The sequence below is a fragment of the Neoarius graeffei genome, chromosome 2 (assembly GCF_027579695.1).
Source record: "Neoarius graeffei isolate fNeoGra1 chromosome 2, fNeoGra1.pri, whole genome shotgun sequence".
NCBI lineage: Eukaryota > Metazoa > Chordata > Actinopteri > Siluriformes > Ariidae > Neoarius > Neoarius graeffei.
The window spans coordinates 11,794,532-11,866,620 of NC_083570.1; the positions used below are offsets into that span (position 1 = coordinate 11,794,532).

Here is a 72,089-nt window from a genome sequence, read left to right on the forward strand (position 1 = left end):
CACTTTGCACCATTACACAATAAATATTCACAGTGAAAATATTTTGTAAGCGCGTTTCATGAACCAAGTTATAGGATTTGTTGACAGCTTGCATCGCATCGCAATGAGAAGCTCATTGGCACTACTGGTGTTAAGAATCAGACCATTTCATAAATGAATATTTTGCTGTAGAGCTACAGTGTTTGTACAATTGCATGTTTTTGCTTCACTATTACTGTCACTATTCTGCTTCTTGCTTTACTACTGTGAACTAACACTGAACATAATAATAATAATAATATCCAAGCTCGTGTTTCACTCTCACTAGTGCTCTGTAAGGCTTTTTCCTGGTGATATTCATTACACTTCTACCCGGCGTGAAGCACTCACAGTCATGTGGTTGTGACGTCATCGTAAACAAATCCGTTCTACTCATCCAGACGACTTCACAACGGCAACGTTGCCAGATCTTTCCACTCTGGAACCCGTTCTCAAAAAGATTGCGTTTTGGGCACCTAAAATGCCGGTGCCGTGTGGACGCCAGGCCTAAATGATAAGCAATTGTATCGGAGTCACCTGAATCCGTTGCCGTGTGGACAGGGCCTGAGAGCCGCTGCCACTCCAAGATGCTCTTTTTATACCCAGTCATGTTAATGACCTATTGCCAATTGACCTAATGAGTTGCAATCTGGTCCTCCAGCTGTTCCTTTTTTGTACCTTTAACTTTTCCAGCCTCTAATGCTGCTTTTCCACTACAAACGCGGCTGAGTCGGGCTGAGCCGTGCCGTGCTGAGTCGAGCTGAGTGGGGCTATTGGAGTTGCATTTCGACTACAACCGCGCTAAACCGTGCTGGCTGGAAGTGGGTGGACGTCACGTGATGTCAAGCAGCGCAAACAGTGACATCAGTGATCTTTTAAGCAGTAGTCTCCCGACCCGGAAAGTAAACAATAAACATGGAGGACATGGAGTCGTTAGTGTGGCTGGTCTTGGTGCTGTGGCTTGTTGTCACCGACAACGCCAACAGATACTGGCAAGAGCGTATAGATGAGGCGAGGCGCATAAGGCTTCATAATTCTCGTAATTCTTCTTCTTCCGGGTTTACGGTGTTTACAGATCCCAGCGTGCTCGCGGGGCGTGTGTGGGCGTGTGAGGACACTCCTCCTCACCAATCAGTGCACAGGGGAGTGTCTGCTCACGCCCCCAGCCTCACTCGGCACGGTTTGGCTCGCTTCAGCCCCACTCCAAAACGGTGCGAGTTTTAGGGGCTAAGCAGGGCTGAAGCGAGCTGAGTCGTGCTGGTTTTTGGTAGTCGAAACGCGACCCGTGTCGGGCTGAAGTGAGCTGAAGCGAGCTGAAAAAGGGTAGTGGAAAAGGGCCATTATTGCCCCTGTCCCAACTTTTTTGAGATGTGTTGCTGTCATGAAATTTCAAATGAGCCAATATTTGGCATGAAATTTCAAAATGTCTCACTTTCGACATTTGATATGTTGTCTATGTTCTATTGTGAATACAATATCAGTTTTTGAGATTTGTAAATTATTGCATTCCGTTTTTATTTACAATTTGTACTTTGTCCCAACTTTTTTGGAATCGGGGTTGTGTGTGTATATAAAGCCTTCAACAGGAGTGGAAATAATGAGCTACGGTTAATTAACTGCCAGAAACAATTATCCTACTGAGACAGAGAGAGAGAGAGAGAGAGAGACTCTCTGATTTCACAGTTATATATATATATATAATTATTATGACTGATTATTTCTCCTCGTCATCGTTATTTCAGTCTTTCTTTTCTAACATTCGTGTTGTTTTTCTACAAATTTACGAATCTACAGCACCCTGTTTTTTTCTACATCCACACTTCCATGCTACAGATTTCTATTTTAAAACTTCTTCATTCATCAACTAAAGCAAAACATCATTACACCAAATACTGACTTTGTTTAATTCGCTGCTCTTCTTTATAAATTTTTTTTTTTTTAATTCAAAACGCAGGAACATTTTTCATTTCTTTATTTCGAAGACATTTTACCTCTACAGCGTTCCTTTACATGACTTTTGCCCGGAAGACTTTAGGATCAATCTATAAACGTGTTATTAACCTCTGTATATATACTTTGCTTTACAGTTATTCACATGATGCTTTAGTGGATGTAAAGAGATCCAGAGTAATCGAGAATGTCATTAATTAATTCATTAATATAGTTAAAGCTTATTTTTTTCAAAGGCAGATCTACATTTCCGGAGTGTAACACTCTTCTCTGTTTGGTAAAATTAATATCGTTGTTTTCCCCCTTTTAATACAGAAAACAATTCTTTTCGTTTATGTTTAATAAAAGTGTGCGTTTATGTCGCAGTGTCAACCGGATCATTCTTTTGTAACTAAATGCTAATAATGCTTATTTTTAAAATTGTTAAAAATATCTCTCACACACACACACACACTGCTGACTGAATTCATGAGCCTTTACTGGGGAAATGTCTAAAAATAGAATGCCATGTATGGTAACTATGGTAACGCAGCCTATGCCTTGCGTAAGACGTCGTGACGTAAGACAGGAGTATAGAGGGAAGGACGTCAAGGCGCTGATCTGTGTGTGTGTTTTCATGGCTGTGATATGACGGGAATAACGTGTACAACAGCTCACACACTTCAGCGAACCTGCAGCACCTTCTGTAATCAATACATCAGGAATAAACCTATAGGAAGCGCGCAAAAACATCCACGGGGGCGTCCTTTAGGGTCTTACGTTAAATACAGAATATGAAATACAAATAAAGTCTCTGTGGACAACCTGACCTGACTACATCTTCCTGAATACCGGAGTAAAAAACAAATAGATAAATAAACAGATAGATGACCCTTATAAACACACTTACTTCCCCTGTTTCGTAACGCTCGGTTTCACTACGATAAAATTTACTCCATAGGATTATTACAAACAAATGTTTAAAATATATGTTCAAAAAATTTTTGCTTTAAACAATATAAATATTCTCAAGCTATATCTAGATATTTAAATCAAATAACCTGGAAAATATGAACCTGTCTTTATTATTATTATTACAAATTCTATTAAAAAATACTAAAAAAGTATATACAGTGCTGTGCAAAAGTCTTCGGCACGTGTAAAGAAATGCTGTTGATCAAAAATGGATTAAAAAATAATTTCATGAAATGTTTCAACATTAAAAACACACTATAAACAGTAATCAGTCAGCCGTAATAAATTAAACGAAACAAAGTCAGTATTTGGTGCGAGACGAGGCAAATCCGTCGGCTTAAAAAAATAAAACCTGTCCGTCTCAGGTCCAGTGAGTGCAGTTTGCTAATGAAATGATCTGGAGGTTTTACTGAGCGTCTTCCTGAACCAGCCCCAGATCTTCTGGACACTTTGACTGAGTCGCCTTCATTATGTTTTCTTTTTTAATCTGAAAATTGCGCTCTTAAAAGTAGGAATACGCTCCTCAGACACATTACAAACTTTTTTTTTTCTTGTAACATTTAACTTTGTGCTGGAAAAAAAAAAAAACCCTGAACGTTTGGAACTCTAAAATGTTTTTGTAATGTTTTGACTTGATAATGTAGAAGTCATAAAATAGAAATCTATAATAGTTTGTTTGAAAAATATTTCTGTAATATATATAACATAATCTGTACATTTAGTACAAATCACTAAAAAAAAATACGGTCCTTGGCTCGGAAACATGCTAAGAAATGCTTTAAAGCACAGATGCCTTCAAATAATAATAATAATAATAATAATAATAATAATAAAACATTACTATATATATATTTTTTAAATCTACCATCAAGATGAGTATTCAGTAGGAAAGTAAACCTATAGGAAGCTTGCAGGGGCGTGTCCTTAGTGTCTTAATTTAAATACAAAACAATATAAACAGTACAATATAAATCATAATAAATAAAAAAAAATTAATAAATAATTGTAAAAATATAAATAGATAGATAAATAAATATAAATATTAATATAAATAGTAATTCATATTAATAAATAAAAATAGTAATATATACAATCTGATCAGTACAATATAAATCATAATAAATAAAAGATAAATAGTAATAAATAATAGTAATATATACAATATAAACAGTACATTATAAATCATAATAAATATAACTAACTAAATAAATAATAGTAATGAATAATAACGAATAAAAATAGTAATATATAAATAGTAATATATACAATATAAACAGTACAATATAAATCATAAGAAATAAAAGATAAATAGTCATAAATTATAGTAATAAATAAATAAAAATGGTGATATAAATAGTAATTAATAAAAATAGTAATATATATGATGTAAACAGGAAAATAAAATTATATAAATAAATAATAGTGAAGAGTAACAAATAAAATAGTAATATATAAATAGTAATAAATACAACCTCAATAGTTAAATATAAATCATAAATAAAAATAAATATTATTACTTAAAAATAGTAACAAATAATAATATAATATAATAGGAAAGAATAGTAATAAATAGAAAATGGTAATAAATAATAGTAAATAAATAAATTATAAATACAATATAAAGAGTAATAAACTAAAGAAAGTCAGTATTTGTGGTTTCAGCAGTGTCAGGTGCACCGTGTGAAATCTGTTCTGCTGACATTTTGACGTAACATTTAACTTTTGTTCGAAAAGGAATATTTAGAAATATAAACTGCAGTACATTATAATCTACACTGTAAAATATAATAAGTTGACTTTACTTAAAAAAAATATGCAAAGTCGTTGCCTCAAAAAAAGTCATTTATGTTGATTTAGATAAATTAGATTGGGTTAACTTATTTTTTGTGAGTTTGCAGTACTCAAATTAACTTAGATTAGTTTGATTACATTAACTTATTTATTTTGAGTTTGCAGTACTCACATAAACTTATATTAATTTGATTACATTAACTTATTTATTGTGAGTTTGCAGTACTCATCTTATATAATTTTGATTACATTAACTTATTTATTTTAAGTTTACAGTACAAGTTAATGTAATCAAAATTATATAAGATGAGTACTGCAAACTCACAATAAATAAGTTAATGTAATCAAATTAATATAAGTTTATGTGAGTACTGCAAACTCAAAATAAATAAGTTAATGTAATCAAACTAATCTAAGTTAATTTGAGTACTGCAAACTCACAAAAAATAAGTTAACCCAATCTAATTTATCTAAATCAACATAAATGACTTTTTTTGAGGCAACGACTTTGCATATTTTTTTTAAGTAAAGTCAACTTATTATATTTTACAGTGTATAATACATTCAGAAATAGAAAAGAATTCCTCGAGAGAAAAATACAACGACTCCCCAGCCGTTTCTGTGCTTCTTACCTCTGCAACGTCTCAGTGGATCCAGTATCCAGGAGTTCTGAACATCGGCTCTGAACTCATCAGATAATAAACGTGTAGATACGGAACGTACAGGATGGATGACGAAACAGATTTTCCTTCCTTCAGTGGATAATCTGAAAATCATCAACACACACACACCTGACAGGATATAAAACATCATAATGTAGTTATTTAGTCAATAAAGCCAAGCAAAACATACTTTTCATCACATGATGCTTCTGCAGTTGTACATAACAAAAACGTGTAACTGTAACTCTGTGGCTAGATTTAACGATAACATTTGGTACAGTGATATTTATAAGATTTTTGGATCTACAATGTTTGAATTCGCTTGGACATTTTCACTAAAGCTTAATTTTTTTTTTTGAAAAGATAACACGAATAATAAAGACGTGCAGGTCTTGGAGATGTGATTAAAAACCATCACGTCACGATACTTGCAGACTTCAATAAGCCTATGACCCTATTTTTTCATACAATCTTTGTTATAGATTTCTATTTGATGATTTCTACATTGAGTCAAAGCATTACAAAAACATTGTAGAGTCCTAAACATTCGTTTTGTTTTCCAGCACAAAATTAAATGCTACAAACAGATTTGCCTCGCCTCACACCAAATACTGACTCCGTTTCATTTAATTTATTACGGCTTACTGTTCACTGTTTATAGTGTTGTTTGAATGTCGAAACATTAGCTTTACATTTTCAAACAAACTCCCAGCAAACCAGCTGCTTTTTTTTTTTTTAAAGTGAGTGAAAATCAAAACTAATGTTAACTGTTTGATTGTTAGTCTTAGTATTAAAGTTGATTGTTGAACAATGAAAAGAAACAATTTTACGAAAAGATGGGTTCGGCGCAAAATTGTAACATCGAATCAACATAATGTATCGTGATATTATATCATTATAGATGGATTTTTGTTACTTTATTTGTTCATTGCTAATCCCTACACACTAGCTACCTCTTAGCTAGTTACCTCTTTCCTGTTCAATGAAAGTTAAAAAAAAAAAAAACAAGGCTAGTTACTAATTTAGTGAATTTCCACCTCATCCAAACTTCTCAATTTGTTTGAAAATGTTTATCTATCTATCTATTGCAGTCTTTCTTGCTGGCTTCATCAAAGTTTGATATTTAACACGGCTAAACACTTGGTTAACGTTTATCGTCATCGTGCATGTAAACAACTCGGCAAGTTCTAGCTCGATGACACAATTTCTGTCGCCTCAAACAGACAGATGGAACAAACGCTTTAAAAAGTTATAACTGAAACGTGTCCTGTAACAACGCGACAGTCTACCAAAACAATTCTGAGAGGTCAGGAGGCACGTTTTGACACGTTAATACAGTGTGGAACTTCCAACAAAATGGACTATTTGTCGTATTTGAAAGAGAAACGGCACTTTTTGAAAGTAGATACCAATGTTTTTTGTGTTTCACTACATTGGCGTGGTTGGGGAAATTGCAAGTAGAATAGATATTTTATGTAGAAGAATTTCTTCGAGCTTCTTGGCACGAGCTTCTACTTCTAGAGAAGCGTTCTATACTTTATAAGGAAACGCTGTTCCATATAGTACCTTTAAGTACCTTTTCCGCAGACAGACATATTAAAAAAAAAAAAACCAAGTACCCGCTCTACTCTCAGGAATAAAGGTACTCAGTGCATGGTGTGGTACCATCAAGGAAGGACATGTCTCACACCGTTGGCAAGAAAAGCACTGAGAGTGTATCATGAAATACACCTTTAGAACGTAGAAGCTGCACGTGAACGTCCTGTATTTATGAGCAGGAGCTTTGGAAATACTGTTGGTCTATATGTACACAATCTCCTGATTGCTGATCTTTACTGTTTTGTCGTAGAGGAGATTTGAGGTTTTAAATGTATAGAAATAAATATTTTATCCACCACATGGGACTTTTCCTTCTCGCTGGTACGCAACTAAGTACATCATCGTTCATCTGCTGTATCTTTCCTACATGTTTTTCCATTTTTAAAAATAACAAAAGGTACACTTTCACGGCCGGTGGACACCCTGGACCAACGATGTACATTTTGTACTTTTAGTGTGTATATTTTTTATTTTATTTTTACGGGATTGTGAACGGACAAAACATGAGTCCTTCATGGTGCTGCACCAGTGACAAAGAAAAGCACTTTCTTTCTTAGACGGTCTACAATTTTTTAAATAAACATATCAGGTTTTTAAAAACGACTCTCTCAGGGGTGTGAAAACTTGCGCTCGGCTTTATGCAAGATATAAATATTCTGATTACCGCAGGAGTCTTTTCAGTCAGTGATGGAGGTGAATGGGAAATGGAGGACAAGTGGAAACCTGAAGTGACCCGTGACCCGAGCACCGACCACCCCCAAGCCACCGGACACACACACACACACACACACACACACACCCGACATCTCCAGAACTTTCACACGGTGCTCAGTTTGGTACACGCCCACTGTGTCTGGGGGCGGGGGTAGTGAAATTCCTGAGTTAGAGTAAGGGGTTGGGGGGGGGATTGATGGAAGGTGGGGGTAGTTGTTGATTCCCTCTTCTAAAGTGGATTCAAACCCCTCTGAGTCAAGCAGCAAGAAGAAGAAGAAGATGACAAACATCTTGTGACTTGTGAAATATGTGCAGACCATTCTTAAAATGATGAAAAACATGTTTTCATGAGAAAGCAAAAAAAAAGTCCATAACAACAACAGGAAATTATTTAAAGATTTAAAGGAAAAAAGAAAGAAAAATCCAAAGTGTTGTTCTGCAAAAAGGTTTCGGCTCGTGCTTCGCCTTGACACCGTCAAACAAGATAAACGTTTAGAAAGGTGTGCAAGAATGAGTATTCAGAAAAAAAAAATTTTTTATAAAATACTTGATAGAGGATAAATTTGCTAGATTTATCCTCTTCTTCTCCGTAAGTCTCTATTATGTTTTTGTTTTGGATTAGTATGCATATGCAGATTAAGATGAGTAGGTTGAAATGATTTCCATATGGTTTGAGCATTATTCCCATATTACTGATACAAAATCTTTATGCTTTTTTTTTTTGCCATAACACATTTTAGTGTTTATTCTCTCTCTCTCTCTCTTCCAATCATCAGTGTTTAACAGCTGGGAAAGCTGCATGCTGTCTCACTTTATCCCTGTTAAGTGTTACAGACCCAGCATTAGATGAGATGGGATCATGATCTCAGGAAAGGATTCTGAGTGAAAGCCCCCCAGACTTTGCTCTGATGTGTCTGATATGTCACCAGTCTTGGAGCTGAACACATAATCAGTTCATAACTCAGAGTTATTTGTAGATTGACAAAAGTCGGGACGAGAGAAGTTCACGTCCCACCATGGGACAAACACGCATCACAGGTACTCAACCATCGAGGACGGTGGTGGGATTTTTGGGGGTTTGGATGGAGCCCAAGTCACGTGTTCGAGGGTGGGAGCCAATCAGAAACCAGAAAGAGCGAGAGAGAGAGAGGGAGAGAGAGAGAAAGAGAGAGAGAAGGAGGAGGTCACGGGAGAGAGAGGAGCAAACATCAAAAGAGGCGAAGCACGCTGTACCATGCGAGCTCGCGCTCGAAAATCGCAATGTCGGATCCACGGTGACGCGCATCATCTTCATCATCATCACCTTCATCACCACCACCATTCTCACCATCGATCGCCGACGGAAACGTGGTTTTTTTCCATCGGAGGAACTTCGCAGGAGCACGGAGGGTGCGCGCGCGGGGAAACATGGCCGAAGGTTTACCCTCATCCTTCTTATTCTTCTTCAAATTATTATTATTATTATTATTATTATTAATAAAAAAAGTTGAATATTTTAACATGGCTCGCGCAGGAATGAAGGCGGGTGTCGGGGTAGTTGTAGCCGAACGTGTAAACTTGTTTGTTTGTTTGTTTGTTTACGCCATGTGATCGCACGCGCGGTCGGTTGTGAACGGGTTTTCGCTCGAGTAGTCGGTAATAAGATGCGTGAAGGTGGGACCGGGGGGGCCTGATCGCATGCGCACCTGCCCCCAGTCCCTCCCCTCTTCAAAAAAAAAAGTGCACCTCAATTGCCATGTGCACGTGGACGTAAAAACCCAACAACCCAGAGTTAAACTAGTAGTTGTGATGAAGCAGGGGATGAGTTCGATCATGCAGGGCTTCAGTTGTCTAAATGACCCCTGGGCCAGTGATGGTTCCAGGTTCACACCTTGTCTGGGGGTTAAAAAGAAAATGGGAATTTCCATTTTTGGCCCACACACGTTGAGAATCTGCTGCCCGTGTGTGTGTGTGTGTGTGTGTGTGTGTTGAACCAAGAAAACAAGAACAGCACTCCAGGTTGTTGCCGGAACTCCAACCTTGATTACCGACTCCCTCACCGGGATTGTGTTGCAGGAGGGCCGGGCCGAGACGCCACCAAGTGCCCGGGGCAGGAGGAACGGAGCCCGGGGCAGGTCCTGGCTGGATCCGGCTACTGCAAATGGTTCAACGTGCGCATGGGATTTGGATTTATATCGATGACCCACAGTGAAGGGCGTCCAGTGGAGCCACCATTAGACGTCTTTGTGCACCAGGTGAGTCCACTAGGATACTCGGGTTGGGTCATGGTATTGACCTCTGCTGGCTGGGTTTCAGCGTTCTGGATATTACAGATGGCACCTTCTGGAGCTACAAGGCTTAGTGACTGTGGGTGGTAAAAGAGAGCAACTGGCCTTGCTTGAAGACGGTTCGCCTCTCATCCGAAAGGCTTCTTCGGTTCTGTCTGACTAGTAGGGAGCATCAGAAGAATCTTCAAGCAAGTCCAGTTGCTCTCTTTTACCACCCACAGTTTACGATGACCTGAGAATCTTCACAGACGAGGCTTATGGTGCGTTCATGTGCTATGGGAATTATGGTAAATACCAAACGCCGACATGGAAAGCACACATGAAATTTTGATACACGAGTTGCCGAGATGAGATGAACTTTAACCTTTTCAACATGGCGGCGAGCGGTACAAGACTAGTTTATGAACCAAGAAAGAAGTGGTTTTCACCTACGGAAAGCTGACTCTCACCTTTTAAACGAGTCATGTTATTTATAATCTGTATATTATAGCCTAATACAAAATATTCTGTGGCCGTCCAAAGAACGCCAACAATGATCTAGATACTGGCTACTCTCATTGTGGCTACAGCCAAATTTCCAAAAACTGCGTGGCATTCAATGTGTTAAGAAAATCTCTACTTGTCATGATGAGGAAATCTGATCTCATCTCATTATCTCTAGCCGCTTTATCCTTCTACAGGGTCGCAGGCAAGCTGGAGCCTATCCCAGCTGACTACGGGCGAAAGGCGGGGTACACCCTGGACAAGTCGCCAGGTCATCACAGGGCTGACACATAGACACAGACAACCATTCACAATCACATCTACGGTCAATTTAGAGTCACCAGTTAACCTAACCTGCATGTCTTTGGACTGTGGAGGAAACCGGAGCACCCGGAGGAAACCCACGCGGACACGGGGAGAACATGCAAACTCCACACAGAAAGGCCCTCGCCGGCCCCGGGGCTCGAACCCAGGACCTTCTTGCTGTGAGGCAACAGCGCTAACCACTACACCACCGTGCCACCCCTGATGAGGAAATATTCAGCATTATTTGACTTTTGAGAACTCGTATTCCTGCTGCAGCTGATGAACAAGGCAATCTAGAATTGTTTTAGCCAAATAACAGGCCTGATTCTGAATCTGGTCCACCAGCTTTAATTTGTCAACAACAACAAAAGCATGTGAACACAACTGGAAAATATCATCTTCCCATAGCACATGAACGCAGCATTAGTGACACCATCAGGGTCCAGGATACCCCAACAGTGTGGTGGGTCTAGGTTTTGAACTCAATCATGACATATAGTGTGTGTGTGGTGGAGCGAACAAACAAAAAACAAAAAAAAAACTTGAACTTTAATAAGAACTCTCTGTTTTATGACGTCACGGGCCAGTTGGTAAAAGATTAATTAGGCTACACAAGGCCTAATTGTCTTGGCTTGGAGAGGATATGAAGCTCTTCTGAAACCTAGCTTCGGGAAGATGTTCAGTCGAATGATGGAGCTGCTTCAGAAATGTCGGGCTTGTTTTGGTTTTACCTCACGGCTCTTGACGAGTTGGTGGTTCCTATGCTAGCTCCTGTGGCGTTTCCTTTCTCTTTCTGGTGTCCAGGTTCGAGCCAGATGTCGTGATGTGCTGTAGTGTTTACATCCGATGCTAGTAGTAGCTTAAAGCAGGAGCCTGTTCTCACTCGGGTCCGGTTGAGGTGCTCTGCTAGCGGCGTTAGCTCGCGTTAAGTCCAGGTTCTGCGGGTTTAAACCGGCGCGAGGCTGCTACGTCATAATGAGACGGTTATGTTTTGAAATTGAGACCGTTAAGATGCGCGTGAGCAGGCTGCTGAGGCGATTAAAAAAATATATATTATTATAATTATTATTATTATTATTTTACCTGACTGACTAAACCACTGTGCCTCTTATTTACTTTATTTTTGCTCTTAAAACACGAGTTTGGAATTTATTCGGCGTGTTTAAGAAGTTATAATCGTATATATATGAGTTTAGCCCTGATAGGTGACGTTTTCCTGAGGCTAGTTTTCACATTTAGCTTCCCTGAAGCTATTAGTATCACAGTAAACCACTTCCTGAACTGCATGCTCATAAATATGTTTGCTTTACTGATTTTTTTTTTTCAAATTGAAATGAATTCATTTTACAGTTTAAAAAAAAAAAAATAAACAGTAATATTTGATTAAAATGTTTTTCATCAGACTTTTCCCCAGAATTACACTACCGTTCAAAAGTTTGGGGTCACCCAGACAATTTTGTGTAGTTTTCCATGAAAAGTCACACTTTTATATTTCCAACCATAAGTTGTAAAATGACTAGAAAATACAGTCGAGACGTTTTTTTTTTTTCTGGCCATTTTGAGTAGGGCTGTAACGATACACCGAACTCACGATTCGATTCGTATCGTGATTTTTGACCCACGATTCGATACGCCCGTGATTTTTTTTTAAAATGTTTTTTTAAAGTAGTAAATTTGACTTATTAACATTTACTTACTTACATTAACTATTTAATAACAAATAATTCAGACCACTGCAGAGAATGAGTAATATGTATGCAAAAACAAACAAATGTATATCCAAAATAATATTGTTGAGCCGCAAGCTCTGTTTTTTTCGGTTCTGAAAAAGTCATTTTTCCAAATCGTATAAATCCGTTAAGATTTTTTTTGGGGGGGGGGTGGCTCTCTCACTGTCTCGCTCTCATAGGGCCAATGATTTTCTGTGATCGCGGAAAACAGATGGAAATTACGGAATTTTTATGGTGAAACATTGCTCGCGTGTCAAAATGTAACTGGCGCAGAAGGCTTCCGTCCAAGCAGACATGCCTTCAGTGTTGCCAGATATTGCTAATGTTTTCCACACCAAAATATGTTCAAAAGCACCTAAACCCGCCCAATCTGGCAACACTGCATGCCTTTCCGGTCAGGTGATTGTGATTGGCTTGTGGCACACCTAGCCAGCCAATGAGCTGCTTGTTTACAGATTCGCTCCCCGCGTCGCAACCAGAATGGCGACCGCTTAAAAGAAATGAATGCTCTGCCAGTGGCGAGTGTGGACGTTGCGTGACTCGCAGAAGATTGTCGCAGGTCGGCGAAAAAACGACTTACTAATAGATATTAAAAAAAAAGTAATTTAAGTAAGTTTAAAATGTAATTTAAATAAAAAGTAAAGTATTCATAAATTGATGTTTGGAAGCGCCTCTGTTTTTGGGCTGAGGAGAAGTTTGAAAGGGTGTACCGCGATTCTGCCTTCTTGTATCGCGATACGGATCGTGGCTCTGCATATCGCGATTTCGATTTCGATACGCATATCGTTACAGCCCTAATTTTGAGCATTTAATCGACCCCACAAATGTGATGCTCCAGAAACTCAGGCCATGTACACACGTAGCCGGGTATTTTTAAAACCGAACATTTTCCCCCCCCTCCGTTTATAAAAATGTTTTATCCACACCACCTCGTCTTCGAAAAAAATCCCTTCCACACATAACCGAACATCTGCGTTTTCAATCACATTCATAAGCATTCCAAACCTGTAGATGGCATTATTTCCCCAAATCCTACCCCCTAATCACATCAGAATAGCCCTCTGTTGGCGTCACTTCCGCCTAAACATAAAACATGGCGCCAAGCTCGTTCGTCTGGACAGACTCGGAGACAGAATTGCTTCTAAACACAATTTTGGAGTATAAACTTCAAAAGACGCAAGAAACCGTTGATTGGGAATCTTGTCAGTAGTTGGGCTTCTAAAATTAAACATGTAAATAGCACCTGCACAATAATTAACGCTTTCAAGGCACTACTCCGATCCATTACTCTTTGTCCATGCTTAATCTGGCTTCTGCAGTAAACAAAGGTCGCACGTTTGACGTCAGGGCAGATTTGTTGTAATTTTTTTGGCGCAGATTGTGACGTTCTAAAACGCAAAACTCCGGTTATCTCTGTCTACACGAAAAGGCATACATGGGGTTTTCAAAAATCTTCACTTTGCCCGGAGTTTTTTTAAATATTCGTTTTTGATGTGTTTTCATGTGGATGACAGGCCAAAACGTAGAAAAATATCTTCGATTTAGCAGATACCCGGCTACGTGTGGACGGGGTCTTAATCTGCTCAAAGGAAGTAGCCTGGCAAGCCAGACTAAATGTGAATATTTAGTCTGGCCTCGCTCGTAGACATTTCCGAAGGGTGTGGGTAGGAACAACCCGCTGTCTTTCAAACTGTCTCTGTGCGTATAGGACAACGCTCTGACCAATCAGCGCAACAGTGACTGTGACGTAGTCAGAGCGACAGAAAGCAGTGGGGGAGACCTTGAAATAAAAAATTTTTCAAAACGCGTATTAATTAATAAACAGGTTCTAGATATTAAGAAGTTTGGAGATAATGACCACAAGTTTGGAGTCTGTACCACATACTTAACATACACTCATTTTTTTTTTTCAAGTTTTTTTCAAGAGTTTGCTTAAACTGTTTTTGCGAGTTTTTATTTAGTGGTGTTTGGTGAAATGATTTCCCTTAAATTTAAAATAACGGGAAAATAAGAAACAATCAAAAAGTCATGTTTCAAAGCTGTTTATTAATTCTTCGTACTGCACAAACTAGCCCCATCCTTTTGGCTACGAGCGGAGCCAGCTGGTAGATCAGACTTTTGCCATAGCCGGTCGGCAAAACAGCGAAAACGTCCTTCTTGAAAAGGAATGAGCGGAGAGCCTCTTCCTGCTCATGTTTCAACGAAAACTCCAAGTCTAATTCTTCTAAAACTGATTCCAAAGCAGAGTCAAACGAGCGCTGTTCAATAGCTGTAGCCATCTTTCCTGTTGTGCTTTCTTCAGCGTCGCGCAGCTTTGTCGTCACTCCTGCAAAAGCCCGCCCAAAGAATCCAAACAAAAACCTTGCGTTGTGATTGGCGGGCACGATTTCATGCCCGGGGTGTTTTGTTGATATGGTACGAGGCTAGACCCACTCGTAGGCAAAAATATTTTTGGCCGCTAGGCGGGTGGGTCTAGTTTACTAGGCTACAAAGGAAGGTCAGTTTTACAGCTTTTCTAAAGAGCTAAACTGTTTTCAGCTGTGCTAACATGATTGTACAAGGGTTTTCTAATCATCCATTAGCCTTCTGAGGCAATGAGCAAACACATTGTACCATTAGAACACTGGAGTGAGAGTTGCTGGAAATGGGCCTCTATACACCTATGGAGATATTGCACCAAAAACCAGACATTTGCAGCTAGAATAGTCATTTACCACATTAGCAATGTATAGAGTGGATTTCTGATTAGTTTAAAGTGAGCTTCATTGAAAAGAACAGTGCTTTTCTTTCAAAAATAAGGACATTTCAAAGTGACCCCAAACTTTTGAACAGTAGTGTATGTTATACTTAGCATATAATAATGGTTTGTTTTGGCCTGGTTATATACATGGGGCCAAATTACTCAATTCTGATTGGTCAATCAAGGAGGGTTTTTTGTTTTTCTGAAATGCTATTGGCTAGTTTGTTGCTTGGTTACGGTTACAAAAATCAGCGAATTTTGTCGACAAAATGGCTGACTCTGCTGACTCAGCAATGCCACGTTTCGCTATATTTGACGAAGAAATCATATAAACAATTGAAAGCTGCAAGCGAAAATGAAAATACCAAAAATAGTACGAATTTTTGGCTTTCCGTGTTTAAGAAATGGGCCGCAGAAAGACAAATGAACGACTTTCTGGTGGCGTATGAATGCTGTGAGTTAGACAAGGTGCTATCGCGGTTTTATGCAGTAAGTGAGGAAAGAAAATGAGGAAAACTACAAACCAGACTCTCTTAAAGTAATGCAGCATTGGATCACTTTCAAAATCCTCGTGTCGTGTCCTGTCGCCGTGTCATGATGAAAGATGCTTTAGAAACTGATTCAAACGTGCAAGATAGTCTCGCGCCCTGATTGGTTCAGAAAACGTGAATGACAAATGTTGTGAACTTGAACAGCTTCCGAAGTATGAATTTGGCCCTATATATTATAAACAAGTAATCGTATGGTTCCTCGTAAAATTAAGGCTCAATTTCATTCGTGATTTCAAAGTTTTGAAATTGCCCGAGTCGTGCAATTTTCAGAACTTCGAAATCACTCGTGAAATTAATCCTTAACTTTACTCGGCCCCATACGATTACCTATACTAATCAGTAAATGTCTAATTTTAATGAATTTAATAAATAATTTTAACATATTATTGTCCTGAAAACAGTGCCCTAGGTATGAACTGTTGCCTAACCAGGCTTCGTTTTGATCTGTAGTGTTGGTTTTGCTCAGTGTTTTTGGGGAAAATTTTGACCTTCATTGAAACAGTTAACTGAAGCATATTTAAGTAGTAATGATCATAAAAATCATTATCTTAATAATAATAATAATAACAGTGGTGGTTATGAGCTGTATGATAATAAATACCGTATCGTCATAAAGTCTGCTTTATTAGCAACATGCTAACTTTGTGATGAGCTGGGCTGTCTAGTTTTGTTCCGTGTTTCTGTGAAAAATGTAGGAAGGAATGATGCCACCGTCTTACTTTTTATAAAGTTCATTTTGTGTCTTCAACCTTTACAATACTTTCTTAAACATCTGAAGTCACGTTAGTAAAGTTCTGCATGTTTAGCTTCTTTGGAATGTCATGAAAATTGTTATAAATACGTCATGATTAAGTTAGTAAATGTATAGGTTGGGTACAACTTTAAATTGTTCCGTTTTTAGTCAGATAATTCACATTAATTTAATTAACGGAATTGATATAAATACATAGGAAATTCAGATATTTCTCGATCGTCACCTCGAGCGACTTGGCAAAATGGCGGCCAATCGCTCAACCATAAGCAAGGAAGAATTACACATGATGAAAGAAAATGCTATTCTGAAAAGTGCTAAAGATGCTACGAAGTTTGGTCTAAAACTATTCAAAGGGCAGGTGGAATTGGGATTTATCGATTTTATCGATTTCAAAACAAAGTATTTTATGTGAGTCGGCAAAACGACTCGATTTCGTCTCGATATTCGCTTCACCTTCAGCGAAGAATCCTTTAATAATAAGTATAATATTCTATTTCGTTGACTATAACAGCGTGGATTGTTTAGATTACATTATTGAAACCGTGTAAAATGTTTCCGTTACAATCCTTGACTGTGGAATACTAATATTAATTAATATCTATAAAGCGTGCATCATGCATAAAATTAACTGATGAATTAAATTCACTTAGGTGCACACTTTTACCTTTCCACTCCGTACACACGTGAGTCACACAAGTCTTGTTTACATCAGTATCCTATTTGTGCATTATAAACATCTGCAGGTGAATCGGCTCATTTCAGATCGATACGCTGTGACCTTCAGGGCATCGCTACAAGATTAAACGCAAACGCGCGCACACACACACGGTATCAAATACAACAAAATACAATTCTTATCCAAGTAAATATAACCAGCACAAAAAGCAAACTGGTGTGAGGTATTGTATTATATTTTCAGATATATTTAACATAAAGCAAGGCTAAAGATCAATCTCGGATAGGAATTTGATCTCGACTCGGTTAATTTAGTTTTGCGTTCGCACGTTAATAATGACGAGATTGGAAATACTAATTTGGAAGGCGTAAATTGGTTTACGTATAAGCCGTTGTGTAAACGGGCAGGACGTGGTTTCAAAAACAAGACTTTAATTAAAGTTGCCTTTATACACCATTCTGAGCACTAATGGAAACGTGATTAAAGCACGTGTGTATCCTAAGGGCTTAATTTTCCTCGCTACACTCAGATGGCTAGATTTTAAGATTTCATTTTGCATTATATCAACGTGGTCATTACTGTTGTTATTGTTTTTATTATTATTATTTGTTCCATTGTGCACTGCTTGCTTGCCGTGTTTTTCCCCCTCCTGACTGTACAGTTCATTTTAAAAGCTTCTCTTTTTTTTTTTTTTCTTTATCTGATTGATGATCATTATAAATAATACCGACAGAACCGGAGCTCTAAAGCCGCCACACACACTCCGAGATCGTCCTAATGGAGGTGTGTGTGCAGGTGGGAGTGAAATTGACAGAAGAGATGCAGCGAGTACGAGAGCAGGAGCATGGCAGTGCGTTTGTTGGACTTTCCTGGAACACTGGATTGATCTACAGGCGTAAAATTTGGAAGTTGGAAGACTTTACATGTTTGTACACATCCTCCCGCACATCCTGCTTTCTTAACAGGATGAGGATTTGACGTTTAGCTTAATAATCCTGAGAGCTCGGTCAGAATAAAGACATTCATGGATTAGGTGTGGGTTGATATGATACAAATACGGTATCATGATTCTGAAAGATATTTCTCTGATACGCATGATGTGATTGTACTTGATGCTTCTTTATTTTGTGTCTGGAAAAATTTAATTAACACTGAAGCGCAGGAAGAACAAACGTGAAAATTTTAAACCGTTAATGCTTTTGTAGAAATGTAATCAGCCTAGCTGTTTCCGATCCGTTTTGTAATTTAAAAAAAAAGAAGAAAAAAACATTTTAAGAAATCGATAATCAACGATATCATGAGGAAAAGTGTGTAATTTTATCACAATTTAGCATATCGGTATCATATCATCATACTGTCCAACCTTCTTATCATGCACACATGTCAATCAAGGCTCGGTCCAAATGACATTTCCATTTCCAATGGACCAGATTTTAATCTACGGTCAGGGCTCGAAATTAACTTTTTTTCTTTGTGTCCCCCAGTGGTCCCGAATTCTATGTTGTATTGTCCCGAATGGAAGCAATAGTGTCCCCATTTTTTTTCCTCTCTGAAATAACCAGTGGTTAATATTATCATATGAAGTTACTATTATATTTGTAACTATGCGATTTTGAACCCTTTATATCATTTTTACAATAAGTCACAAAACACAAGTGACACATGTCCTATACATCATCTACTTCAAAATTACAGTTATTGCATTTTCAGTTTATTAAACTTTGGCAATCTCACTGTATGAATAGATACCCGTTTATTTAAAGGGGCCAACTAGCTCATTCAGAAAATGTTTCAACTCCCTACATCTGCAGTACACTTTAGTTGAAAATAAGACCCCTTTTATGTTCATTTCATCTACTTATACCTTGAATATCTGTTGGCACTTATAAGGCCAACTTATAATTTTCACCATTACCATTATCCATTTTTATGAACTTTCCGTTATCCATTACCGTTATCCATTTTTATGAATTTTCCGTTATCCATTACCGTTATCCATTTTTATGAACTTTCGCTGCCGAAACGTGGGTGCAAATGTTAGCAACATCAACATAGTGCCAGGTCCGAGCCTAGCTGTGCTGCTGACTGACTAAACTTTCTGAACTAGAAAGACACCAAGAAAACTCACTTATTCTGTTGAACGGTATCTTCCGTCAATATCATCCACATCATTCCTGTTGTATTTTATAACGTGTCTAACAGTGTTCATTCAGTTCATTCAGTTGCTAGCGTTGCCTGCAGACCAGGCGATGACACTTTGGATCCTGAAGGTCCCGGAGACGTTATGTCTGGGCTTTCAGTTTCTTCCCCGCGGTCGGTCCGCTTCAACCACTTCAGCATTTTTGTTCTGGCAAGAGTCGGCGCAGCGTGTGCGGTAGCAATTCCATTCCAAGTCCATATAATGCGGACTCCGGCCGAAGATTCTAGAACAGAATGCGCTGCTCTGTAGCCTACGGATGCAGGTGCATCGAAAGTGTAGCTACTATGTATTTTTCGCTGTTAACGTTTTAAAATTAAAATTGACAAATTAGGTGAATGTCTACGTATGGTTTACGGCTTTGTAAATAATATTAATGTAGAACTTTTTTTCTAGATCTATTTTTTTCCATTGTCCCAGGATTGTCCCAGATATGATAATTTTGTGTCCCGATGACATTTTTTATGGTCCCCGGGACGTCGGGACACCGTTAGTTTCGAGCGCTGTCTACGGTGCTGTGCAAAAGTCTTAGGTACGTGTAAAGAAATGCTGCAGAGCAAAAATGGATTAAAAAATAATGAAATGAAATGTTTCAACATTAAAAAAATACAGTAAGCTGTAATAAATGAAACATAAGGAAATTATTTAGCTCATTTATAAGGAGCGTCTTACAGAACCAACCATAGTTCTTCTGGACACCTTGACCATCATGCTCGCTTCGTAACTTTGCACCAAAAAAAAAAAAAAAGAGTAGCCTTCGTTATGTTTTATTTTTTAATCTGAAAAGTCCTCTCTTAAAGGGGAACCGAAGTCATTTTTAAACTTGCTTTATTTCTTAATTAACGTGTTATTCAATGATGTTTTCGGTTTTAGTAACCTTATATCGTGACTCGTATTGGCAACTAATCACAATTAAATATGATACTTATCGGCGTATTCGGTTTGTAGCCGTGTTGAGTTTAGTTCGTTTGGTCCACGGTAGGCGTCGCTTATCCGCGCGATCTTCACGAGACTTGCGCGAGACTTCGAAACGTGACTTGTCAGCCAGGTGTCAGTGCCGCCATTTTGAAAACAGTTTTCCAAACGAAATATTGCACAAAAACGAGTTTAAATGACGATTACCGCCTACTTTTTTCAAATTTTCCTGATTGCTATCAAAACAAAACAAACTTCCGGCTTGATTACGTCAGCGTTCGAAAGCGGGCGCGCGCGTCTTTTGACAGCGTTGGCAGATGTCGGTCACTTTGATTTCCGCTATACGTTTTCTTCCGTCCTACAATGTCTCGCACAGGTCTCAACAAATCTCGTTTATGGCCATCGCTTTGACATATGGACTGATATATTACAGAGCATATTTAAAACATTCATAACTTGCTATAGCAGCGACAAAATAGCGATCAAAAACACATTCCGATATTTAATAAAATGAGAAATAGAATTTTGATAATAAAATATTTGCCTTCAGTTCCCCTTTAAAAGTGGGAATACACTGTAAAAAAAAAATGATTGGCTGATTTAATTTCAAAAATTAGTGCAACATTTTTGCATCCATAATTTTATGTAGAAAATGCATACATTTTGGGGCATTTTTACACGTAAAATTAAGCTGACTTTACTAAAAAATAATAATAATAAATCTGAATTTCACTTCATGTCTTTACTAAAAAATATAGATTTCTCCAGCCAGTAAATTTGAGCTCTTTCGTTTAGACTTTCTTAATATTTTAAAGGAGAACTGAAGGCAAATTTTTTTATTATCAAAATTCTATTTCTCTCATTTTATTAAATATCGGAATGCATTTTTGATAGCTATTGTGTCACTGCTATAGCAAGTTATGAGTGTTTGAAATATGCTCTGTAATATATCAGTCCATATGTCAAAGCAACGGCCGTAAACGAGATTCGCTGAGGCCTGTGCGAGACATCGTAGGACGGAAGTAAAACGTACAGCAGAAATCAAAGTGACCGACATCTGCCAACGTTCCCTGTGTCCGAAATCGCTCACTTGTTCACTACTCACTACATAGGGAATTACTCTATAGAGGACTATACAGTGAGCTCATTGGTAAAATGAAAAAACGCTTTCGGACACTAGTCCGTCGTGCTGGTATTTACGTCATTACTGTCGCACAGTTAAAACGTGCCAGATCATTCGGCTGGTGGGTTTCAAAATAATAAACACACGCTTGTGTTTTTGTGATAAATCCATATTATACTGAGCGCATTTCCCACATTAATCAATACAAAGTCCCTGCATCCTTCAGTTCTTTTAAATCAAGGCTGAATCCTTTCTTTCTTCTTTGCCACCGCCTTTTATTAAATCAAATTTGAGACTTTTAATTTGATTTCTTTCAGCGCGACCGCAATGCATGATGGGATATATTGCTTTGGTTAGTGACCATCGTTGTACGCTACTTTTCGTGATGCATTGTGGGATACTTTTTTTTTTAACGCTGCGCCGCACGCCCTCTTTCGAACGCTGATGTAATCAAGCCAGAAGTTTTGTTTGTTTTGGTAGCAGTCAGGAAAGTTTGAAAAAAGTAGGCAGTAATCGTCATTTCAACTCGTTTTTGTGCAATACTTCGTTTGAAAAACAGTTTTCAAAATGGCGGCACCGACACCTGGCTGACGCTTCACGTTTCGAAGTCTCGCACAAGTCTCGTGAAGATCACGCGGATAAGCGACGCCTGCCGTGGACCAAACGAACTAAATTCAACACGGCCAGAAACCGAATAGGCCGATAAGTATCATATTTAATTGCGATTAGTTGCCAATACGAGTCACGATATAAGGTTACTAAAACCGAAAACGTCATTGAATAACACGTTAATTAAGAAATAAAGCAAGTTTAAAAATGACTTCAGTTCATCTTTAAGTAGCAAAAGCAGACCGGTGCAAACTCACATCAGTGACCAGTCGGTCACTTCATGATATAAACAAATAAAACCCGAAAAGTTTGAACACCGTCGTATTTAAGAACATCTCCGGTAAAAGACTGGATTAATTATTTGAAAACCTGACCCCATTTAGATTTGCTAATTTATCAGTGCTAGCTCCACTTTGCTAGCCTCATGTTTGCTTGCAGTCAGAACACCTTTTGATGGAGATAAACAAAACCCTGTAAAACATTACGTCAATTGCATTACGTCAATTGTTTGAAACAAGCCAACAACAGCAGCAACAAAAAAACCCCTCATAACTGTAAACCCATAAGAATTAACAGTCTAATGTGCTTTTACCGATGCAATCCTCCCTTTCGGTGTCGTAGCAAAGAGTCCAAATGCTTCGGCGTATGGTCTAATGGTGTGATGTCAGAAGATCTCAAAATATTTAGGTGAGTATTCCTAAATCTGGCGGCACGGTGGTGTAGTGGTTAGCGCTGTCGCCTCACAGCAAGAAGGTCCGGGTTCGAGCCCCGTGGCCGGCGAGGGCCTTTCTGTGTGGAGTTTGCATGTTCTCCCCGTGTCCGCGTGGGTTTCCTCTGGGTGCTCCGGTTTCCCCCACAGTCCAAAGACATGCAGGTTAGGTTAACTGGTGACTCTAAATTGACCGTAGGTGTGAATGTGAGTGTGAATGGTTGTCTGTGTCTACGTGCAGCCCTGTGATGACCTGGCGACTTGTCCAGGGTGTACCCCGCCTTTCGCCCGTAGTCAGCTGGGATAGGCTCCAGCTTGCCTGCGACCCTGTAGAACAGGATAAAGCGGCTACAGATAATGAGATGAGATGAGATTCCTAAATCTCCTGAACGTAGGTATTGCTAAAGATGACAGACAATGTTTGTGCAAAATCTTCAAATAGTGACTTTACTGGACTTATTCTTTTAATTGAGCCAAGTTCAGATAACAGCATTTTAAGGTCAAATCTCTTTTTTATGAGCAATTTGTACTGCAGTGAAGAATTATTATTATTATTATTATTATTTTATTATTATTTTTTTAAGAGTGTATGCTACTCAAACACATTCCAGACTTTTTTTTTTTCCTTTGACGTTTAATTTTGTGTTGGGGAAAAAAAACCCAAACGAACGTTCGGGACTCTAAAAGATTTTGTAAGAGGGTATTAGGCAGAAAAAGAAAATTACCAGTCAAAAATAATATTTTATATAATCCTGATGATCGCCGCAGGCGTGAAGATGAGCGCTGCAGGCGCGAAGTCCCTCTAGGGGGGTCTGGGGGCATGCCCCCCCAGAAAATTTTTGAAATTTAGACTTCATTTCCTGCATTCTAGGACATTTTCAGGGTGAAATGGCGTGTAATTTTTGATCAGAAATATTGCATATTTTTACTTTTTATTTTTTTCAGTTTCACTCCTGAATGTATCAGATGTATGTATGGTGTTTGATTTGGTAACAAAAGTGAAAAGAAAATAAACAACAATGAATTGTATATAATCTTTTGATCTAGTTACAGTATTGAATAAAAAAAAAACCCAACAGTATTCTATTTTACGTGGCACAAATTAAATCGCAGAATGTCTGTCACTGACTGTCATCCATAATATTTTGACCAAACTACTCAAAAATTAAATTAAAACTGCACCTCATTTTCCAGGTGAATACTTTGAGTCCTATGTTATTGTATTCTCAGGAATACAGCCACATACCCCCATGAAACCCCCTTGTTAATCAATGTATCACACATACCTTTTCTGTCTTTTTGTGGAAAAACGAATCAATTTTTGTAACATTCAATTTGGGGCGTTTGTTGGGATTCATCTTGATCCAGAAGAGTGAGTCAGCAAAAAAAATGCGGTTCTCCCGCCAAGAAAGAGGAAACTACAATGCAGGGTGTTTGGCAATTTTCGACCAATCAGAATTCGCGATTTATTCAGTCCGCATGTTACAAGATTCAGTGCGGGCCAAAATGGCGGAAGCGATGAAATATTCTGATTTTTTCATTTCAAGTTTTCAGTATTTTTCGTATTAAACTGTGTTTCTTACGATTTGTAAATGATGGCGGAACATAACTGGATTTATCGGATGACATGTGGGAGTATTCATGTGCGAAAATTTTCGGCATTATCGTCCGTTTCAGTATCCGTCTGTGTGTATACTTGCCCGTTGAAATCGGCAATCGCCCGTCAAATTTACGGGTGAACGGGTCTCTGCCTAATACCTTATTTTGTAATGTTGTGACTCAATGTCGAAGTCATAAAATAAAACCCGATAACATGAAAGTTTGTGTGGAAAAAAATAGGGGGCTAAAACTTTTGAGGCACTGAGATTGACGTTAAAAATGAACGTTCTGGGGCAGATGTAGGATGCGAGCTCAGATTTTTCGCAGAATCAGGGCACTGAGTAAAATCTGTGAAAAAAAAAAAACTTTCTTTCTTTTTGTGGTGACATTCAGAAAAGTGTAAACACATTAAACCGGTTTTATTTTATAACACCGGAATTTGTGTTTCAACAAACAAAATTCCAAGCAACTTCTTCATACGCAAACTCTTCTTCTCGCTGCTCGTTTAATAACCGACGCACGAATGGCGATTGGATCGGTTGTCGGATAAAATAATCGGATAAAATAAAACTCTGTAAAACCTCCGTACTGTACGCAGTGCGATTATAAAGCAGCAACACGCCGACTTCTCGTTGTTATGGCAACACTGACGCGTCACGTTGTTCCACACACGCACGTAGCTGTAGATCAGATTCCACGTCACGTGTATTTTAAGACAGATTTGATCCGTAAAACCTTTTGCGTGTAAAATTCGTTCTCGGGTTCAGTTTATTAGCGCTGGTGAAAATTCTCGCACGTAAACGGTTTCTTTGCATGTTTTGAATTTTTCAATTTGGTTTTCACTGAAATTGCCGCTGATGTTTTGTTTCATTCGCTTTGCTTGGTTGCGTCGTGATGTGTGGATGAATTGTTCAGGAAGTGGATGGGGCTTTAATGAAAATAACTATTCTAACGTGAATTATTATAATGTTATAAGAAATGAAATTATTATTATTATTATTATTAATTTCCTAAGCAATAACATGTTGCATTTATTTATTTTGAACCATCTCCCGTTATATTTAATATTGTGGAGCGTCCGTGCTCGAGCTCCACCGAACTGATAACAAAACATTAACTTTGACCTATTAGTACTTCCTGTTTCTTAGCCCACCCCTTGCTTGATTGTCAGCTAAGACCTCCTACTTAGTGTTCTGAGAAAGCAGGAACGCTTCAGGCTTTCAGGAGAACCTGTGTTCACTTCCTGTGTGTGTGTGTGTGTGTGTGTGTGTGTGTGTGTGTGGGCATAGACACACCACTGAAATGCTACTGCTGCATCAACAGAGCATCCTGTGGCACTGCTGTTCTGACCACTCCGAAGATTACTGTGTGTGTGTGTGTGTGTGTGTGTGTGTGCGCGCGTGTGTCTGTGCTTCTGTATGTGAAATGCAGGAAAGAGAAGAAAAAGACTTCGCACACACATGCATGTGTGTTGGGGGTCTAACGTGTGTGTGTGTGTGTGTTGGGGGTTGGGGGTTCTCACTCTGCAGGCATTCTTTAAAAAGAGGAATTTCTTTAAAGACAAAAAAGGGAGGGGGGGAACTCCCCTCCCCCACAAAATCACATATATACTTGCGCGCGCACACACACACACACACACACACACACACACACACACACCTTTAGGTGGACTCTTTCTCCAGTCTGAGTGTGTGTGCGCGCGCGCACGTATCTGTGTGTGTGGGCATGTGCTTGCTGCATGTAGTGAGTTTTTCTACTTTTTCTGTGTGTGAGAGAGAAAGTGAAAGGGTTAATGTGTGTGTGTTTTAAATTTTAAATGTGTGTGTGTGTGTAAAGGTTAAATCGGGCCCCTGGCCAGATTAACCTCTCGTCCGTTTCATGATTTGGCATGTAGACACACCCCTAAATCCTGAGGATACACTCTCTGACTCTGTCTCTCTCTGACTCTCTCTCTCTGTGTCTGACTCTCTCTCTCTCTGACTGTCTCTCTCTGACTCTGTCTCTCTCTGACTCTCTCTCTCTGTCTGACTCTCTCTCTCTCTCTCTGACTGTCTCTCTCTGACTCTGTCTCTCTCTGACTCTCTCTGTCTGACTCTCGCTCTCTCTCTCTGACTGTCTCTCTCTGACTCTGTCTCTCTCTGATGCTCTCTCTCTGACTCTCTCTCTCTGACTCTCTCTCTGACTCTCTCTCTGACTCTCTCTCTCTGTCTGACTCTCTCTCTCTCTCTGACTGTCTCTCTCTGACTCTGTCTCTCTCTGACTCTCTCTGTCTGACTCTCGCTCTCTCTCTCTGACTGTCTCTCTCTGACTCTGTCTCTCTCTGATGCTCTCTCTCTGACTCTCTCTCTCTGACTCTCTGACTCTCTCTCTCTGTCTGACTCTCTCTCTCTGACTGTCTCTCTCTGACTGTCTCTCTCTGATGCTCTCTCTGTCTCTCTTTGACTCTGTCTCTGTCTCTCTCTCTGACTGTCTCTCTCTGACTGTCTCACTCTGATGCTCTCTCTCTCTGTCTCTCTTTGACTCTGTCTCTGTCTCTCTCTCTGACTGTCTCTCTCTCTGACTGTCTCTCTCTGACTCTGTCTCTCTCTGATGCTCTCTCTCTCTGTCTCTCTTTGACTCTGTCTCTGTCTCTCTCTCTGACTGTCTCTCTCTCTGACTGTCTCTCTCTGACTCTGTCTCTCTCTGTCTCTCTTTGACTCTGTCTCTCTCTCTGACTGTCTCTCTCTGTCTCTCTCTCTGACTGTCTCTCTCTGACTGTCTCTCTCTGACTGTGTCTGTCTCTCTCTCTGACTGTCTCTCTCTGACTCTCTCTGTCTCTCTCTCTCTCTGACTGTCTCTCTCTGACTCTCTCTGTCTTTCTCTCTGACTGTCTCTCTCTGTCTCTCTCTCTCTCTCTGACTGTCTCTCTCTGACTCTCTCTGCCCATGTTTACATTAGACCGTATCAGTGGATCATCAGATTAACGTTTTTAAAACGATTAGTGTGCACACAGCAACGCCAATACACGATTTGCGTGCACACAGCAACACCAGTACATGGATACGCTCGGCTCCGCAGGCATCCTGCGCTCCAAATCACTCCGCCCTGAACAGCGAGTGCCCTCTGGAGGGTGCGCACTCCGGCTCTGCGCAGCTCACAGAGCGCGTGAGTGAAGTGGACAAGCAGTGATTCGGGACTGAGCCGCTGTGTGTGTGATCCCAGCGCATATCACTTACCACTTGCAAGTGGAAGGATGGCAAGCCTAAAGACAATCATAACTACACAATGGGCAGTATTTGCATCAGTATTTGCAGTGTTTTCATACTTTTATACTCTTTAATGAAAGGTGATACAAGGCGGAAGTCCGTGCCGTTTTTCAGCAGTCGCGTCACATGACCAACGCCAGCGAATCAGGAAGGTGGATGTCACAGTGATGTTGTCCAATGACGACGCCAGCTAGAGCTCAGCACAGCGTATCCGCGTATCCTCAATGTTTACACAGCACCGGACCAGACACGATCTGGATTGAATACGTGGACGCTGGCGGATTCCCGTTTCCAGGCGTTTCCAGGCGGTTTAATGTAAACGGACAGTGCATCCGCGAAGAAAACGAGACAGATACGGTCTAATGTAAACTTGGCCTCTGTCTCTCTCTGACTGGGCCATTATTAAAAAATGTTCTGTTTCCGGTCCACTGGCCGGGTGAGTGCCATTTGTGCGGGTGAAATTTTTTTTTAAACACCGTTTTTTCGACATTTTTTCCAGGTTCGTAAATCTAAAATCGAACTTGACATTTCCGCATTCCCAGGGCTTTCCACTAAGGCTCATACTAGCCAGCCATGACAAATAAGTAACCAGCCGGGGGGAAGTAAACACAAAATAAACTCCTGTGCACGCAGTTCCCAGGATTAAGTGTATTTTCCACAGACCATTTATTTATTCACTTTACTCAAATACAAAGTAAAATGGCAGTAAATCTTCTTTCTTTTCTTGCGTATTGCATCATGAGGCGTTCCTGGCTTGTAAATCTCTTATTTTCGGTGCATGACACATTCACGCAGCTGAGCATGCGCCGAGTGCGCGCGCACACCGCATGTCGGGGCGCGGATGAGTTACTCTCCCTTGATCAACGGTTCCGTTTGACATTATTGTCAGTCCGTTAGATAAACATTTAATTTTATTAAAATCGAAAATTAATATTTAGAGCCTGTGGGCTACAAAAATAGTCATTAAAGTAGCCGGCTGGACTTAATTGTGTGGCCGGCGCTTGTGGAAAGCCCTGTCGAATCAGCTCTGCGCATGCGCCGTGCGGCACAAAAAAATGGCAGCCACCATGAAGGAAGGAGATCCGGAGTTTTCAAACATTTGCTTAAGTGTGAAATCGCAAAATGGTATTCTAGCGAACAACAAAATAGTAAAGATTCAGAAAAACAAATCATTCAGTGATCATTTTAATAGTGTAATTTCATCCGAACTAGGCCCAACGGTCGATTTAGAACTACAAAAAGTCCGTGTGTCGGACATTTTAAGTACCTTTGTAAAAGTTTTGCAAATGTTGCAGTCAGCATTTAAAATGCTAACTTAAAGTTTTTGTACAAGTTTCAGTTGATTAAACTGTCATTTTATTAAATGTCTGCTTTTGTAATAAAAAAAAGTACTGAAAGAAAAAGCAAACACAGCATTGCGATTTCTTATCCATCCATATATAATAAAAAAAAAAATCCCTCCCTCCCGACTGAAATTTTTTTTGCCCACCCGGTGGACAGGAAACGAATTTTTTTTTTAAGGATGGCCCTGTCTCTCTCTTTCTCTGTCTCTCTCTGACTCGCTCTCTCTGACTCTGACTCTTTCTCTGTGTCTCTGTCTCTCTGTCTCTTTCTCTGTCTGTCTCTCTGACTCTGTTTCTATCTCTCTCTCTCTCTCTCTCACCAAGAAACAATGACATCATGTGTTGTTGCCATAACAACGAACTCAATAAGCAATTGAAACTCTTTGCCCTGTTTAAAAAGCCTTGAGGTATAAAGCGTTTCTCGTTCGAGTCGTTCCACACCTCAGGAAACAGATCAAACCCAGCCTTTCTCGCGGATCCTCCAGCGTCGTCTCGAGCGTCATCTCTGTGCTGCGTGTAAACGCTGGAGGATCGCTGAAAGAGTGGATCAGAGCAGTGCAGGAAATGAAACGTCTCAGAAAGGAACACATCCCGGAACGGAAAGAAAAGAATTGATAGATTGTTCAGGGAAAAGAAAAGAACGGGAAGGGAAGCAGATTCAAATTTAGATTGGAAAAAAATACCCACTGCCGAGCGTTGTGAAGTCAGTAAAACAAACGACTAGAATATCCACTTCCTGTCTTCCTTCTGTTGGTTCTCGTTCACTCTCTCTATCGTTCACTTTTCACCCAGATCGCTGGATATTAATACGACTAAACACCGTACGGAGCAGTTCTCCGTCCAACAGAGCGTTATTCTGATTTCTGAGCTTTATTCACTGATTTATTTTATTGATTTTATTTTATTTTACTCTCCTACGATCCTAAAGCTCGACAACGTATTCAACGTTATATACAAGATCAGTAATAATTATTCTATCAGAGGTCTGATTAATAGACATCAGGAACATCTGGATATTTTTCTGTAACTTAAACCCGAAAAGCTGATTCTGGTTTTTTTTTTCCTTTAGTAATTCAATTAAAATATAATTTTATTTATGAAGGACAAAAAAAAAACAAGAAATGTTTAGTTTTCTGTTTCTTCTCCCAGATATTTTCACCTGATCTTAATTAAAGCTTGTGGTATTTTTCATCATATTAAAAACATTTATATATATATATATATATATATTCTTCTCCTCTAGTCCTGTTTTATTCCTTCATTCCTCTTGTGTTTCCTTCACCTCCACTTTCGAAACACTTTGCATTCTTCCCCCATGAGCTCACTGCCATCGTTTATTCTTTCCAAACATTTTTTTCACACTCGTTTCTCTCCGTCTTTTCCTCCGTCCCCGTGTCTCTCCGTCCCGTCCACCTTCCTCTCACCATCCCCCCACACCCCCCACGCTTAACTTCAAAACCAGAGGGGGAGAAGAAAACAGTGCCCAGGTCACATGACCAGGTCCCGCCTTCCTTGAAAAAATTCCTGATGCCCATATAAGGAAATAAATGCAGAACGGTTCAACAGACGTCGGGATGAGTGTGGACCGAAGGTTTCTGTTTTTTCTGAAGGGAAAAATTTTTTTTTTTAATACATAATTTAAAAAAAAAACAACAAAAGCTTTTTTTTTTTTTTTGGTGTGTAATCCTGTAACCTACAGTTGTTTGGTTTAATAAGAATATGGTAATAAGGTTTAATTACAGCCTGTTTTCAGGATATTATGTAATTTTGTAAAAGTTGAACATTTTCACAAATGTATTTTTACTTTTTATCAATGGTTAGGATTTTAAAATGATTTGGACCTTGTTCATGGAATCAGGATTAAAAAAAAGTATATACATATAAATTACATTTTATACACCAAATTAAACGAATTATATCAGAAAAGAATTATTACAAATAATTCACGAATAAAACTTTTCACAAAATCGAATTTATTTATTTCCTGGCTGGTTAAAAGAATGAAACAGAACTTTAGTAGGTTCATCTACACACAGGTTAGTTTTAGTTTGAGGAGTTATTTACAACAAATTAATGACTAATTAATAGTTAATTAGTTACTACAAATTATTTTGAATTTTGATTCAAATTCTTTCTTCAACCACATTTTCTTTTCTGTTCTTAAACCCTGCATTTTGAGAAAACGTCCGCTCGAGCGTTCTTCCATTTTCGGATCACAACAACGAAATTATATTTAATTAAGAAAAATTCAATCAGTTGTTCAGCACAGTATTGAACATAATCACGTTTTACAACAACGCAATGAAAGGGAAACGATTTCGTCTTTGTTTTCATGTTCGTTTTTGATATCGGCCCGTAAACGGTGAAATAAAATCTACAAAGACATTGGAAATTTTGGAAATAAAATAACAAACAGAAACTCTACAGTTGAATTGTAGCTGTATTTTTTGTTATTTGTATTTTTTTTCTGATGCTACTAAAACCAGGTAACTTTATTCGTACAAAAGTTTCGGAAAGTAAAGTGGGAAAAAAAAGCAAATTATACAAATTTTATTAAATGTTATTTTGTTTTTGTTTTAATGAACAAATTCGAGTAAAAATACACAAAGAAGTCACATGACATACAGATGTCGAGCAATAATAAAATCATAATGTGTTACACGTATCATTTATTATTAACACAAATTCTCCAACGGAATTAAAAAAAAAAGTGGTTCAACAGCAAATTGTAAACTTTACATCAATCCCGCGCATGTGTGTAGAAGATGAGTCATTTTAATACACTTTATTGAGTCAGTTTTAAACTTGAATTTTAAAGTTGTAGCCGAGAAAAAAATCTTTACGCCAATTTGAAGGAAAAGTACAAAACTTTTAAACAGCAGAAAGAAACAAATCCATCAGACGTTTATGTTTTTATGTTAATTAGACATTAAATCATTCGAATATGAGGAACATGTGGTGGGTTTTTTTTGTGTGTAGAGTTGATTCACATTATTTCAACAGAAGTTTTTAAATGTTTCAAATTTTTTTGGTCACTGTTTCCAATAACATGATTATATTGTTTCCGTTGGAGTTTTGCACCAAAAAAACCCAAAACAAAAACCAATATTTTAAAAATGTGATTAGAACAGTTTTAATTTCTGTGAAGTGATGTTACATGATTCAAACAGGTTTTCTCCTCTCGTGCTCTTTTTTCACTCAGGTCATGTGATTTTAAATGCGTCAAAACGTGTTTCCGGTTCAATTTTGCGAAATGTCGTATGATCAAATCGTCTGAAAAACCACCTGCAATATTTGATTTTTTTTTCAAAATTATTATCGCTATTTGAGCTTAAATATTAATATGTTGAAAAGGATGATAATTCGATTTTTATTCGATTTTCTCCAATAAATATGTCCCAAAAGAAACTGTTTCTCAACAGATAGCTGTTTTGTAGTTGTTGTAAAAAATGACTGTAATCTGTAGCAGCGCAAAAATGATGTCTGATCGAAATCTGCGAGTTTGCTTGATCAGTAGAAACTGTTACACTAGCTAGCTACATTACCGTCTAACGAAACATAATCGATTCCTTTCTCTTTCATTTTTCTTCGAGATATTATGCAGTGTAGAAATAACGCTCGAGGTGTTTTTCTCTTTAAAATGAAGCAATTAGCTGCAGGACAAACACAATAAACAATATTATTTCCAGCTAACGGTCAATAAATTACCAAAGTTCATTTTCATAAGGTTTTTCATAAACGGATTTAACGCCTCAAAGACAAAAAGAAACCACTTCAAGATAACGCAAGCAAGCTCACTCGATGCACGGCTACGAACAAACAACTTGTTTTTCGTCGATTCGTAACTGAAAATCGTAGAACGATCCTCACTCTTCAGAGTCGTTCACGTGCACAGATAACGAACAATCCTTTCAGAACGGTGAAACTGTGATAGACCTGCTCCGTTATCAGTATCAGTCCCTTCACAGTGAGCTAGCTAGACACTAGCTAGACTTTAATTTCTTTTACGTATAACGTAATGACAAAACTCAACAGCTTTCTCGTAACAATGTGAGTGTGGTGTCCTATATTAGAAAGTTCATTAGAAAAAGATAACGCTCGTCAAGTTGTGCACTTTTATAGATAACACTTTTTAGCGGAGTTAAGTTTCTGGGGAGAAACAGGAAACTGAGTAGCGTATGGGAGTTTTCACTTCCTGATGGATTAGCTCATAAATTTCAGACTTTTATTGTGTACACAATACAATGTTCCTATTTTTATGCCGTGTGTGTGAGAGGGAGAAAGACGACTGAGGAAATAACGCTTCTGCTTTAACGTTTTGGGCCATGAATTGCAAACACACACACACACACACCATTTGATCTGCCGCCACACTCTATATCAATCAGAACACACCGTCAGTAGCGACCGGATATGAACTCTGCACTGGATTTACTTACAACCTGCGCACGTGTGTGTGTGTGTGGGGTGTGTGTGTGTGTGTGTGAGAGAGAGAGAGAGCTAATTTGGAACCACTGAAACAGTGTGTATGTGTGTTTCGAGAGAGCGAAAGCACCCGAGAGGAGAGAGAGCGGGGGAGGGGAAAAGGTCACAGGTCAGTGGGAAGGATGTAATCTTCTGGAGCGGGGTTCGAATGTCGGCCCCTTAGTGGATTTATTAGTCTTTTTTCCCTCCCTCTCTCTGTATTTCTCTCTCTCGCTCGCTCTCTCTTCTTTTCCTTCTTTTTCTTCTTTCCCTCTTTCTGTATTTCAAGTGGAGCCACACACACATTTAGACCCCTCCCCATGACCTTTACCCCACACTGACCCCTGGTAATGAGTGAGACAGAGAGAGTCAGAGAGAAATACAGAGAGAGAGAAATGGGGGGAGAGAGAGAAATACAGAGAGAGGGAGAAATGGGGAGAGGGGAAGAGAGAGAGAAAGAGAAATACAGAGAAAGCAGGGGAGAGAGAGAGACAGAGAGAGCGAGCACATGTAACAGAGAGAGAAATGGGGAGAGAGAGAAACAAATGAGAGAGAGATGGATGGAGTGTGTGTGAGAGAGAGAGATGGAGAGGTGAAGAGAGTGGGAAAGATGGGGAGAGAGAAATACAGAGAGAGAGTCAGAGAAAAGTACAGAGAAATGGGGAGACGGGGAGAGAGAGAAATACAGAGAGAGAGAAATGGGGATACAGGGGAAGAGAAAGAAATACAGAGAGAGAGAAATAGGTATACAGGGGGAGAGAGAGAGAAATACAGAGAGAGAAATGGGGACAGAGAGAGAGAGAGAGAGAGACAAATACAGAGAGGGCACATGTAAGACAGAGAGAGAAATAGAGAGAGATGGATGGAGTGTGTGTATGAGAGAGATGGAGAGGTGAAGAGAGTGGGAAAGATGGGGAGAGAGAGAAATACAGAGAGAGAGAGTCAGAGAGAACTACAGAGAGAGAGAAATGGGGGAGAGAGAGAAAAATACAGAGAGAGAAATGGGGAGAGGGCGCGCGAGAGAGACAAATACAGAGAAAACGGGGGAGAGAGAGAGGGCACATGTAACACAGAGAGAGAAATGGGGAGAGAGAGAGAAATACAGAGAGAGAGAAAGATGGGGAGAGAAATATATATAGAGTCAGAGAGAAATACAGAGAGAGAGTCAGAGAGAATTACAGAGAGAGAGAGAAATACAGAGACAGAGAGTCCGAGAGAGATAGTCAGAGAGAAATACAGAGAGAGTCAGAGAGAAATACAGAGAGAGAGAGTCAGAGAGAAATACAGAGAGAGAGAGTCAGAGAGAAATAGAGAGAGAGCCAGAGAGAAATACAGAGAGAGAGAGTCAGAGAGAAATACAGAGAGAGTCAGAGAGAAATACAGAAAGAGAGAGTCAGAGAGAAATACAGAGCGAGAGAGTCAGAGAGAAATACAGAGAGAGAGAGTCAGAGAGAAATACAGAGAGAGAGCCAGAGAGAAATACAGAGAGAGAGAGTCAGAGAGAAATACAGAGAGAGAGTCAGAGAGAAATACAGAGAGAGAGAGTCAGAGAGAAATACAGAAAGAGAGAGTCAGAGAGAAATACAGAAAGAGAGAGTCAGAGAGAAATACAGAGCGAGAGAGTCAGAGAGAAATACAGAGAGAGAGAGTCAGAGAGAAATACAGAGAGAGAGCCAGAGAGAAATACAGAGAGAGGGAGAAATAGAGAGAGAGAGTCCGAGAGAGATAGTCAGAGAGAAATACAGAGAGAGTCAGAGAGAAATACAGAGAGAGAGAGTCAGAGAGAAATAGAGAGAGAGAGAGAGACAGAGAGAAATACAGAGAGAGAGAGAGTCAGAGAGAAATACAGAGAGAGAGAGAGTCAGAGAGAAATACAGAGAGAGAGAGAGAGAGAGTCAGAGAGAAATACAGAGAGAGTCAGAGAGAAATACAGAGCGAGAGAGTCAGAGAGAAATACAGAGCGAGAGAGCCAGAGAGAAATACAGAGAGAGAGTCAGAGAGAAATACAGAGAGAGAGAGTCAGAGAGAAATACAGAGAGAGAGAGTCAGAGAGAAATACAGAGAGAGAGAGTCAGAGAGAAATAGAGAGAGTCAGAGAGAAATACAGAGAGAGAGAGTCAGAAAGAAATACAGAGAGAGAGAGTCAGAGAGAAATACAGAGAGAGAGAGAGAGCCAGAGAGAAATACAGAGAGAGCCAGAGAGAAATACAGAGCGAGAGAGTCAGAGAGAAATACAGAGAGAGAGAGTCAGAGAGAAATACAGAGAGAGAGAGAGAGCCAGAGAGAAATACAGAGAGAGTCAGAGAGAAATACAGAGCGAGAGAGTCAGAGAGAAATACAGAGAGAGAGAATCAGAGAGAAATACAGAGAGAGAGTCAGAGAGAAATACAGAGAGAGTCAGAGAGAAATACAGAGCGAGAGAGTCAGAGAGAAATACAGAGCGAGAGAGTCAGAGAGAAATACAGAGAGAGAGTCAGAGAGAAATACAGAGAGAGAGAGTCAGAGAGAAATACAGAGAGAGAGAGTCAGAGAGAAATACAGAGAGAGAGAGTCAGAGAGAAATACAGAGAGAGAGAGTCAGAGAGAAATAGAGAGAGTCAGAGAGAAATACAGAGAGAGAGAGTCAGAAAGAAATACAGAGAGAGAGAGTCAGAGAGAAATACAGAGAGAGAGAGAGAGCCAGAGAGAAATACAGAGAGAGCCAGAGAGAAATACAGAGAGAGAGAGTCAGAGAGAAATACAGAGAGAGTCAGAGAGAAATACAGAGCGAGAGAGTCAGAGAGAAATACAGAGAGAGAGAGTCAGAGAGAAATACAGAGAGAGAGAGTCAGAGAGAAATACAGAGAGAGAGAGTCAGAGAGAAATACAGAGAGAGAGAGTCAGAGAGAAATACAGAGAGAGAGAGAATCAGAGAGAAATACAGAGTCAGAGAGAAATACAGAGAGAGAGAGAGTCAGAGAGAAATACAGAGAGTCAGAGAGAAATACAGAGAGAGAGTCAGAGAGAAATACAGAGAGAGAGTCAGAGAGAAATACAGAGAGAGTCAGAGAGAAATACAGAGAGAGAGAATCAGAGAGAAATACAGAGAGAGTCAGAGAGAAATACAGAGCGAGAGAGTCAGAGAGAAATACAGAGAGAGAGAGTCAGAGAGAAATACAGAGAGTCAGAGAGAAATACAGAGAGAGAGTCAGAGAGAAATACAGAGAGAGAGAGAGAGTCAGAGAGAAATACAGAGAGAGAGAGTCAGAGAGAAATACAGAGAGTCAGAGAGAAATACAGAGAGAGAGTCAGAGAGAAATACAGAGAGAGAGAGAGTCAGAGAGAAATACAGAGAGAGAGAGTCAGAGAGAAATACAGAGAGAGAGTCAGAGAGAAATACAGAGAGAGAGTCAGAGAGAAATACAGAGAGAGAGAGTCAGAGAGAAATACAGAGAGAGATAGTCAGAGAGAAATACAGAGCGAGAGAGTCAGAGAGAAATACAGAGAGAGAGAGTCAGAGAGAAATACAGAGAGAGAGTCAGAGAGAAATACAGAGAGAGAGAGAGTCAGAGAGAAATACAGAGCGAGAGAGTCAGAGAGAAATACAGAGAGAGAGTCAGAGAGAAATACAGAGAGAGAGAGTCAGAGAGAAATACAGAGAGAGAGAGAGCCAGAGAGAAATACAGAGAGAGGGAGAAATAGAGAGAGAGAGTCCGAGAGAGATAGTCAGAGAGAAATACAGAGAGAGAGAGAGAGTCAGAGAGAAATAGAGAGAGAGAGAGAGACAGAGAGAAATACAGAGAGAGAGAGAGTCAGAGAGAAATACAGAGAGAGAGAGAGTCAGAGAGAAATACAGAGAGAGAGAGAGTCAGAGAGAAATACAGAGCGAGAGAGTCAGAGAGAAATACAGAGCGAGAGAGTCAGAGAAATACAGAGCGAGAGAGTCAGAGAGAAATACAGAGAGAGAGAGTCAGAGAGAAATACAGAGAGTCAGAGAGAAATACAGAGAGAGTCAGAGAGAAATACAGAGCGAGAGAGTCAGAGAGAAATTCAGAGCGAGAGAGTCAGAGAGAAATACAGAGAGAGAGAGTCAGAGAGAAATACAGAGAGAGAGAGTCAGAGAGAAATACAGAGAGAGAGAGTCAGAGAGAAATACAGAGAGAGAGAGTCAGAGAGAAATAGAGAGAGTCAGAGAGAAATACAGAGCGAGAGAGTCAGAGAGAAATACAGAGAGAGAGAGAGAGCCAGAGAGAAATACAGAGAGAGCCAGAGAGAAATACAGAGAGAGAGAGTCAGAGAGAAATACAGAGAGAGAGAGTCAGAGAGAAATACAGAGCGAGATAGTCAGAGAGAAATACAGAGAGAGAGAGTCAGAGAGAAATACAGAGAGAGAGAGAGTCAGAGAGAAATACAGAGAGAGAGAGTCAGAGAGAAATACAGAGAGAGAGAGTCAGAGAGAAATACAGAGAGAGAGAGAATCAGAGAGAAATACAGAGTCAGAGAGAAATACAGAGAGAGAGAGAGTCAGAGAGAAATACAGAGAGTCAGAGAGAAATACAGAGAGAGAGTCAGAGAGAAATACAGAGAGAGAGAGTCAGAGAGAAATACAGAGAGAGAGAGTCAGAGAGAAATAGAGAGAGTCAGAGAGAAATACAGAGCGAGAGAGTCAGAGAGAAATACAGAGAGAGAGAGTCAGAAAGAAATACAGAGAGAGTCAGAGAGAAATACAGAGCGAGATAGTCAGAGAGAAATACAGAGAGAGAGAGAGAGCCAGAGAGAAATACAGAGAGAGCCAGAGAGAAATACAGAGAGAGTCAGAGAGAAATACAGAGAGAGAGAGTCAGAGAGAAATACAGAGCGAGATAGTCAGAGAGAAATACAGAGAGAGAGAGTCAGAGAGAAATACAGAGAGAGAGAGTCAGAGAGAAATACAGAGAGAGAGAGTCAGAGAGAAATACAGAGAGAGAGAGTCAGAGAGAAATACAGAGAGAGAGAGTCAGAGAGAAATACAGAGAGAGAGAGAATCAGAGAGAAATACAGAGTCAGAGAGAAATACAGAGAGAGAGAGAGTCAGAGAGAAATACAGAGAGTCAGAGAGAAATACAGAGAGAGAGTCAGAGAGAAATACAGAGAGAGAGTCAGAGAGAAATACAGAGAGAGTCAGAGAGAAATACAGAGAGAGAGAATCAGAGAGAAATACAGAGAGAGTCAGAGAGAAATACAGAGCGAGAGAGTCAGAGAGAAATACAGAGAGAGTCAGAGAGAAATACAGAGAGAGAGAGTCAGAGAGAAATACAGAGAGTCAGAGAGAAATACAGAGAGAGAGTCAGAGAGAAATACAGAGAGAGAGAGTCAGAGAGAAATACAGAGAGAGTCAGAGAGAAATACAGAGAGAGAGAGTCAGAGAGAAATACAGAGAGAGAGTCAGAGAGAAATACAGAGAGAGAGAGAGAGTCAGAGAGAAATACAGAGAGAGAGAGTCAGAGAGAAATACAGAGAGAGAGAGTCAGAGAGAAATACAGAGCGAGAGAGTCAGAGAGAAATACAGAGAGAGAGAGTCAGAGAGAAATACAGAGAGAGAGTCAGAGAGAAATACAGAGAGAGAGTCAGAGAGAAATACAGAGCGAGAGAGTCAGAGAGAAATACAGAGAGAGAGTCAGAGAGAAATACAGAGAGAGAGAGTCAGAGAGAAATACAGAGAGAGAGAGTCAGAGAGAAATAGAGAGAGTCAGAGAGAAATACAGAGAGAGTCAGAGAGAAATACAGAGAGAGAGAGTCAGAAAGAAATACAGAGAGAGTCAGAGAGAAATACAGAGAGAGAGAGAGAGAAATACAGAGAGAGAGAGAGCCAGAGAGAAATACAGAGAGAGTCAGAGAGAAATACAGAGAGAGAGAGTCAGAGAGAAATACAGAGCGAGAGAGTCAGAGAGAAATACAGAGAGAGAGAGTCAGAGAGAAATACAGAGAGAGAGTCAGAGAGAAATACAGAGAGAGAGAGTCAGAGAGAAATACAGAGAGAGAGAGAGAGTCAGAGAGAAATACAGAGAGAGAGAGAATCAGAGAGAAATACAGAGTCAGAGAGAAATACAGAGAGAGAGAGTCAGAGAGAAATACAGAGAGAGAGTCAGAGAGAAATACAGAGAGAGAGTCAGAGAGAAATACAGAGAGAGTCAGAGAGAAATACAGAGAGAGTCAGAGAGAAATACAGAGAGAGTCAGAGAGAAATACAGAGAGAGTCAGAGAGAAATACAGAGAGAGAGAGAATCAGAGAGAAATACAGAGAGAGTCAGAGAGAAATGCAGAGCGAGAGAGTCAGAGAGAAATACAGAGAGAGAGTCAGAGAGAAATACAGAGAGAGAGAGAGTCAGAGAGAAATACAGAGAGAGTCAGAGAGAAATATAGAGAGTCAGAGAGAAATACAGAGAGAGAGTCAGGGAAATACAGAGAGAGAGAGAGTCAGAGAGAAATACAGAGAGAGTCAGAGAGAAATACAGAGAGAGAGTCAGAGAGAAATACAGAGAGAGAGAGAGAGAGAGTCAGAGAGAAATACAGAGAGAGAGAGAGTCAGAGAGAAATACAGAGAGAGAGAGTCAGAGAGAAATACAGAGCGAGAGAGTCAGAGAGAAATACAGAGAGGGAGAGTCAGAGAGAAATACAGAGAGAGAGTCAGAGAGAAATACAGAGAGAGAGAGAGAGTCAGAGAGAAATACAGAGAGAGAGAGAGAGAGTCAGAGAGAAATACAGAGAGAGAGAGAGAGAGTCAGAGAGAAATACAGAGAGAGAGAGAGTCAGAGAGAAATACAGAGAGAGAGCGAGAGAGAGTCAGAGAGAAATACAGAGAGAGAGAGAGAGAGTCAGAGAGAAATACAGAGAGAGAGTCAGAGAGAAATACAGAGAGAGAGAGAGTCAGAGAGAAATACAGAGAGAGAGAATCAGAGAGAAATACAGAGCGAGAGAGTCAGAGAGAAATACAGAGAGAGAGAGTCAGAGAGAAATACAGAGAGAGCGAGAGAGAGTCAGAGAGAAAGTCAGAGAGAAATACAGAGAGAGAGAGAGTCAGAGAGAAATACAGAGAGAGAGAGAATCAGAGAGAAATACAGAGCGAGAGAGTCAGAGAGAAATACAGAGAGAGTCAGAGAGAAATACAGAGAGAGAGAGTCAGAGAGAAATACAGAGAGAGAGAGAGAGTCAGAGAGAAATACAGAGAGAGAGAGAGTCAGAGAGAAATACAGAGCGAGAGAGTCAGAGAGAAATACAGAGCGAGAGAGTCAGAGAGAAATACAGAGAGAGTCAGAGAGAAATACAGAGAGAGAGTCAGAGAGAAATACAGAGAGAGTCAGAGAGAAATACAGAGCGAGAGAGTCAGAGAGAAATACAGAGCGAGAGAGTCAGAGAGAAATACAGAGAGAGAGAGTCAGAGAGAAATACAGAGAGAGAGAGTCAGAGAGAAATACAGAGAGAGAGAGTCAGAGAGAAATACAGAGAGAGAGAGTCAGAGAGAAATAGAGAGAGTCAGAGAGAAATACAGAGCGAGAGAGTCAGAGAGAAATACAGAGAGAGAGAGAGAGCCAGAGAGAAATACAGAGAGAGCCAGAGAGAAATACAGAGAGAGAGAGTCAGAGAGAAATACAGAGAGAGAGAGTCAGAGAGAAATACAGAGCGAGATAGTCAGAGAGAAATACAGAGAGAGAGAGTCAGAGAGAAATACAGAGAGAGAGAGTCAGAGAGAAATACAGAGAGAGAGAGTCAGAGAGAAATACAGAGAGAGAGAGTCAGAGAGAAATACAGAGAGAGAGAGAATCAGAGAGAAATACAGAGTCAGAGAGAAATACAGAGAGAGAGAGAGTCAGAGAGAAATACAGAGAGTCAGAGAGAAATACAGAGAGAGAGTCAGAGAGAAATACAGAGAGAGAGAGTCAGAGAGAAATACAGAGAGAGAGAGTCAGAGAGAAATACAGAGAGAGAGAGTCAGAGAGAAATAGAGAGAGTCAGAGAGAAATACAGAGCGAGAGAGTCAGAGAGAAATACAGAGAGAGAGAGTCAGAAAGAAATACAGAGAGAGTCAGAGAGAAATACAGAGCGAGATAGTCAGAGAGAAATACAGAGAGAGAGAGAGAGCCAGAGAGAAATACAGAGAGAGCCAGAGAGAAATACAGAGAGAGAGAGTCAGAGAGAAATACAGAGAGAGAGAGTCAGAGAGAAATACAGAGCGAGATAGTCAGAGAGAAATACAGAGAGAGAGAGTCAGAGAGAAATACAGAGAGAGAGAGTCAGAGAGAAATACAGAGAGAGAGAGTCAGAGAGAAATACAGAGAGAGAGAGTCAGAGAGAAATACAGAGAGAGAGAGAATCAGAGAGAAATACAGAGTCAGAGAGAAATACAGAGAGAGAGAGAGTCAGAGAGAAATACAGAGAGTCAGAGAGAAATACAGAGAGAGAGTCAGAGAGAAATACAGAGAGAGAGTCAGAGAGAAATACAGAGAGAGAGTCAGAGAGAAATACAGAGAGAGAGAATCAGAGAGAAATACAGAGAGAGTCAGAGAGAAATACAGAGCGAGAGAGTCAGAGAGAAATACAGAGAGAGTCAGAGAGAAATACAGAGAGAGAGAGTCAGAGAAATACAGAGAGTCAGAGAGAAATACAGAGAGAGAGTCAGAGAGAAATACAGAGAGAGAGAGTCAGAGAGAAATACAGAGAGAGTCAGAGAGAAATACAGAGAGAGAGAGTCAGAGAGAAATACAGAGAGAGAGTCAGAGAGAAATACAGAGAGAGAGAGAGAGAGAGTCAGAGAGAAATACAGAGAGAGAGAGTCAGAGAGAAATACAGAGAGAGAGAGTCAGAGAGAAATACAGAGCGAGAGAGTCAGAGAGAAATACAGAGAGAGAGAGTCAGAGAGAAATACAGAGAGAGAGTCAGAGAGAAATACAGAGAGAGAGTCAGAGAGAAATACAGAGCGAGAGAGTCAGAGAGAAATACAGAGAGAGAGTCAGAGAGAAATACAGAGAGAGAGAGTCAGAGAGAAATACAGAGAGAGAGAGTCAGAGAGAAATAGAGAGAGTCAGAGAGAAATACAGAGAGAGTCAGAGAGAAATACAGAGAGAGAGAGTCAGAAAGAAATACAGAGAGAGTCAGAGAGAAATACAGAGAGAGAGAGAGAGAAATACAGAGAGAGAGAGAGCCAGAGAGAAATACAGAGAGAGTCAGAGAGAAATACAGAGAGAGAGAGTCAGAGAGAAATACAGAGCGAGAGAGTCAGAGAGAAATACAGAGAGAGAGAGTCAGAGAGAAATACAGAGAGAGAGTCAGAGAGAAATACAGAGAGAGAGAGTCAGAGAGAAATACAGAGAGAGAGAGAGAGTCAGAGAGAAATACAGAGAGAGAGAGAATCAGAGAGAAATACAGAGAGAGAGAGTCAGAGAGAAATACAGAGAGAGAGTCAGAGAGAAATACAGAGAGAGAGTCAGAGAGAAATACAGAGAGAGTCAGAGAGAAATACAGAGAGAGTCAGAGAGAAATACAGAGAGAGTCAGAGAGAAATACAGAGAGAGTCAGAGAGAAATACAGAGAGAGTCAGAGAGAAATGCAGAGCGAGAGAGTCAGAGAGAAATACAGAGAGAGAGTCAGAGAGAAATACAGAGAGAGAGAGAGTCAGAGAGAAATACAGAGAGAGTCAGAGAGAAATATAGAGAGTCAGAGAGAAATACAGAGAGAGAGTCAGGGAAATACAGAGAGAGAGAGAGAGAGAGTCAGAGAGAAATACAGAGAGAAATACAGAGAGAGAGTCAGAGAGAAATACAGAGAGAGAGAGAGAGAGAGAGAGTCAGAGAGAAATACAGAGAGAGAGAGAGTCAGAGAGAAATACAGAGAGAGAGAGTCAGAGAGAAATACAGAGCGAGAGAGTCAGAGAGAAATACAGAGAGGGAGAGTCAGAGAGAAATACAGAGCGAGAGAGTCAGAGAGAAATACAGAGAGAGAGTCAGAGAGAAATACAGAGAGAGAGAGTCAGAGAGAAATACAGAGAGAGAGAGTCAGAGAGAAATAGAGAGAGTCAGAGAGAAATACAGAGAGAGTCAGAGAGAAATACAGAGAGAGAGAGTCAGAAAGAAATACAGAGAGAGTCAGAGAGAAATACAGAGAGAGAGAGAGAGAAATACAGAGAGAGAGAGAGCCAGAGAGAAATACAGAGAGAGTCAGAGAGAAATACAGAGAGAGAGAGTCAGAGAGAAATACAGAGCGAGAGAGTCAGAGAGAAATACAGAGAGAGAGAGTCAGAGAGAAATACAGAGAGAGAGTCAGAGAGAAATACAGAGAGAGAGAGTCAGAGAGAAATACAGAGAGAGAGAGAGAGTCAGAGAGAAATACAGAGAGAGAGAGAATCAGAGAGAAATACAGAGAGAGAGAGTCAGAGAGAAATACAGAGAGAGAGTCAGAGAGAAATACAGAGAGAGAGTCAGAGAGAAATACAGAGAGAGTCAGAGAGAAATACAGAGAGAGTCAGAGAGAAATACAGAGAGAGTCAGAGAGAAATACAGAGAGAGTCAGAGAGAAATACAGAGAGAGAGAGAATCAGAGAGAAATACAGAGAGAGTCAGAGAGAAATGCAGAGCGAGAGAGTCAGAGAGAAATACAGAGAGAGAGTCAGAGAGAAATACAGAGAGAGAGAGAGTCAGAGAGAAATACAGAGAGAGTCAGAGAGAAATATAGAGAGTCAGAGAGAAATACAGAGAGAGAGTCAGGGAAATACAGAGAGAGAGAGAGAGAGAGTCAGAGAGAAATACAGAGAGAAATACAGAGAGAGAGTCAGAGAGAAATACAGAGAGAGAGAGAGAGAGAGTCAGAGAGAAATACAGAGAGAGAGAGAGTCAGAGAGAAATACAGAGAGAGAGAGTCAGAGAGAAATACAGAGCGAGAGAGTCAGAGAGAAATACAGAGAGGGAGAGTCAGAGAGAAATACAGAGAGAGAGTCAGAGAGAAATACAGAGAGAGAGAGAGAGTCAGAGAGAAATACAGAGAGAGAGAGAGAGAGAGTCAGAGAGAAATACAGAGAGAGAGAGAGAGTCAGAGAGAAATACAGAGAGAGAGAGAGTCAGAGAGAAATACAGAGAGAGAGCGAGAGAGAGTCAGAGAGAAATACAGAGAGAGAGAGAGAGAGTCAGAGAGAAATACAGAGAGAGAGTCAGAGAGAAATACAGAGAGAGAGAATCAGAGAGAAATACAGAGCGAGAGAGTCAGAGAGAAATACAGAGAGAGAGAGTCAGAGAGAAATACAGAGAGAGCGAGAGAGAGTCAGAGAGAAAGTCAGAGAGAAATACAGAGAGAGAGAGAGTCAGAGAGAAATACAGAGAGAGAGAGAATCAGAGAGAAATACAGAGCGAGAGAGTCAGAGAGAAATACAGAGAGAGTCAGAGAGAAATACAGAGAGAGAGAGTCAGAGAGAAATACAGAGAGAGAGAGAGAGTCAGAGAGAAATACAGAGAGAGAGTCAGAGAGAAATACAGAGAGAGAGTCAGAGAGAAATACAGAGAGAGAGAGTCAGAGAGAAATACAGAGAGAGAGAGAGAGAGAGTCAGAGAGAAATACAGAGAGAGAGAGTCAGAGAGAAATACAGAGAGAGTCAGAGAGAAATACAGAGAGAGTCAGAGAGAAATACAGAGAGAGAGTCAGAGAGAAATACAGAGAGAGAGAGAGAGTCAGAGAGAAATACAGAGAGAGTCAGAGAGAAATACAGAGAGAGTCAGAGAGAAATACAGAGCGAGAGAGTCAGAGAGAAATACAGAGAGAGAGAGTCAGAGAGAAATACAGAGAGAGAGTCAGAGAGAAATACAGAGAGAGAGTCAGAGAGAAATACAGAGCGAGAGAGTCAGAGAGAAATACAGAGAGAGTCAGAGAGAAATACAGAGCGAGAGAGTCAGAGAGAAATACAGAGAGAGAGAGTCAGAGAGAAATACAGAGAGAGAGAGTCAGAGAGAAATACAGAGAGAGAGTCAGAGAGAAATACAGAGAGAGAGAGAGTCAGAGAGAAATACAGAGCGAGAGAGTCAGAGAGAAATACAGAGAGAGCGAGAGAGAGTCAGAGAGAAATACAGAGCGAGAGAGAGTCAGAGAGAAATACAGAGCGAGAGAAGTGGGGGAGGGAGAGAGACAAATACAGAGAGAAAGAGGAAAAGATGGGGAGAGAGAAATACAGAGGGAGATGGATGGAGTGTGTGTGTGATAGAGATGGAGAGGTGAAGAGAGGGGGAAAGATGGGGAGAGAAATAGAGAGAGAGATGGAGTGTGTGTGTGTGTGTGTGTGTGTGTGTGTGTGTGTGTGTGTGTGTGTGTGAGAGAGAGAGACAGGCACACAGAGAATGAGTGTGTGTGTGTGAGAGAGAGACAGATACAGGCACAGAGAGAGAGAGAGAGTGTGAGAGAGATGGAGAGCGTTTATGCTGTTGGAGTTGTGTAATAAAGGTGTAATAACAGTATAATGGTGCTGAAGAGTAGAACGGGGCTCTGATCCGAACCCACATGGGATTGGATTATTCCCCCAGAGCTGGCTTTCTCTGCTCTGTTTCTGCAGTGATTTACCAACAGTTACTTTTTACTCCTTAAAGAACATGTTTTTCATTTTATCCATTTATAGTTACGTTTAATTTTATGAGATGAGTTTGGTTCTGTTCTCACGTACACTATCACAGCTATAAACATTCGTTTTAAAATCAAGTCTCTGTGAACGAGCCGTTACTATAGAAACGATATCGCACTAGAAAGTGCGCGTTAATCATGGCGTACACATGAGAGAGCGATTTCCATCGAACTCGTCTCCGGTCGCGACTTTAACGCGAGTTAAGCCACTTTACCAGAACAATCCCACTGACGTGCGTTAGCATGATGGAGCTGACGTGAGCGTATCGCTTCAGTCTCATCCTCACGCGGCCCTTTTCACTTCCGAATAAAGATTTGCCCCAAAGCCGAATGGCAGGAGTTCACGCTGAATTTTACACAATCGATTATTTTGCTGTGCTTTATATCAGATGATGTAAGTCATAAGTCAGATCCGTAAAACACGGCAACGTTTAATTCTTGAAATTCTGTCCGAAGTCCTTAATTTAGCTTTACACTTTGATTTAATTTAGTATTTTAAAGTGTCAATTTGATTCATGATATCGGGTTCACGGTTCGATTTAAAAAAATTAAACGAAGACATTTTCATTACAAAAAAAAAATGCAGTATTTATTTTTCCATTGTTTATCGAGTTAAATATTCATTTTGTTCAATTTGAAAAAACAAAACAAAATAACTTTTGTTACATTTTCTTAATAAACAACAATAATTATTTTTATGTATTTATTTATATTTAGGAATAAAATTTACATCATTTTTAGGTAAAACATTTTGTATTATTATTATTATTATTATTGAGGCCACATAATACATAATCATTCAAAATGGCGGCTCAAGTTTGCAGCATTTTCTCACATTTTCTTTCCTTTTTTTCTTACTATTTATCATTTGGAGTAAAATCTAACAGCCTATTAGCAAAAATATTTCTTTTTATCAAAAATGAACTCATTAGCAGTTAATAACAAGTATTCCTTTTCTTCATAAACTTTTACGAACGTTTGTACTTCCTCCATCTGCTTCTCTTTCCTTTATCTTTCGGTAGTGTGTGAAAAGAAAGAGCGCTCCGATCTATTTATTGTGAAATCTATTTGTACAAATCACACAACAGCTCCTTCGCACTCACAGATCAGTTTTTTTTGTTCGATTTTAGAGCTGTGTTACTTCCACCTACTGTGAAGTCACGTGCATTCCTGCTATTGTAGATAAGGAAAAAAAACAGCTTGAGAAAATGAAGAGATTACGCAGCCTGATAGTCATCATCATTCTTTTTTTAATTTCATCGATTCGAATTATAAATTGATATCGCAGTTTATGATACGCGATACGGTTACACACGTAGTAAACAGTGCTGCTCGCACAAGAGCATCCTTTCACTGTAACTGTACACGTGAAGTCACATGAGTGATAATATATATGTACCACGGGCGATTGCTCTAAGACAACGAGGGAGGCTCAGCCTCCTCTAAAAATGACGAACATCGTGTAGGATGAATTGCGCTAGGCTTATGTTATAGCCGACCTTATAACATTGCTATTTCAGATCCAGAATCATAGAAATATATGTGCTCAACCCACTACAGTGCGAAATCATTCCCTTATAACTTTCCCCAGTTCGCCTAATGTGTGCGTGAGGTTTTCCCCCTCGTGACAGTGCGATGCAGCCCAGCCTCAGTGGACTTCAATGGCATTTGGGAGCTCTGCGCTTTTCAATCTCAAAATGCAAGACGGTTGACAAATACTGCGAAAATGCCCTCCCACGGACTCCGAGCCTCACAGTGGGAGGGACATGGCAAAGCTTTCCGCGAGACTGGTGATTGGTGAAAGCGGCCGGATATTTTCTTTGATTGACAGCTCGTTTCAAATATAGACAGGCAGCGGTGAATCTCAGTTCAGTCCCATGCGGATTCGCAAGTGGTGTGGTGTATTGTAAGAGATCAGCTTACATTTCGATTTCATTCATTACATACGGTTTCTACCAGCTTTTTTAGTTTGTATATATTTTCATTGTAAATAAAGTGTAAATATAGTGTTGTCAAGTTTGCTATCTTAGTTCCAGAAATTTCGTTTATTTGAGTGACTGAACTTGAACTTGAGGGGGCTAGTCAGCTAGCAAGAAAGCTGCACACGGATGCCAAGCATTGCTGATTTAATTTTGGCGAAGCCATTTGCCAGTCTTCCTTTCGAGGAAAAAATTAAAATTAAAGAGCAGGGTAGACCAACACCTCAAATTGACTGGGTGAAAAAGGTAGGGAATAATACTCGTTCCTTTCAGCTCTCCTGGTACGAGAAAGTGAATTGGCTAACAGCAAGTGACCCACATCAACAACAGTAAATAGGCTACTTTAGTAATATGTCATGGATGGACCAAAAATATAGAATCTATTTAAAATGTTTATGCTGAGTATATTATATTGGAATATATGTTTTTCTGGATATGAATTAAACACAGCTACAATTTGGAAAACATTTTTAAACAAAAACACAGCCGAGAACATTTCACACTACAGACCTGGATTAAAAGTGAAGGGTTATCAAAATTGTCAATAAAACATTTCTCAGTCAAAATAAGTAAAATATAGGGAAAGTGTCATTGAATGAAATGTGTGGCACCCAGCTCTATGTTTGGCTCCCCAAGGTCAGTGCTTGTGCCTATTCCAGAACACTCTGCTGTTACTGCTGAGGTTCCTGACAAAGAGCTGCTTTCAATAATGATCAATTTTTAAACAACATGCCACAATTTTAAAATATAAAATGTTAAAATATACCCCCCCCAACACCACCGTCATGTATATTGGACAGTAGGCTAATGGGCCAAAATAACCTGTTATTTCACAGTTTGTGACCCTGCCAACAATCAGCCAGATCAGAGGCAAGATTATGGGCAAAATTGATGTGTTTTTTCTTTTTTCTTTTAAAATCTGGAAATATCGTAACCGACCAGCCGCCACTGATATGTACATATTAAAGATTATAAAGTAACTCTCGGCTTGGACTGAGTCTCTGACACAAGTTACACAGTAATTTTATAGTTTAGTAATTGTGTGTGTGTGTGTGTGTGTGTGTGTTTCCAGAGTAAACTGGTGATGGAGGGATTTCGGAGCCTGAGGGAAGGCGAGCAGGTGGAGTTCACCTTTAAAAGGTCCAGTAAAGGGCTTGAGTCGCTCAGGGTAACGGGGCCCGGGGGCGGACCCTGCTCCGGCAGTGAGCGACGCCCCAAAGGCAAGGCCCCGCCCCCGAAACGCAAACCAAAGGGAGACCGGTGAGTCTGCAAAGCATCATGAGATATGTAGTTCCCATTGCATGTGTCGCTGTTTACCCTGTCCCGAATGTTTTCTGATATTTATAAAGTGAAAGAAAAGAATAAATAAAATAATAATAAAAATTATTTTATTTATCATGATGCGTTTTATTTCTGTAGGCGATATTCAGCACCTCAGTCACCATCGCCATCGCTGTTCATTTTCAAGGCTATCGAAAGAATTCACTTGCTGTTTCCTGCACAGCTTCTTTTTTTTTTTATCTATAAAGACGGCAGATTATTTCTTGAGATCAATAACTTTTCAGAACTATCACCAGAACAGGACGTGTAAAGGAACTGAGCGTGCGTGCAGCAGTGATTCCTGCTCGAGGTCTTTCACCGGACGAGTCACTGTTCCACTCCGAGCAATATTTCATTCCACTGGACTTATTACTACACTTACTATGGGCTGTCATGCAGTGTGGGCGTTACCATGGTGACACGCAAACGCTCTGTTTAGGATGTGGTTTCACTGGCGGAGCAAAAACACACAAAATATTGGGTCTGAAACGTCAGTAATGTCGTGTTCATAGAGAAGCAGCACAAATAAATCTGTAAATAAAATAAAAACGGACACGCTGTCATTAAAAAGAAAGAAAAGGTGAGAAAACGCTGCAAATTTGAGCAGCCGTTCTGAAATATTATGTATTGTTATGTGTTATGGAGCCTCAATAATAATAATTCAAAATGTTCTACCTCAAAATGAGGTACATTTTACTCATAAATGTAAATAATAAATATACATAAATACAAGAAAAAATTAATAAAATTTAATAATCCTAATTTAGGCACGTTAAAATATATAAAAAATTAAAATATATTAAGAATAAATACTCTATCTAAAAATACTACACAATAATAACAATAATAATCCAAAATGTTTTACCTCAAAATGATGCACATTTTCCTTATAAATGCAAATAATAAATATATAAAAAAATGCAAGAATAAATACAATTTAATTATCATCATTTTGCTACATTAAAATATATAAAAATTTAAACTATATTAATAAATACTCTAATTATATTTAATTATAATTAAATATAATTTAATTATAATAATAATAATTAAAAATATTTGACCTCAAACTGATGTACATTTTACTTCTAAATATAAATAATGGATACATTAAAAAATGCAAGAATATATTAATAAAATTTAATCATCATCATTTAGTCACATTAAATTTATTACAGTTTAAAATAAAAAAAAACCTCTATAATCTAAAAATGCTACGCTATAATAATAATAATAATAATAATAATAATAAATCATTATGTCCTCATATATATATATATATATATATATATATATATAATTTTAATAATATTTGATAGTGTGCAATATTAATATATTTAAATACATGTCTATTTTAATAATGCATTGTTTCTTTTTCTGTTTTTTTTTCTTTTGCTGATGTCATTGATTGAGTCGATGGTCTGATACCAGTTGCCATGGTGATTGTTCCATTGTGGAACAATTAACAGTCGAATATGGGTTTGTCATGTTGAAACTGTGTGTGTGTGTGTGTGTGTGTGTGTGTGTGTGTGTGTGTGTGAGAATGATGTTGACATTTTTTAAATGACGATAAAAAGGATTTCAGGTTAATCCGTGAGTGTGTAAAACTGAGTAGAGTTGAGTAGAATTGAGCCGTGTGTGAGAGAAAACGCTGTTTCAGTAGCGCTGCAGGAGATGTGGTGATTCAGTGTGATGTGATGAGGCTGTGAATCAGAAGCCTGGCGCTCTGTACGGCATCTGTTAGTGTGTGTGTGTGAGATCTGAGCGCTGTTGCACTGGACTCATCCAGAAATAGACACACGGTGGGTGTTGATGCTTCATCAGTTTGTATATTATACTTGCGTGTGTATCATGGGTGCGTGCGTTTCCTTCACAACAAAACAAAAAAGATTTATAATTATAGATTTATAATATATATAAAAAAAATTCTAATTAATCTAATAAAAATCTAATTAATAAAATAAATCAAATTTCTCTCAAATCGTACTGTAAATGTAAAATGCTTGAGCTACATTATTAACTCAACATCTTTCTATTAATTTTCTGTGTAGCACTGATTTTGGGGCGGAGCTATCTTTATGCTCAGATTGTGACATAATGATGTCATCTCCGCTGATTAAGCCAATCGCATCCGATATGCAAATCACGATATGTAGAGAACGTTTGTGTGATTTTCATAGGTGGTGATGACGATGTTTGTGGTTGATAAAAACGTGCGAGAGAAAACATTTTTTTGTGTTTTTTTCGTATCAACAGCAAGAAGTTTAATTAGCCTTACTGAGAAAGAAAGAACTGAACGCAAAGCATGCAAAATTATCACTTAAATCTTACTGCCTGCTCTCGGAGACATGTTGATGTGAGTGACACCGTTGGTGACACGCCCCCAGTTCTTACGAATAGTGATCACGGCACTGAGGCCGCGTTCACCCAGTAATTACAATATGATATTTCTGACAGGTAGCATTAGATCGTCACGTTTGGTACTTGGAAACCATCATGCTTAGCTAGCAGGCTAATTTTGCTAAACAAAATGGTGGTCGTTATTGTTATACAACTGACATAGATCAGTGAGAAAGTGATGTGAGCTAGTTAGTTTATTCGCCATGTTAGCTAATTAGCAGGGATTAGCAATGGTGTGAGGATGTGGGTGTTTCTAATTTGAATATTTATGCATGTTTATTTTCCTTGCATTTTAATGAGGGGTAGAAGTGGACATTACTCAGCACTTTGTTGTAGTTTCTTGGACATTACAACATTAAAGGGTCTGTTGTTGTTGTTTCTCTTTTGATTATTCTTTTATGGCTATTTGGGACTGAATTTTCATTTTCCAAATTTCTTTTTCTTCACCGGGTTTAATTTGGGGCAGTCTTCACGAAGCCTTGTCATACAGTGGTGCTTGAAAGTTTGTGAGCCCTTTAGAATTTTCGATATTTCTGCATAAATATGACCGAAAACATCATCAGATTTTCACACAAGTCCTAAAAGTAGATAAAGAGAACCCAGTTAAACAAATGAGACAAAAATATTATACTCGGTCATTTAGTTATTGAGGAAAATGATCCAATATTACATATCTGTGAGTGGCAAAAGTATGTGAACCTTTGCTTTCAGTATCTGGTGTGACCCCCTTGTGCAGCAATAACTGCAACTAAACGTTTGCGGTAACTGTTGATCAGTCCTGCACACCGGCTTGGAGGAATTTTAGCCCGTTCCTCCATACAGAACAGCTTCAACTCTGGGATGTTGGTGGGTTTCCTCACATGAACTGCTCGCTTCAGGTCCTTCCACAACATTTCCATTGGATTAAGGTCAAGACTTTGACTTGGCCATTCCAAAACATTCACTTTATTCTTCTTTAGCCATTCTTTGGTAGAACGACTTGTGTGCTTAGGGTCGTTGTCTTGCTGCATGACCCACCTTCTCTTGAGATTCAGTTCATGGACAGATGTCCTGACATTTTCCTTTAGAATTCGCTGGTATAATTCAGAATTCATTGTTCCATCAATGATGGCAAGCCGTCCTGGCCCAGATGCAGCAAAACAGGCCCAAACCATGATACTATCACCACCATGTTTCGCAGATAGGATAAGGTTCTTATTCTGGAATGCAGTGTTTTCCTTTCTCCAAACAGAACGCTTCTCATTTAAACCAAAAAGTTCTATTTTGGTCTCATCTGTCCACAAAGCACATTTCCAATAGCCTTCTGGCTTGTCCACATGATCTTTAGCAAACTACAGACGAGCAGCAATGTTATTTTTGGAGAGCAGTGGCTTTCTCCTTGCAACCCTGCCATGCACTAGTCTGGCTAACGCGACAAAGCTCTGCGAGCATTTGGTCTGGCCAAGATATTAACCCCAACCGTTTCCCAAAGTGCGTGCTTGACCCGCCTCCCTGAAATGCCTCTGTTTGCTACTGGTCGAAGCCAGAAAAGGCTGTGACGAAGCTTAAACCAATCACATCACTCTTTCCTCTGACGTATGTGATGCGACGGGGCTAACTGGTAGATTAAACTCTTACCGAAGCCGGTCGGGAACAAGGCGAAAGCGTCCTTCCTTTCAATAAATACCTCCAGGGCTGCTCTTTGCTCCGTTTTCAATGAGAACTTCCCCTTGAATGCTTTCAATACAGCATCTACCGCTGTGTTAAAGGCTTGCCGCTGCTCCATGTTCATGATGTGAATGAAGCGCTTCCAGCATAGATTCTGTAAACAATCTATGGCTTCCGGTCGCAGTTCTACTACGTCACTGCCTTGAACACGCCTCTACCCAGGGCCGTTGGAGATGCTCAAAGTTGATTGGTTCCCGATTTTTCGGTAGCTTGGAAGAGCTGTAGATAGCTTGCCTGGCCAGACTAAGCTCGCAACAGGCCCTCGTGTTGCATCACGCTTAGGATGGGCGGGCCCAGGCTAGCCATGCACATCATTGTTGTTCAGTGTTCTCCTGATGGTGGACTCATGAACATTAACATTAGCCAATGTGAGAGAGGCCTTCAGTTGCTTAGAAGTTACCCTGTGGTCCTTTGTGACCTCGCTGACTATTACACGCCTTGCTCTTGGAGTGATCTTTGTTGGTCGACCACTCCTGGGGAGGGGAACAATGGTCTTGAATTTCCTCCATTTTTACACAGTCTGTCTGACTGTGGATGGGTGGAGTCCAAACTCTTTAGAGATGGTTTTGTAACCTGTTCCAGCCTGATGAGCATCAACAACGCTTTTTCTGAGGTCCTCAGAAATCTCCTTTGTTTGTGCCATGATACACTTCCACAAACATGTGTTGTGAAGATCAGACTTTGATAGATCCCTGTTCTTTAAATAAAACAGGATGCCCACTCACACCTGATTGTCATCCCATTGATTGAAAACACCTGACTCTAATTTCACCTTCAAATTAACTGCTGATCCTAGAGGTTCACATACTTTTGCCACTCACAGATATGTAATATTGGATCATTTTCCTCAATAAATAAATGACCAAGTATAATATTTTTGTCTCATTTGTTTAACTGGCGTGAAAATCTGATAATGTTTTAGGTCATATTTATGCAGAAATATAGAAAATTCTAAAGGGTTCACAAACTTCCAAGCACCACTGTATTTCTCGCGCTTTGCGTGTTGAGCCTTGATCAGTGTTCCAGTGTTAGTCCTGCACTGCCCCCTACAGGACACACACATGTACTGCATGACACAAACAACAAGCCGCATGGAAAAGCTGTTGGGAAAAATAATTAAAGAAGAGGAAATAAACTCTCTAAACTGGATAAAGACAGTAGGATGGAATAAATGTATACTGAAATATAGCAAATATGTAATTCAGATTAAAGTACAATAACATTATGTTTTTACCTGGACGTTTCGGCAGCTCTTTTGTATAAACTGAACGTAAACTGATTTAATACATAAAAAATAATTTAATGCAATATTATTAAACACTTGTGTACATTCAGGTTTTCAGGGAAAGTAAAAAAGAGTTTGTGGCTGTGTTTATTACTCTGCATCGTTTCTGATTTTTAAAACAGACACCAAGATTAATTAGATGCAAAGTAATATTGTTGTTAAATCTAAAAAATGTTGTTAATTTTTACACGTGATATGTGAAATTAAAAGCTGATGAGAAGAATGTTTGGCTGTTTTTTCCCAGAAATAAATTAAAGAATTAAAAAAAGAAAATACTAAAAATTCGCGTATCTTGCATTTTAAATGTGCAATAATCAATATTTACATCAACATAAATATATAATATTATACATTAACATATTCAAACTTTTTATATAAAGTTCTAAAAAAATCTTCATTAAAAAGTTAACAGGCAAATCAGACCAATATATGCAAATAAGTTGTATACAAATGATATGTAAATAACCCAATTAAATATTCAACGTGTCCACGTGCATATTAAAGCTAGACAGCCTTTCGATTTTATAAAATCAGTGAAATTTTGTTCCCTCTGAAATGTGGCCATTGTGATATGGGTGCGTCTCAGAAACTGGTCTCTCGTTTGGGACATTATGACCAAAAAATAAATTTTCTAATTTTACTTTTTTTTTTTGCATTTACCTAACACTCAATGTTTCTTTTGTCATGTTTAATAAGAATAAAGATAGCATCTTGCTTTATCTGGCCTCCACTGTGGAACATTTTTTGATTACAATTCAAATGCTTTTGCAAAATTGATTTCCATATAAAATAACTCCATCATGAAGAATTAAAGCCCCTCCTTCACAGATGAGTGAAAATCTTGAATAAATTTCCTCTTTTTGATTGCTTGGGTTAAAATGCCAAGTTATGATGACTGAATTGATTATTCACTTAAATATGAATAATATGATACATTTTGGGTATTTGATATGGCGAAATAGGACACAATGAAAAAATCAAGAACACACCGGAAAGATGAGAATAACGGCGGTGGTAAAAGAACAGCGACTGTACCGGCTGAAGGTCACGCGGGTCTCTGCTGCGGCGCGCGAGCAACGGGACATCACTACCGCACCGGACGGAGCGCAAGGCGGGGGCGGGGCAAAATGACTGGCCATAGATTCTATCAAAAGTTCGATCTAAATTGACCATGGTTGCAAAATATTGGCCAAAAACACGCAAACACTACGAAATATGAAAGTAAGACGAAAAAGAAACATTCTATTGCCTTATACTGCAAGACTAAAACAAAATAAAACTGTCAAAACTCACCTTTTCAGCAATAACGTCCGAACAGATCACCCGCGTAACAGAAAGACCGCAAATGGAAGCACGATCAACTTCTAACTGTTGGAGTGGAAAATTCCATTCTACACATGCAAATTGTTAATGTGTGTCCTTCCCCGCACGCACACAACACGCTATGGTAAAAAATAGACCACGACTCATTTTATAGCTCAGAAATTCATACAAGACCAGCTACCATCGTAACATATTCTGTAAGAAACATATTCTATACCTAACTTTCAGCTTTCGTTTTAAAAAAACAAAATCGCAGATTTATAACTAAATTTTTATATGGCATAGCGATTTTAAGTTACTACTTTTGGTGAGGTCATGACCTTGACCCTGAGGCTTTCCGTTTAGATCAAAACACACGATCGTATTGGTTTTGGGTTTGCGGAAAATGGAGTTATGACGGTGATCAAATATTTTGCATGATGTTTTATTACGGTTATGATTATTCTGTGAGCGCACCAATCCTTTGGTGTATAAAGTTACAACTTAAAATACAATTAGTGATAACTGTAGACTTTTCAGTGGACTACAACCTTTTTAAGGGAATGCGATGTACCGGTAGTCAGCCGTTTATCATGTCCCAGATCAAGCTGCCATTTTTCCACAAATTTGCAGAATTTTTGCCAAATTCTGAATAGAGTTTTCACATCAAATATTTAGTTTTATCTGTATTATATCTTTCATCATTTTATTTTAAATTAAAACGAACATCACCATTCAAAACCGTATAGTTTATTGACTGTGAGTATATTTAGTGGGGTACCCCCACAGTACCCAGTTTCTGAGACAGACCCATATATGTTTATTTCTGTAATATCTCACAAAATATCAGGGCATTCTGTGGCTGGGAAGTTATTTAATTTGAGGGGATTAAAGCAAATAATGCGCGTGAAATCGCTCGCTTCGCGCAGTCAAGCAGACAGACGAAGTCCGTATGTGTGCGAATGTGCAGGTTTACATCATTCTGTCACTAAACGAACAGCTGATCACACCGAGGTGCTTGCTGAGGGACAATATTTATTAGTTTGGTCCTGCGTTTCCTTTCTTTTGTATATAACGTAACGTCTTTTCTTCTCGCTTTCTGTTACTGTAGTCGGTCTTTCACGCTTCATTCGCACACTTGTGTCCTCCAGTTTGTTTCATATTTGTATCCCACAATGCCTTGCGTGAACGGGGAAAGCCCACCACGTGATGTGATGCATGATGTAGTATCTTGTATTGGGTCATGATGAAGCAGGAAAAAATAGCAGAGAATTTAGGGCCATGTGGCCCTAAATTCATTAATTGTTCTGTTTTTAAAAAAACTATTAAAATTGTAAGTCTGTGATTCAAATTCAGTAGCTTTCAGTCCACTAAACAAAAATAATGAATTAGGTGTCGGGAAAATTCTTTCTTTTTATGACCTACACTTGAAAAATCTGAAAGGCAGTCTAGTTTTAAAGCATTAGAAACTTTTCAAATGCAAAGCTACTTATGCCAAAATGCATAAATGTTAATTTGCTACTCATTCTTTATTTGAATATTGAGAAATACTTTCAAATTTCGGTGCCATGACACATTACAAATTTAGCGGATATTAAATTCCTATTCAAAATTCTGAAAAAACAAACTTAAATTGAGTCATTGGGATTTCAGTTAATCAGACGTCCCGTTAGATTGAAATTCAATCAAATACAAGAACAAATATCATAGTATGTCATGTATGTCTTTTTTTTTTTTTCCATATGTGATGTGATGCGATGCATGATGTAGTATCTTGTCATGGTGAAGCAGTAAAAAATAGCAGAGAATTTAGGGCCATGTGGCCTTAAATTCATTAATTGTTTTTGTTAAAAAAAACCCAACTAATAAAATTGGAAGCCTGTGATTTGAATTCAGTAGCTTTCGGTCACTAAACAAAAATAATTGGGTGCCGGGAAAATTCTTTCTTTTTATGACCTACACTTGAAAAATCTGAAGGGCAGTCTAGCTTTAATGTTATATTTTATACCGTAAATTGTATTTTCCTCAATTGCAGAGAAAAAAAGTTTTGTGCATATTAATAATTTGTTATAATGTTTATTTTTTTCTGTAAAAGTGTCTTCAAATTTATACAAATATGTAAACACAACAGCAAAGATAAAGAAATAAAATAAACACACACACATACACACAGTCTGTTTGGTGCTATGGCAGCCACAGACTCCATATAGGGACAGATAGATCTGAAATTTCTAGTATGTTGAATGTGTGTGTGTGTGTGTGTGTGTAGGTGTTATAACTGTGGAGGTCTGGACCATCATGCTAAAGAGTGCAGTTTGCCACCTCAGCCAAAGAAATGCCACTGCTGTCAGAGCGTGACCCACATGGTGGCGCAGTGTCCCCACAGGGGGGCGCCGTCCCCCTGCACCTCTCAGGACCCACGGCAGCCCCGAGACGACGCCCAGTCTTCATCTCCAGAGGACACGCCTCCCACCTCTCAGCGCTGGAGGATGCCTCGAGACTGACCACAGACTCGCCTCGGAACTCTGACCTTTGACCTCATTCTGAGAGAGCATGGATCCAGCATCGTCTACCTCACACACTCGAGGAACAAGGGAGGTCCTCACTTCCTGTGCAGCTATGGCTAAGGCAACAGCCGTGTGTGTGTGTGTGTATGTGTGTGTGTGTGTGTGTGTGTGTGTGTGTGTGTTAAGACCCTGACTGATTTGCCCTCTATGCAACTATGGCACAGGTTATCAGGGGGTCATCACAAAAAACACTTCAAGCTGCTAATTTCGATCAAATTGCTACACTGTTATGAAGAGTTACGAAGTTACAATCAACGTTTTTGTTTGTTTGTTTGTTTGTGTGTGTGTTTATTTTTTTAACATCAACATTCCTTCAAGTCAAAACAAATCGTTCTGCTTTAGCAAGCCGGGCTGCTCATGACCGTTGAACAAATGCATCTGCTATATGCTAATGCTAACGCTGCAGCTACTGATCAGAACAAGGGCCGAGTTCACACTAACGCTAACTCTAACACACGGGTCGCTTTGAAAAACACACTCGCGTTTTCAGGAAGTCCTCAGAAAGCTTCCTGTCCACAGTGAAACACACAATGAAAAAAAAAACCCACACACGATGTGAAGTTTGACATCATTTCGGCCATTTTAATGATTTTCTTTTTATATCAGCATGATCGTAATCATGCTTTCTTTCTCTTCTTTCTGTGCTAAAAAGAACGCGATAGAAAGAGTTCAGTGATAGAAGTCAAAATTCTGCCATCTTGGAATCATATGCCTCTTTTCCACCAAATCTGTTCCAGGGCTGGTTCGGGGCTGGTGCTGATTCACAACTCGTTCAACTCGCGAGCCAGCTGAGAACCAGTTTGTTTTTCCCTAGCTCGCGGTGCTAAGCGGAGCCACGTCATTACGTCGCTGTATACATCATTACGTCGCTGTATACGTCAGTTACGGCGCTGTATACGTCAGTTACGGCGCTGTATACGCCAGTTACAGCGCTACGTTTACATAAACCTTGGCGCGAATATCAAAGCAAAACAACACGGAAGAAGCAGCAGCAACAACAACAACAATAATAATAATGGATGACTTCGCGTTTGTACAGCTGCTGCTTCTCGTCGCTTAAAAATGGCGATCTTTCGCGGTCTTATTGTTGTTGGTCTTAACAACTCCACCCCCCCGCTGACGTAAGCGGTTCTTTCCTCTGGCCCAGCAGAGAGTTGGTGTTAGCCTGGAACCGGTTTTTCTGGCCCCAGAGCCGGTTCTTTGTCAGTGGAAACAGAAAACCTGGTTCCAAACTAAGCACTGGCCCCGAACCAGCCCTGGAACTGCTTTGGTGGAAAAGGGGCAAGAGTGATCATGTGACAATCCCGTCAACATTTTCGAAAAAGCTGCGTTTTCAAATGTACCCGTTTTCGTGTGGACTGAACCTCAGGCTGCGTTCACACTGCAGGTTAACATGGAACAAATATTTATTTTTTAAACAATTCATGCTAGTTTTTTCCCGTTCAAAATAACACGAAGACCAAATATCTCATTGACGGCAAAACTGATGAATGGAAAAACTGTACGAGAAACACGAGATTCATAAAGAAATCTGTTTACGAATTTTTTTTTTTGCCATGTCAAAACCAACCAATCAAAAACTAGCATTACATTTGGCTAAAGATGTAGTTTGAAGTTTGTTTGGTTCACAACAATATGTTTTCTGTTCTCCAAAATCAGTAATGTGGTTCCAATAATGACGTTTTCTCTTCCTCTGAACGTCAAAACAGTTGAAAAGGTTTTTTTTTGGAAATGCTGCTCACCATTTCTCAGGGCTCTGTGCCGATAAAATGTGATTTTTAAAGACAAAACAAATACGTTACGTTGAAACTGATGTCATTTCATCAAGTGTTAGCAGCACTTAATTGGTCGCGTATGCAGATTTTTCTTGTTATCGGTTAATTCTAATTTCAGGTTAGCTATTCCTAGCCTTTTCCTTGTTTACGTGACACGTGGGCCGATTTGCGAACGTAACGCTGTATATTTACGTCTGTTTCCCAAAATGTCCACTGAAATCATTGGAAATGTTTTCACATCCTGTATGCTAATTTATTTTGCAAACTTTTTCCGAACTTATTTCAGAGTAAAAACTTCGTAAAATAAAGGCTGTTGCACATATTTTGAAGATTGATACGAAATAATATGGGACTTTTTTTTATTAAATAACAGAAATCAGTGTGAACGTAGCCAAAGTGTGAGTGAGCGAGTGAGAAGGCGCTAATCTTGTGTTCGGTGCATTGTTCTGGGTGTGTTTCTCTTTACAACTAGCTCAGAATTAGGGCTATATTCCAAAATTGTGGCTTCTGAGATGAAGACAAGCAAGACGAAGATAGTTACGTCTATTTCTTGCCCTGCTTAATTTCTTGCGCTGCTTAAATGTTAATATATGTGCTGAAAAGATTATATGAACGAATCACGATTTATGTATGTAAAAGCTAGGTTGCTTAGGATGTTTTTTTTTTTAAATTTAGCTACAGCATTGAATCAGATCTACACATTTAGTCTAAGCCTAGACGCAATCACACAGACACAACAGAGACTAGCATTGTTGTTAGTTCACTCCGCACTAGCATGATAGCTAGCTAACGTTTTCTAATTATCCACTTCTCCTACGACTTCTGTCCACACATAGACGGATATTATTGAAAACGTAACTTTTACCCACCAATATAATGTTTTTGAAATATATTTTTTGCAAAAAATGGTGCCAGGCCACTAGGTGGCGATACACACACACATGTATGTCTACGCCATACACTGTTCCATCAAACGCCTCGAGAATAACGTTAACAGTATGCATATTGATCAGCAAAGAATGCGAACTGCGGAAACGCAATCTTCAAGCACAACAATCGCTGATACTTCATACGAAATTTATTCCAAGTCTACGCTCGCAGAGTTGGTTTGTAGCACCGGACACAACAGTACAACGGCGATCGTATTACAATGTAACAAAGCAAAGCAAAATTAAATAAATACGAAATCACGGAGCACGAAATAACATCCTGGCCCATTTGTAACACCGACATTAAAAAAAAAAAAACCCGTACGTTTTTCTCGTGAACGTGAAAACTAGAAATGTTTTGAAAATGTTCACAACTTTTTTCCCAAAAACGTTTTCAATATGGACGGAAGGCCAAAACGCTTTCTATGTTTTTTTAACTATGTTTTTGTCCGTGTACTTGCAGAAACTGGGACTAACCAAGGATATAGAAATGCTAACTTACGCGGTTGAAATAACGACTCCTAATGTGAACGCGGCTCAATTTCTGATAACAGTATCGCTACTCGTGAGCTTGATCAAACCTCCAATTATCACTGATGGCACCTTTTAAGTGTGTTTTGAGCAATTTACTTCTCAGTGACCTCTCTGCCTTCGGGATCTCGAACATGAAGTAGCTTTTTCAGAACTGGACTGTTACTGAACTGAAGTGTGTGAAGGGGCCTCAGTGCACCGTGTCTTTAATATTAGCTTATTATTAATGAATGTTAATATCGACGGGACTTGTAACACAGAGCTCATAGTTGGGAGAGGAGTATTTCCTGGTGTGTGTGTGTGTGTGTGTGTGTGTGTGTGTGTGTGTGTGTTTCCCCCAGAGAGAGAAAGACAGTGCTGCTTTTCATAATCACTTGAACCAGCACAAAAAAACGTCGCCGACGTCTCTCCTCTGACCACACTGAATGTGAAAACTTGTTGAACTCACAGCCGGTTACAGAAACATTTTTTAATCTTGTGTGTTGACAAATCAAACAGTTACGCAACGTATACCGTATTTTCCCGAATATGAGATGCATTTTTTTTTACTCATCTAGCAGGGGACTCGTTACCTTGTTGTTAATTTGCTTATTTTTTGGGGGATGCTGATACACAACAATATAAATCTTACGAAGTTTACAAAGGTCACTAACGGATTCCTTCGTTGAAGGAGCCCAGTGAATAAGTGAATTAACACACTTGAAGGAAAATTACAGTACGGAAGTGCACACTGTTGTATCTCTTTGAAATGCAAAGGTATCCGAGGTGACTAGGACAAGACGCCCGTTTCGTAAAATTACAAAATATCGATTTTACGAAAACGCGCAACTGGAACTTGGAAGCAAATTTAGTTAGTTAGCTAAGTAGCTAGCTTAAATTCCTAGCTTAACCTTTATTTTCCCCCCAAATCCAAATAATAAGATATATTTTCCATAACTTCCAATGACATTCCCATGTGGTGACATTTAAGCTAGCTAACTTAGCTAGCTTAACTTTTGATTGATATCTCATATTCGCAAGACGATTGCCTACTCAGCTTAAATATCACACTCACCTGGTAGTCTAGTGAAAGCTTAGAAGACTTATTTAGCTGAAGCCTAGCAGTAAACTTAGCTAGCTATGTATCAAATGTTACCATGATATGTCGTGACACTGATTTAAGCTGGCTAGCTAGCCAACTAACTTTAATTCCGTGTTCTATTAGTGTCACTAGAAGTTAGTCAACAAACTAGCTTAAATTTCCCAACGGTTTTTACGCATACAATCTGGGATATATTTTCAACAAGTCACCATGATATATACCGTGATATTTAAGCTAGCTAGCTAGCTAACGTATGTTAGGTTTAAACTCTAGCTAGTGACACTAATCTTCAAGCTTTCACTCGATGCACATTAAGAGACATTTTGATTGAGTTCGAACTTGCAAAACTAATAGCTAGCAGCAAGATAGGCAATTAGTTAGATAGTTAGGTAGCTACCTAGCTAGCAGTTCTCCAAATGATTCAGCGAAAATGAGGTTTCTTCTGGAAAAAACGGTATACGTGTTGGGTTTTTAAACTATATTTTGGTAAATCAACTATTTTGGTATAGATGTATATACCAAAGATGACGACTGTGCTGAAGCCTGGAAGTTCTACAATAATCTCACGGAAATGAAATGAACTGAAGGTCCGACACTGATGTGGCATGCAGCGGATCGTGTATCGACTGCACGATTATTATTATGATAACTATGACGATGATGATTATTATTCTCTGTGTGCATGCGTGCGTTCTATTTAATCGATCAAAAACAAAACGAGAAAGAAAGAAAGACAAAAAACTGCAATCTGAGACAGCACAGTTTTATTATACTGCGTATTTTTTTACCCACAATTCCTCTCAGGATGAACTTCTCTCAGGGAACGAATGGAGTAAACGAACTGATCGGGAACTGATTGGGAAGACCGTGCCGTTTTCTTCAACGCAAAACCTCATCACTGTTGATTTTCCACACGCGCAGTACAACACGTGTACTGACCTGTTAACAACTACCTCTTTGAGTTAGACATAGTCATGAGTTTGTCATCGTTTGTGTTGTTTCCTGCGGTTTTTGCTTTTTGTTTTCTGTGTCATATGTGAATGTTTTGTTTCTACGGTAATGTTTGTTTACAGCAAAAGCCTACCTCGCCCCCCTCCGTTCATCTCGGCCCGTATGAGGTCACCATGTGAGGTTCTGTCCTGATGTTCTGAGCCGGTATATGTGGGGAGAAAATCGGACAGAGCGCTGTGTTAATTTCTGATAATATCAGGCGTTAGCCATTTTGCAGTATAATGTGTCTTTATACAGAGAATAGTGATCTGTGTGTGTGTGTGTGTGTGTGTGTGTGTGTGTGTAAAGCTGGACCTAAACTGCACAGATCCTTCAAAAACTAACTAACTAACTAACTAAATATATATATATATATATTCGTAACAATAATAATAATACCCTATACACTACAAGACGATGTTTCCAATCATTCTGGTACAATACTGCTGTCAAAAATTAAAGCTAGATGGCCTTTCAATTTCATAAAATCGTTCAAATTTAGTTCCCTCTGAAATTCGGTCATTGTGATACATGTGTATTTCTGGAATATCTCACAAAATATCAGGCCGTTCTGTGGCTGGGAAGTTATTTAATTTCAGGCAATTAAAGCAAATAATGTGCGTGAAATCGTTCGCTTCGCGCGGTCAAGCAGACAGACTAAGTCCGTGTGTGTGCGCATGCGCAGGTTTACATCATTCTGTTGCTAAACGAAGAGCTGATCACACTGAGGTGTTCGCTGACCGCCGATGTTTATTTATTAGTTTGGTCCTGCATTTCCTTTCCTTCGTATATAACGTAACGTCTTTTCTTCATCTCACTTTCCGTTACTGTAGTCGGTCTTTCACGCTTCATTCGCACACTCGCGTCCTCCATTTTGCTTCAAATTTGTATCCCACGATGCCTTGAGCGAACAAGGAAAGCCCACCATGATGTAGTATCTTGTATTGGGTCATGGTGAAGCAGGAAAAAATAGCAGAGAATTTAGGGCCATGTGGCCTTAAATTCATTAATTGCTCTATTTAAATAAATAAATAAATAAATAAAATTGTAAGTCTGTGATTCGAATTCAGTCGCTTTTGGTCCACTAAACAAAAATAATGAATTAGGTGTTGGGAAAATTCTTTCTTTTTATGACCTACACTTGAAAAATCTGAAAGGCAGTCTAGCTTTAAAGCATTAGAAACTTTTCAAATGCAAAGCTACTTATGCCAAAGTGCATAAATGTTAATTTGCTACTAATTCTTTATTTGAATATTGAGAAATTCTTTCAAATTTCGGTGCCATGACACATTACAAATTTAGTGGATATTAAATTCCTATTCAAAATTCTGAAAAAACAAACTTAAATTGAGTCGTTGTGATTTCAGCGAATCAGACGTCCCGTTAGATTGAAATTCAATCATGTACAAGGACAAATATCAAAGCATGTCATGTACGTCGTTTTTTTTTCCATAAATCTCTTTAAAAACTGTAGACATTGTGTTGATAAACTATACCACGTCCAACAACTATTTCAGAAGAACAGTATTCAGAAGAAACGTTCTTCGTTTTGTAAACTTTTGCTTTCTAAAAGTACTAGCTAAAGCTAGGAAAATGTGACAAACTACATGAAAGTAGATCATCTCCATCCATGATGTCTGATATCGCCCCTTCTGCTAATTATAAATAATTGCTAACCGATGAAAATGTAGATTGCGTATGCTGAGAGAATGAGTGTTTAATCAGTGCTCGTTGTTTGGATTGAATAGTTAATCGGATTACAAGCCTTTTGAAAAGTCGTAACTCCACCAACTTAATCCTGGAAAATGGAGTTAAACTTGCAAGCGAATATCTTGACTAGCGACACGACTGATCCTGAAAAACTGGCCGCTTTACAACTGAAAATTTTGCTTTAACTTCTGACAGCATCAAATATTTTTACGTCAAGGGTTCTGATCATTTGTTAGAACGAGTATAAAATCAGGCGAACAGTCCTGTGGTGTTTGTCCAGCTTAACTCTTGGTGTGATTTACTCCGCAAGAACATCTCAGTGTTAGATTATACACTCACCAACCGGCCACTTTAATAGGAACTTGTTGTTGATTCACAGTGGAACCCAATGTGTTCTTCTGTTCTGCTGTTGTATGCTGAGATGTTTTTCTGCTCACCACGGTTGTAAAGAGTGATTATATGAGTTACTATATCCTTCCTGGGGGGGGAGAAGCTCGAACCACCTCAAATCTGCCCATTTTCCTCTGATCTCTCTTATCAACAAGGTGTTTGTTTGTTCCACCCACAGAACTGTCGCTCACTCACTCGGTGTTTTTAGTTTTTCGCACCATTCTGTGTACAGACTGTTGTGTGTGAAAACCCCAGAAGATCAGCAGTTTCTGAAATACTCAAACCAACACCCATGCCACAGTGAAAGAAAGTCACACTTCACTGTGAGGTCACAATTTTTCCTGTTCGGATGTATACATTAACTGAAGTTCTTGATTTATATCTGCGTGATTTGACGCAGCAAAGGATCGGCTGATTAGGTAACTGCATAAAACAAAACAGCAGATGGATGGGTGTTCCTAATAAAGCGGCCGGTGAGTGTAGAACTATAATTAAAAAAAAAAAATTCTCTGATTGAACAATTTGTTTTGAGAATGAAAGTATTAATTGACACTGAAGGTCTTATAGGAAGTGCCAGGAAGTAGACTTGTTTTTATCTTTGTCACTGGAGTGCCTGTTCTCATTGCCATAGATGAAGTTGTCTGGTTTTAAAGCTGCCTTTAAAAAAAAAAAGGAAAAAAAAGTTTTAAAATTCTGTGAAACGGCTTTTAGTTGGTATCCCTCATTTGTTGTAAACCATTTTGTTGCATTAATACCTAAAAATAAACAGGTAGGCATGTGCTGGGGAATAAAATGTTTACGATAAATCATGCTAATTGTGTAATCTTTTATTATTATTATTATATTTATACATTTATCTGTACGTCTGATTTTGACTGTTTCACAAGACAAACCAAGCGAGCCAACTGACTCCCTACTGAAATGTAGTGGAATTGACGATATTTTAAAGGATCCATGATATAAAGAATATTTTAATATATAACATTGTATTGTTTCATCGATTCCAATGTTTGTTTTTGTGGAAGGAGGAGCTGAAATTCAGAAAACTAACTACGCTTACTTACTGATGTCTTTTAAAGCTGGTTTCATCAGTTTATTCTTGGATACAAAGAGCATTCCTGCTGTAAATTATTTAGATTTTCAGACCTCCTTGTCAACCTTGGGAAATAAAAAAAAAAAACTTAGTTAATTTTTCGACAACAAATTCTTAACACTTTTTCGAGGAAGTGTCAAATGTCAAACCAGGTTGCTTTCTGGGTTTTCTTTCAAACCTAAAATTCATGGACTCTTAACATATTCTCCACGAAACACCGAAAATGTAAAATTGATGAAAAAAACAAAGCATCAACAATCATGATAATATCACTTTCAGTCATAACGTTTTACACACTGTTCGTCGTAACACCAAATGGAATCGATCAGCTGATTTTTCTTTAAGAGTAAGTGAAGCTCGTACTTACCGATTTAGCATTGTCCAAACTGCATGTCTAAATCAACACACAGGCACTAAAATGTATTAAACGTGCACTTTGTACAGTTCTAAACTGCTAGCCGGTAAACTCTAAGCTTCTTTTACGTGTTATTAGCTATCGAATGTGTTTTAAGCTAGTATCTCACTGGGCTGCGACAAATTGCGAACGTCATTCGCGAGAGAGTTTCAAAAGTGTCTTGAAACATTTGCGGGGCTTCTCAATTTCCTCGCATGAGTCGCAAAGTGTCGCTCCCTTGTCGCTGAAATTTTGAACATGTTCAAAAAATTCGTGCGACAAAATTTCTCTTAAAATAGCTACAAATGCGTCGATGGTGTCGCAAAGCCGTCGCGAACCCTTCTCAAGTCGGTTTCCGTGAGGCTTCCTCTATTTCCCTGCCTGCCGAGGGAAAGCCGGGCCGCGACAGCCTGCGACTAGTTGGAGACGCAACAATTGCGGGAAAATATGCGAATATCAATTCATTGTGATTTCAAGTGAAAATTGTCGCTAATTCGCATATTTTATCGCAATTGTTGTGTCTCCAACTAGTCGCGGGCTGTCGCAGCCCAGTGAGATACTACCCTTAGTTCATCAACGTTGACATTAAGAGAACATTTCCTTTAAACCTACTGAAACACTTAAAAAAAAAATTAAATATAAAGGTTTTATTTTTTCCTCCATTGAAAACCCCAGTAGCCATGTCAGCTCCTGTGCTAAAAGCCTCGAGGGATTTTAAAACTAAAAGCTGATTGCTTTATAACGTCAGTATGAAACTTTGGACTAATGAGGGAGCTAATTGGTTTTTTTTTTTGTATTGACCGATCTAGCAACGACGAAATAACTTGGACCTAGATGAAAATGTATTTTAGGCAATTAACTCAGTGTTAGCTGAACTCTTCTGCCTTCTCAGTGCTCATATTGTAACATATTCACTGTAGGCTTTAACTTTTGTTCCTGTTCAATTGAAGCACTGATTTTGTATTTTTTTTTGTATTATTTTAAATGCATATCACTCATTGTATCCTCATTATTTGGTCTGTGAATCTTTGGATTTTTGACTCTGTGTAATTCTATTACTTTTGAAAGCATTGGAATTGAAATTAAACCTTGTTATATCAACATGAATGTATTGTGTATTGAGCTGTCAGTGATTAACGCCGGCTGCGAAGGAATTGTAATTCCCACTCATGACTTCTTGAGTAATTTCCGAAGGAACAAAGTGGATGTTTTTCTAAACGACCCCCTTACGCCATTCATTTTTGTATTTCATACATTTAGTTATCATTTGTTTGGTAATTTGGGAATTTAATATAAAGTACATGATACTAAACATTAGTTTAATATAAATTTGTTTGTACCTTCTTGCTACAGTTTTTAAATTTCACTCAGCTCGCACTTTCACATGTTGTTTCTCCCATTTTTCCTTCTGTAGACATGTCATGCTTCAGAGGTACAACCTCGATGTATACTGGTCAGAGTGAATAAGAGGGAATAGTCGTTGGTTGGTTGGTTGGTTGGTTATCTACATCTTTTTCCCACTTCTATGTGGATAGGGTTGAGCAGGTAAGGTTAAGGGCCTTCCTTGTCCAAGGGCCCAGCAGTGACAGTTTGATTTTCTCATCACCAACCCAGCACCACCACCAAATATTCATTAAGAACTGATTGTGATTCTAATCCATTTTTTTGTCCATCCCTTCATATCAAACTTTCAGTACAATGATGAAATAGCATTCACAAAAAACAACAACAAAAAATAAAAACCCCGAAAGTTGCATCAGCCTGTAGATCGATCCAGAAAGTGTTATTTAGTGACCCAGCAGGGTCACATTTGTGTACAAAATTATCAAATAATAATTTCATAACGCGGGGTGGCACAGTGGTTAGCACTGTCGCCTCACAGCAAGAAGGTCCGGGTTCGAGCCCAGCAGCTGGTGAGGGCCTTTCTGTGTGGAGTTTGCATGTTCTCCCCGTGTCCTCGTGGGTTTCCTCCGGGTGCTCCGGTTTCCCCCACAGTCCAAAGACATGCAGGTTAGGATAATTGGTGGCTCTAAGTTGACCGCAGGTGTGAATGTGAGCGTGTACCCCACCTCTCACCCATAGTCAGCTGGGATAGGCTCCAGCTTGCCCGCGACCCTGTAGAACAGGATAAGCGGCTACAGATAATGGATGGATGGATGGAATTTCATAATGCAATAATGACAGACCTGGTGGTCTACATCCATCCATTATCTGTAGCCGCTTATCCTGTCCTACAGGGTTGCAGGCAAGCTGGAGCCTATCCCAGCTGACTATAGGCGAGAGGCGGGGTACACCCTGGACAAGTCGCCAGGTCATCACAGGGCTGACACATAGACACAGACAACCATTCACACCTACGGTCAATTTAGAGTCACCAGTTAACCTAACCTGCATGTCTTTGGACTGTGGGGGAAACCGGAGCACCCGGAAGAAACCCATGAGGAAAACATGCAAACTCCACACAGAAAGGCCCTCGCCAGCCGCTGGGCTCGAACCCAGGACCTTCTTGCTGTGGGGCGACAGTGCTAACCACTACACCACCGTGCTGCCCCTGGTGGTCTATATAGTACCATAACATAAAGAGCTCTGTTTACATGACCGCTTGCATTTGATCTGCTAAAATCAGATCTTTAGTGTGTCATTATTTAGCATGTAAACACACTAATCCTGATTGCTTTTCTTTCAGAACATGGTTAAGTAATATTACAATTATATTGGCTTTAGAAAATATAATTTTATCAGGTAAATGTTATATACAGTAGTTGCTTTAATTTAACACAGGGAAGTGAGCATGTAACACTGTGAAAAGACTGTTGCTAGGCAACTCTGGACATGACACTGAACAAGCTAGCTGGGCTAACGACATATAGCTAGGTCTTTTAAACGGGTAAAATGTTTCATATGGGAAATGTGATGGCACGAAAATGTCTGGGATATAAACATTTCCCTCAGATATGTCAATTATTTGGCAAGAAAAGACACCATACGACTATAATTGCACTGTAAATAAAATTAGCATCAAATGCTAATCGAACGCCCATGGGTTTGTTATGCTAGCAAATCAATACAGCTCGTGAGTCAGGGGGCAGAAAGTAAATAACGTGATATGAAATAAAATAGATTTTTAACAATTTGCTCCAGAGATTTTTTTTAAATCACAACATTATGTCTACATAAAAAACACCAAGTATCACAGCCTTGTGTAAAAGAAAAAAGTTGTTTTACAACTTTTATTTTATCAATCAAGTTCACTTGTCTTTAGTCCTCATTCAGTGCCAGTAGTCCTTAAATAGAACTATTGATGGATTTCATAGAAAATTTGTTTAAATGTCCATTTTAACAAACATGTTTTCAGAAACTCAGTGGTCTTAAAGCACTGTAATGACACAGATTTACCACCAGATGGCAGTATCTGTTTTCTAATTCTTCTGCTTTAGTGTTACTCCAAACACCTGATTCAGCTCTACCTGAGAGGAACTGTGTGTAATAAAGGAGGAAAAGCACTAAACTGGCCAGGACAGGGGGTTCTCCGGGACCAGGGCTTTGGAGGACGAAGCACCAGTTGATGTGTGAACATGAAGGATGGGTTTTAGAGGGACACAAACTGAACTTTTATTAATTTTGTTAATTGTGTTTCGCGAGAAGTGCTATCGAATGACGCAGGACTCAATTCGTACAAGTCTTTGAAGGGGCAAGTTGTTTCGACTGGATGTTTCCTTAAGTATAAACTAAAATCAAACCAATGTATACATATTTACGGGCCTGTGGAGGACGGCCCCATATGGACAGTTGGACGTCACACTTGGAAGACGCTCTGGACACTTACAGTAATGCTTTTTTGGCTGAGGACTACAGTTGACTTGCTAACTTTAGGACTGCAGTTGCCATGAACAGTTTTGCACTCAAGTTTCCATCAATGAAGAGTTCATAACATCAACGAAACTGACTTCATGTTAAAACTGTTAATGTTATAGTCATGTTGTCTGTTGTTGTCCAGGTGAGGATGGGTTCCCTTTTGGGTCTGGTTCCTCTCGAGGTTTCTTCCTCGTGTCGTCTGGGGGAATTTTTCCTCGCCACCGTCGCCACGGGCTTGCTCATTGGGGATAGATTAGGGATAAAATTGGCTCATGTCTTGGGTCATTCAGATTCTGTAAAGCTGCTTTGGGACAATGTCTATTGTTAAAAGCACTATACAATCAAACTTGACTTGACTTGACTAATTAAGAGAACTCCGGTCTTTCCAAAAGTAGACCCGAATGTATTTAATGGGCCAATTTGAGTCAGGCCAGACTGGCATGTCTTGTGTAGTCATGTCTTTAGGGTTATAAGTTGATTTCCCTCCAACTGAACAGCAACACGTGTAAACAAGTAACAAGGCATGGAAATGAATTTCATTCAGTCACCCAGGATCCTTATGAATATTCAGAAGCATATTAATCAGATAACATGACAGCGAAGCCAATGACATGGAAAATAAATGAAGAGTTAATTGATTGGCTTTTAACGTGATGGCATTTGAATCTGTTACGGTGTCCATCAATATCAATCACACAACTTGCGGCTATCCCCACAGTGTTACTAAAGGCAAACACACACACTCGTCTCGAAGTGGCACAGCAAATGAAGAGACA

At 39.3% G+C, this 72,089-nt stretch overlaps 1 protein-coding gene across 1 annotated transcript; it reads left to right on the forward strand.

Annotated features, from left to right (window-relative positions):
* The first annotated feature begins 9,095 nt into the window (after positions 1–9,095).
* Positions 9,096–58,502, forward strand: lin28b (lin-28 homolog B (C. elegans)). Its single transcript, XM_060906581.1, has 4 exons — positions 9,096–9,105; positions 9,744–9,922; positions 49,057–49,244; positions 58,268–58,502. The coding sequence occupies exons 1-4, from the start codon at positions 9,096–9,098 to the stop codon at positions 58,500–58,502; spliced, it is 612 nt and encodes a 203-aa protein (XP_060762564.1).
* The last annotated feature ends 13,587 nt before the right edge of the window (positions 58,503–72,089 follow it).

Coding starts and splice junctions, on each gene's coding strand:
- lin28b (XM_060906581.1), top strand. Junction 9,923..49,056: donor TAGACGTCTTTGTGCACCAG/GTGAGTCCACTA, acceptor GTGTGTTTCCAG/AGTAAACTGGTGATGGAGGG. Junction 49,245..58,267: donor CGCAAACCAAAGGGAGACCG/GTGAGTCTGCAA, acceptor GTGTGTGTGTAG/GTGTTATAACTGTGGAGGTC.